Here is a 65,969-nt window from a genome sequence, read left to right on the forward strand (position 1 = left end):
ATGTTCTTGGAGAATGCTCCCTCTTGGTGTCACCCTGGCTTTTCAGTATTGGGGTCTATACCAATTACTGCAGATAAGTGGATCGCCTGTCAGTACATTTCTCGGTCTGGTGTTCCAATGTCCTCAGGGGGCAAAGATGGTCAATGTGGCGCCTCTCGTACTTTACAAATCATTGCGTGAGCTGCAATCTTGGGGACAGCGTGACAATATTTGCTCTTAACTTTTTAAGCTGAGATCAATATCCTCAACCTCATTAAATGTACTGGCACAGAATCCAGAAGTAAACCACTCCTGTGTCTACAGACAGTCATCCATGTGACAGAGACGGCCGCCAAGTAATTTACGTAATTGCAAAGCAAATATGAAGCGCACGAAAAGACATACAGAAACATCTCTAAGTTTATTAAATATATTATTATCCCATAAGAGAGGGTCTGCTATACAGTTATAGGGTATGCAATAAGTCAGACGGCTGAACAATTGTAGGAAAAATCCCATGAAGAATTTAAAGACACATAGATTAGGGCCACAGTAACGACGAATTCCCATTAGAAAGGAGAGGGTCTGCTAGACAGTTATAGGGTATGCAGTAAGTCCGATGGCTGACCAATTTTATGAAAAACTCCATGAAAAATTTAAAAACACATAGAGCAGGGCCACAGTAACGACAAATTCCCATTAGAAAGGAGAGGGTCTGCTCTGCAGTTATAGGGTATGCAGGAAGTCCGCGCGCGCCGTCCTAAGGAGTCCCCGGCCAATTGCCGGAGGATCTCCCATATATAAGGCACCTCCTCCAAAATGGAGGTGCCCGAGCAAAGTTGTTTGCACTGTGTCTTCCTGTGCTTCTGCCCTCAGGTCCCGCTGCTAGCCTGACTTCTCGTCCTGCCTGCCAGCCTGTTATCCATCAGTTACCTGCCTGTTACCTGCCTCGTCTGTCAGACCGTTCACCTGGGAGCGTCCACCAGTTACCTGCCTGTTACCTGCCTTGTCTGCCAGACCTCTCACCTGGGAGCGTCCACCAGTTACCTGCCTGTTACCTGCTGTCTCCGTCAGCCCGCTCACCTGGGAGCGCCCGCCAGTTACCTGTCAGGTATCCGCCTCGCCTGTCTACCCAGAGACTGTCCCCGTCACTTGCCGTGACCTCCTGCCTGTCTACCAAGAGACTGTCCCCGTCACTTGCCGTGACCACATGCCTGTCTACCCAGAGACTGTCCCCGTCACTTGCCGTGACCACCTGCCTGTCTACCCAGAGACTGTCCCCGTCACTTGCCGTGACCACCTGCCTGCTTACCCAGAGACTGTCCCCGTCACTTGCTGTGGCTACCTGCTTGCCTTCCCTGGGAGTCACCTGCTTCCTTACAAGGGCTTCCCCTTTGTATTGCAGCTCAGAGGTTCCACCTCCCGGCCCCGTTACAGTTTGCTCGGGCCATGGAACCCGGTGGCACCCAAGCTCCCTCACTCTCGGACCTATGCCATGAACTATCCCGTCAGAGGTCCCAACAGGAGCCCATCCTGAGTCACCTGCGTAGTGTTAACTCCCGTCTGGACACACTGACTGCCTCATCGGGAGCTGCTTCCACTCGCACAACTACTACCCCGGCAGCGTCGCTGCCCATCAATACCATGGCATCCCTTCCCGGTCCCCGCCTTTCCGCCCCGCCTCGTTTTGGTGGAGACCCCGGCCTGGCACGGGGCTTCAGTAACCAGTGAACCCTGCACTTCGAACTTTTGGCACACCAAATTCCTGAATTATTTGACCGTCTGAGGGGTGCCAGAATCTTCACCAAGCTGGATCTCCGTGGGGCGTATAACCTGTTCCGTATCCGTCGCGGGGATGAATGGAAGACGGCATTCAACACCCGGGACGGCCACTATGAATACCTCGTAATGCCCTTCGGCCTCTGTAATGCTCCCGCCGTCTTTCAAGAGTTGGTCAATGACATCTTCCGTAACCATCTCTACTCCTGCGTGGTGGTGTACCTGGACGACATCTTGATCTTCTCTCCGGATCTTCCCGCACACTGGAGGGACGTTCGTCAAGTCCTGGTCAGGCTCAATCAAAACCACCTCTACGCAAAATTTGAGAAGTGCCTCTTTGAGCAGACCTCACTTCCATTTCTGGGCTACGTCATCTCCCAGACAGGCCTACGAATGGATCCTGAGAAACTTTCTGCCATCCTGAAGTGGCCCCGACCGGAGGGGTTGAAGGCTATTCAGCGGTTACTGGGCTTCGCCAACTACTACCGCCTCTTCATTCCTCACTTCTCTTCCAGGATTGCCCCTACTGCAACGCCTCCTTCAGGTTTAAAGCATAGTCCCATACACTGTCCTGCACCCTTTGTTTGCACCTGTAGAACTTCATTTTATTCTCTGCTGCTCTACGGGTGTCAAAGGTATCCTTCAACCGGGCCAGTATTTCCATAACAGTGCCTTTGTCCCTGCTCGGCCAGTACTTCACCTCTCTCTGGGCTGCACTGATTAGCTGGCCGATGAGGATGCTGACTTTTTGCTCCTCAGACAGGGGGTACACTTTAAACAAACTGCACAGTCTCTCCTCAAAGTCGCTCAGAGTGTGCGACTCCCCTGAGTACTGAGACAACTACGCCGCCCCCAGTATGTGCGGCATTGATAACGGCATTACAGTGGCGGCTGCCGAGCCCACAGCTGAATCCTCTCCCAGGTTGGGCATCTCCCCCCCCCCTAGTGAAACTCAGCCAGGTCCTGGGCGTCTGCTGACGTACCAATATGCTGCTCTGCAGGCAGAAGGGATCGCTTACCTGTAGTTTCCGGATCGGAGCCTCCTGCTTCCCCTCGGCTGATGGCAAATGACATGATGATATAGTTCAGTAAAGTCTATGGCACACAGTACCCGGTTATACCTGGCTTCGTGAATCCTGTTTGTGACGCCTAGTTGATGCTCCCCCTGGGCCATGGGGTATGAGGTAGTCGAGCCGGTCGGTGCTGGGGGATGTCACAGTGGCGGTGACCCGGTCCGTGACCCAGGACAGTCAATAAAAAGGGAATTATAGTTTTTATAGTTTAATGTTTGTGACTCCACCTGTGGTATGGGGATATATGGAGCCGGCGCTGCGGTACAGTTCCTCTGGAGCTGATGGTGACACAGCAGAGTTGGGACAGCTCTCCACAGGTAGAGCTTAGCTCCAGGGCAGGAAATGGTGATGTTATAGATGTTGCTGTGCAGTGTAATGCAGGGGATGGCACAGATAATAACCAGTCCACAACTTAATGGTGGTTACCTCTTATCTTTACTTGCGGTGGTTAGGCAGACTGGGGCACGGGTACTAGCTTGTAGTAGAGGTCCGGGCGGCCTGAAAGCAAGTTGGGAATCCAACTCGCCAGGTGAAGTTGGAGGCCTTCCCTCTGCGCTAATCTCTTTGGCCCTGCTGCTTATAGCTGTGCTGTAGCCCTCGTCCCTGAGTAAAACGTCTCTGTGCTCACCCGTATGGCAGGCAGCTCAGGCCTTCCTGGAGTGTCGCTCCCACGTGGTGGTGCTGGGCCCTCTGTGCTGCAGAGCGTCCGGGCATCTGATGGGGCCAGGAGACCTGCAGTCTTCTGCCCTCCGGTTTCTGCTGCTGGGCCTTCAGTGCCCCACAACCTCAGACTCCGGTGTCCGGTTCTTCTACGCTCCTCTCTGGGGTGAGCTGTCGTGCAGCTCCACTCCCCAGGTCTTTCCTCTTCGCTGTCCTGTCTTCAACTCTCACTAACTCTAACTAACCCCACCTCCAGATCCCAGTTGCTAAGGGGAGGAACTCCCCTTGCTGGTCTGGAGCCAGGAAAGTGTTGCATGCTACTGTACCTGATTAGGGGACCCCTGCTTGCTTCCAGGTATGGCATCAACTCCTGTGAGGGAGGCAATGCCACTGTGGCAACTGGACCCCTGGGGTGCCACATATCTATCTGAGATGAGAGAATTTATTCAATGGGAATCACGTTCGTGTTGAAGTTCATGAAATTTGCAAATGCCAGAGAATTCTAAAAATGTGCAATTCAATTTCCCCGACTCACAATATACTGCCCAGCGCCTCTTTACACTTTGCAGATGATGAATATCAGACACTGAAGACTCCCATGGACTGAGACATGAGCACACAGGCTGCTCCATAATCCATGCAGATGTCTCATGGTGGAGCGTCATCCATCAGCTGTCATACGCTTCATGGACACTAGTCCTCCGAGACTGGGAAGGGACAAATTGTTCCTTACAAGTAAACCAAAATTCTGCCCATTCCACTGGGAAATGAGAGGACTGTCTGTCCAGTACCATCCGGACATGGAGTCCTAAAGCATTAACTCCTTCATGACTGGAGCATTTTACGTTTTTGCCTTTTCGTTTTTTGCTCCCCTTGTTCCCGGAGCCATAACATTTTTATTTTTCGGTCAGTATGGGCATGTGAGGGCTTATGTTTTGCAGGGTGAGTTGTATATTTGAACGACATCACTGGTTTTACCATATCGTGTACTGGAAAAAAGTGCGGTGAAATTGCAAAAAAAGCGCAATTTCACAGTTGTTTTGTTTGTTTTTTTTTACCACGTTCACTGAATGATAAAACTGACCTGCCATTATTATTTTACAGGTCATTATGAGTTCGTAGACACCAAACATGTATAGGTTCTCTTTTATTTAAATGGTGAAACAAAAATCCAAAGTTTGCAAAAAAAAAAAAAATTAAAAATGGTGCCATTTTATGAGACCCGCAGCGTCTCCATTTTTTATGATCTGGGGCCGGGTGAGGGCTTATTTTTTTGCGCAGAGCTTTAGTTTTTATTGATACCGTTTTGGGGTAGATCCTATGTGTTGATCGCCCGTTATTGCTTTTTATTGCAATATTGAGGCGACCAAAAAAATTAATTTTTAATTAATACAGAGTACCTGAGGAACTAGAACAGAATTGTGAGTAAAATCGGATGACTGCACCCCACTGCCTCCGTCAGTTATTTCCTCTGTGTCATCACCCCCTGCACTACAAGTCCCAGCATCTCCACCACCCACTCTACACTGCCCTGGGGCCCGCTCCACCTGTGGGGAGCCGTTCCAACCAAGCTGCCCTGTCAACTGCCCGAGAGGTCTGCAGCAGCGCTGGTACCGATTACCGGAAACCACAGATGGCGTCACGAATAGTGTTGAGCCACCCCCGTAGTGTTCGAGTTCGGTTCGGTTCGTCGAACACCCGTGTGTTCGCCGAACTGTTCGTCGAACTGTTCGTCGAACACCTTCGAACACCGTTAAAACCAATGGCAGGCAAACAAAAACACATAGAAACACATAGAAAACACCTTCAAAGGTGTCCAAAAGCTGACAAACTGCTCAGAAGACATAACTGACACATGGAAAAGTGACAAGTACATATAGTCATGCGAAAATAAAAGAGGTGGAGAAGTAAAAGGAGGGGGAGACACAGATATAGGCATGTCATGCCCTTCTAAAATCCAAAAAGTGAGAAGCCGACACGGCCAGTCCGCTCCTGCCCGTGCCACCTCCGTGTCGCCGGGTTTGTGCCAGAGCCGCGGTGAACCCTGATGGCCAGCCCCCCTCTCCCAATACTGGTGCCTGTCCGCTGGTGGGTCGAGCGAGCCCCCCTGTGGTGGAGGCAGCTCTAAGCTTTTTAATTTAAATTGTCTCTCTAATTTGAATGAATACACTTTAAATCCATTTACAAGGATCTATTGGAGGGCAAGTCTCATGCCAGCAGCCGCGTAATTCCAGCTCCAGTAGCGTCCACTAAAGCTGCTGCAGTTAAAAAGCTTTTATAAGGATCGAGCTCGGCTGTCCACCGCAAGGCATCCTACTGCCAGTCCCAGCCCCTATGCCTTGGGGTGCCTCCTGATGCTCTTCACTGAGTATCCCGTGGTCCCGAAGCATTTCCTTTGAAAAAATGAAGTGTCCAAACTACAGGTGGTGTAGCTTGCTTAACAGCCGGGATAATCCGCTGACTAGCAGACCCTGCTACTAGGCACAAAGTATTTCCTGGGCTAGATGCAGTTAAAAATTTGTAATTAGATACTCTCGTTGGATGCTGAGAAAGCATTCCATAGAGTCTCCTGGCACGCCATATATGATTCTCTTAAAAAGCTTGGGGTAGGGGTCTAGGGGACCCTTTTATAGCCAAAATCACGGCCCTGTATCGCAATACGTCACCTAGGCTGAAGATAAATGGAACTGTAGCACCCAGAGGGCTCGGTTGCTACAGAGGTATTGCACCTCACCCAGAGGTGTGATATCTCACTCTCAGGTAAGGATGTAGTGTGGATCAGGACCCGACACCTGCATGCATTACACCACATTGCCGTGGGGCAGGGCGACCAATATGCCCCTGAGATGGGCACGACAGTCCCTGTCCCTGGCTGGAGTGGGGGGAGGGAACACTGAGGAAGGGGAACCCTGTAGTGCAGGAGCAGGGAGGAAGCAGTTCCTGGGTGCATTGAGAAGGGAGTATAAAAGGTGGGCACCATCTTAGTTCAGTGCAGAGAAGTCTGAGCAGAAGTGGCAGGGAGCAGGGGCTCTGCATGAGCTCTGCTCCGGAGGCGGGCCTAGTAACAGAGGCCCAGGCCTGGAAGAGGGAGAAGGAAGGAAGAGGAGCGGAGAAGGCTCCAGGAACGAGGAACGAAGGGATCTCAGGGGTGCGGACGGGCGAGTCGCCACCGCACGCCAGAATCCACCTGCGTGGAGGGGTCAGGCCAAAGGGGGAGACCGGTCCCCGAAACTAGTGGAGGCAGGAAACGACCCTCAGCTAGAAACAGGAGGCTGTGACATTTTATGTGGCGCAGCCCCTCGCTACACCCGCTAGGAAGGCACCACATAGGGTCAGGGAAACTGGCGCCAAGTTTACCAAGAGGAGGCCCGAGGCAGCCGGACAGAAGGGTTGGTAAGAAAGGCCAGACAAAGGACACACAAAGGGGGTCCTGTGAAGCACTCCAAAGTTATCTGGGAGTTGTCTGAGCCCCTCACCTGGTGAGCACAGTACGACGTGGGCAGCCGTTACCTGCAGACGTGGTCTGGATAATAAGAACTGTGAGTAAAGGCCCTGGACTGCATCACTGACTCCGTGTCATTACTGCTGCTGCCCTGCACCATCACCCCCATCCTCCGCATACACTGCCCTGAGGCTATACTCCTCCCGTGGGGAGTTATGCTACGCTCTGCTGCACCCACAACACCAGCCTCAGCGGTCTGCCCTGGAGCGGCGGTTCACTCTGACCGCAATCCACGGGTGGCGTAGTCGGACATTTAAACATCAAAACCACATAAATAGTTCCGCCACTGGTTTGACCGCCCTGAGCCACGGAACCGGGTTGCCGCCACGGAGACTACAACCACCAGCATCCACCAAAAAGGGTCCGGCTCCGGGTGTCCCAAGGCCCAGGGGGCGCGTCAGAACATTTTCATCACCTTTCACAATCACCAATGGGACAAGGCAGGGATGTCCTCTGTCCCCTCTCTTATACATCCTAGTGACGGAGCACCTGCTCTCATCAATTCGCCATAACCCCAATATTAGGTGGATTGAGGTGGGAGGCACCGAGTACAAGTGCTCTCTATTTGCTGATGATGTCCTAGTATATATCACTCAATCACATATATCCATCCATGCTGTTATGGCTGAAATAGATCACTTTGTTACATGGTCAAATTTTAAAATCAATGCAGCGAAGTCTGAGGCCCTCGATGTCTCCCTCCCCAAATCCATATAGGATTCCATCCAGTCCAACTTTCCCTTTGCCTGGCCCTTACAGGGTATCAAATACTTAGGAATTCCTATTCATAGAGACCTCTCCCATCTATGTTATCTTAATTTTGGGCCCTTTATTGAACAACTCCATACAGACCACGGTTGGCAAGTTAGAACTGTAAGATTCACTACGTGAACCACTGGTGTTTTGTGGAAAAGCACATGTACACTGCGTTCCAAATTATTATACAAAAAGTGTTTAGGAGTGATAAGGGAAGAATTTGTTTGTTTGTCAGTTAAACTCATTGATGGTGATGTGTGTCAGGGCTCTTTATATCACTGTAAGCAATTGCAGACACCTGTGCTAATTAGTTTGGCAGGTGTGTCCAATGAAAGGCAAGACTACTTAAGAAGGCTCTCTCACATTATTAAGCAGCCTACATTTTCTGCCAAAATGGGAAAGAAAAAGGATGTGTCGGCTGCTGAGAAGCAACAAATTGTGGAGTGTTTAGGTCAAGGCATGACTACAATCAACATTGTGCGATGATCAGGATGAAGTGTCTTGGCAATCAAGAAGTATGTAGCTGATTCACAGTACACACGTGTGCGTGCTGATAAGGGCAAATTGAGGACTCTTTCCTACAGGCAATTACGTCAGGTTGAAAGAGCAGCGGCAAAAAAGCCTTGTCATAGCAGCAGACAAGTTTTTGAAGCTGCTTGTGCCTCCAACGTCCCCCGAACAACAAGATGCAGGGTCCTTCAGAGGTTTGCAGCTGTGCATGCGCCATCCTGTCGACCTCCTCTATCCACTTCACACAAGCAGAAACGGCTCCAGTGGGCCAAACATTACATGAAGACTGATTTCAAAACTGTTTTGTTCACGGATGAGTGCCGTGCAGCGCTCGATGGTCCAGATGGATGGAGTGGAGGATGGCTGGTTGATGGACACCCCACGCAAACACGGCTACAGCGCCAACAAGGAGGAGGTGGAGTAATGTTTTGGGCTGGAATCATGGGGAGAGAGATTGTCGGCCCCTTTAGGATCCCTGAAGGCGCTAAAGATGAACTCCATAATGTATGTGGATTTTCTCAAACAGCACTTCCTGCCATGGTTCAAGAAGAAGAACCGTGTATTTCACAGCAAGATCATTTTTCTGCATGATAATGCACCATCTCATGCTGCACATAAAACATCTGCATGTCTGGCTGATATGGGCATAAAAGGGGACAAACTTATGGTGTGACCCCCATGCTCCCCTGACCTCTACCCCATTCAGAACCTTTGGAGCATCATTAAAAGGAGTGTCTATGATGGCGGGAGGCAGTTCACATCTAAGCAACAGCTCTGGGAGGGTATTCTGTCCTCATGCAAAACAATTGAAGCAGAAACCATCCAAAACCTGACAAATTCAATGGACGAGAGAGTTCAGAAGCTCCTTTCGAACAAGGGGTCCTATGTGAAAATGTAACATCACCTAGAATAAAGTTTTGAGTTGAAAACTGTTTGATTTCAGTTTCTAACAACCTGCTAATGCTTATAATTTCAAAAATGACCATTTTTTTGGTCTTTATTAAAATGAAAAGGTTGATCGAAAAGTTTGGGGGATCTAAGAGTGTGGCAACCCAGTAGTCATGATTACTTCGAATTCTGACAATATGAGGGTCATGCTGCAGGTAGTGCAGCAAGAAGGCACTTATGTGCCTTGCGCATCTCGGAGCCCCAAAATTATTTTCCGGGCTAGATGCAGCTAAAAATTATTTTTAATTTTAAATCTGGTGAAACTTTAGTATAGATGGCCTAATAGGATCAGTGCTGCACACTGCTACAAAGCCCAAATTATTTTCCAGTCAAGATACAGATAAACATGATTAGTAATTTGAAAGCTTAAAACGGTTGGTAGGGTGATTTTAACCAATCATCAAGCTTTTACTCTCCCCAGGATGACACAGGGGTAGAAAAGTCGTTTCGGATCCATGATTTGTTCATCTTTATGAACGTGAGTCTGTCTACATTATCAGTGGAGAGCCGCGTGCGCTTATCTGTCAGCACACCACCAGCAGCGCTGAACACACGTTCAGACAGAACGCTGGCTGCGGGGCATGACAAGATCTCCAAGGCGTAAGTGGCTAGCTCCGGCCATTTATCCAGATTGGAAGCCCAAAAAGAGCAAGGGTCCAGTGACACAGTCATGGCTTCAATGTTTACTTGGAGATACTCCTGTACCATCGTCTCTAGGCGTTGACTATGTGTCAGACTTCTTGTCTCCTGTGGCCTTGCAAAGGATGGGCTAAAAAAGTGGTGAAATGATTCCGCAAAATTGATGTTACCAGCAGATACTGTGGTTCTGTTACGGTTTGAGTGCTGAACACTTGACGGTCCCACGGTTGGCAAGTTGGAACTGTGAGATTCACTACGTGCACCACTGGTATTTTGTGGAAAAGCACATGTAAGATTCTGCAACAGTCTCTGCTGATACTCCTGCATGCGTGCATCCCTTTCTATGGCAGGAATAATTTCTGCAAATTTACTTTTGTACCGGGGATCTAACAGTGTGGCAACCCAGTAGTCAGGATTATTTCTAATTCTCACAATTCGAGGGTCATGTTGCAGGTAGTGCAGCAAGAAGGCACTCATGTGTGTTGCGCATCCAGGAGCACCAAGTCCCTGTTGTGTTGGTGGCGAGGTAACAATCATGCTTCCTTCCTCTGTCCTCTCCCCCCAACCTCGCACAACAGAAATGTGATCAAGGTCTCCCTCATCTGATGAGTCTTCCATCAGTTTGTCCTCCACTTCTTCCTGGGCTCCTGCACCTTCCTCACTAGTTTGGCTGCTACCATGCGCCCTGGTAAAACCATCTCCCCCACCCTCACATGCCTGCCGCCTTGGTGCTGCCGACCGTCTGGACCTTGCAGATGTTAGCCCTTCCGCATACAACTCCTCCTCCTCTACTTCCTCCACCTCCTCTTGTGCCACCACCTGACTCCGAATTCTGTTTAACATGTGCTCCAGCATGTAAATCACCGGAATAGTCATGCTGATAATGGCATCGTCAGCACTAAACATCTTCGTCGCCATTTCAAAACTATGCAGAAGGGTGCATAGGTCCCTGATCTGAGACCACTCCTCCAGCGTGATTTGCCCCACCTCTGAATCTCGTTGGCCCAGGCTATACGTCAGAACGTATTGCACCAGGGCTTGTCGGTGCTGCCACAGTCGCTGCAACATGTGCAGAGTTGAATTCCACCGGGTAGGCACATCGCATTTTAGCCGGTGAAGTGGCAGGCCCAACGACTTCTGTAGAGATGTAAGTCGCTGAGCTGCGGGATGCGAACGGCGGAAGTGAGCACACAGCGACCGTGCCCTCTGCAGAAGGCCATCTAGTCTGGGATAGTGGGCTAAAAATTGCTGGACAACCAGGTTCAACACGTGAGCCATACAAGGCACGTGTGTGACATTGCCCCGGCGAAGGGCCGCACCCAGGTTTGCAGCATTGTCGCACACGGCCTTCCCTGGTTTCAGGTCCAGTGGAGACAACCATTCATGAAATTGGTTCTCCAGAGCTGACCACAACTCCTCAGCTGTGTGACTCACATTTCCCAGACATTTCAATGTAAAAACCGCCTGATGACGTTGAGCCCTACTGCCAGCATAGTAAGGAGGTGTGCAGGATCCCTTCTGCGCAGTTAGAAAGCTTGTGGCATGACCAGACAGGCTTTGGGTGCAGGTGGAAGACCGAGAGGAGGTTGAGGAGGCAGAAGCAGTGGAGGAACTTTGACATAAAGAGGATTGACGCACAACTCGTGGGGACGGCAAGACTTGGACAGCAGCCCCTTGTCCTGCTGTCACCATAGTTACCCAGTGCCCAGTCAGCGACATGTAACGCCCCTGTCCATGCCTACTCGTCCAAGTGTCTGTGGTGAAATGCACCCTGTCACACACAGAGTTTCTCAAAGAAGCGGTGATGTTGTGTGCGACATGCTGGTGGAGCGCAGGCACACCTTTCTTTGAGAAGTAGTGCCGACTGGGCATCTGGTACTGGGGCACTGCGACGGACATAAGGTCTCGAAAATCCTCTGTGTCCACCAGGCGGAAAGGCAGCATTTCTGCAGCCAAGAGCTTGCAGATGGTGAAATTCAACCTCTTAGCTTTCTCATGGCTAGGAGGAAATGGTCTTTTACTTGTCCACATCTGAGGGACCGAGGGCTGGCTATTGTGCTTAGACGGGGTTGATAAGGGTGTCCCCGGCAAACTGCCGGTCTGTGAGGAAGATGCAGGCGGACATGTTAGGTTGCCTTGATCCAAAGGTGGTGCTATCGATGTCGGACAGCGCTCAACACCAGCTGCTGTTACCACCTCCAAAGAAAATGATGACCTGCCAATCACGCTGGCTGTTGCGGGTAAAGAGGTGGCAGGTCTGCGCCCCAAAACAGGTGTGACTGCTGTCCCCCCAGTCACAGAGGATGAAGAGGCCGCGGATGCACAAGATATGGCAGACGGTGGTTGGCCCGGCCGGCTAGGCCGCATTGTAGCACACTGAGCTTCCCACTGCAACTTATGCTTCATGTCCATGTGCCGGTTCATGCATGAAGTACTCACACTATGTAATTTTTGGCCTCTACTTAGCTTTTGCTGACAAATGTTACAGATAACACGAGTTAGGTCATCTTTATCGATCTGAAAAAATGCCCAGGCTATGCAAGGCTTAGCACCCATGCGACCTGAAGAGCCACCACGACTTGTGGTGAGAGGCAGAGTTGTGTTTGAGGATGCAGTTGTTGACGTGCTTCCAGTACTACGTCTCTGTCCAGGAAGGCGCAACCTGACCTCGTCGTCACTAGCATCTTCCTCCACCTCCTCTGCTGACCTCATCTCTTGGCTGACTGTGGGTTGACAGTAAGTGGGATCTCCAACCTCATCATCATCACCCTGTGTGTTATCACACCCGTCGTCCTCAGAGCCAACCTGTTCCTGCCCTGACAAAAAACTAAAGTTGTCGCTCCAATCAGGTATTTGAGTCTTATCATCGTCTTCCTCATTGTCTCCACCAACAGGAGTTACAGTTTGGGAATGAGGGTCTACATTATGGTCAGAACCTTCTGCGTCTGGTCCTGGATCCGACTCATAAAGATTCTGGGCATCAGTGCAGATCATTTCCTCGTCTGGATTCACAGAAGCGCTGGAGTCGACCTCTGATTCCCAGGCTATAGTATGAGTAAACAGCTCTGCAGACTCAACCATCTGTTCTACCTCATACTCAGACGGGCAGCTGGAGATTTGGGAGCTGTGAGGAAGTAAGTGCGATTTGGGTGACACCTTTGAGGACTGGAGTATTTGTGATGTTGAAGTTGATGTGGAGGAGAGCCCACTTAAAGGAGCACTTGATATCCGTTGAAGCACCTGCTGTTTTTGTGCCTCATCTGGAATTTGTAGCGATTGGCGTGGCCGTAAGAAAGGGATCTTATCACATTGTCCGCTAAAAGAAGTAGACATTTTAGTTTGGATGGAAGATGGTCTTTCTTCTGCAGATGTTACTGTTGCTTTAACACCTACCCCACGGACACAACCTTTTTTCCCCTTCCCAACACGCCTATTCCCCTTTCCACCAGCAGCAGGCCTTTTTCCACTCATTTTGGTGGTTAACTAATTCACAACTCTGGAGTTGTTTGCACAAAAAAACAATGGATGGGAACCGAGCAGAGCTGAGTGGCCAAACTGTGGTATTAGGCCAAAACTATTGGCTGGGTTAGATGCAGAAAAAAACATATTCAGTTTGCAACCTGATGGAGGTCAGTATAGATGGACTAATACAACAAGTCCCACACACAGCTAGAAGCCCAATATTTTTTCAGAGGTAGATGCAGAAAAAAATATATTCAGTTTGCAACCTGATGGAGGTCAGTATAGATGGACTAATACAACAAGTCTCACACACAGCTAGAAGCCCAAATATTTTTTCAGAGGTAGATGCAGAAAAAAATATATTCAGTTTGCAACCTGATGGAGGTCAGTATAGATGGACTAATACAACAAGTCCCACACACAGCTAGAAGCCCAAATATTTTTTCAGAGGTACTGTAGATGCAGATAAAAATTAGTTTTAATTTGCAACCTGATGGAGGTCAGTATAGATGGACTAATACAACAAGTCCCACACACAGCTAGAAGCCCAAATATTTTTTCAGAGGTACTGTAGATGCAGATAAAAATTAGTTTTAATTTGCAACCTGATGGAGGTCAGTATAGATGGACTAATAGAGAAAGTCCGACACACTGCTAGAAGGCCAAATATTTTTTCAGAGCTAGATGCAGAAAAAAATTATATTCAGTTTGCAACCTGATGGAGGTCAGTATAGATGGATTAATAGAACAAGACCCACACACAGCTAGAAGCCCAATATTTTTTCAGAGGTAGATGCAGAAAAAAATATATTCAGTTTGCAACCTGATGGAGGTCAGTATAGATGGACTAATACAACAAGTCCCACACACAGCTAGAAGCCCAAATATTTTTTCAGAGGTACTGTAGATGCAGATAAAAATTAGTTTTAATTTGCAACCTGATGGAGGTCAGTATAGATGGACTAATAGAGAAAGTCCGACACACTGCTAGAAGGCCAAATATTTTTTCAGAGGTAGATGCAGATAAAAATTATTTTTAATTTGCAACCTGATGGAGGTCAGTATAGATGGACTAATACAACAAGTCCCACACACAGCTAGAAGCCCAAATATTTTTTCAGAGGTACTGTAGATGCAGATAAAAATTATATTCAATTTGCAACCTGATGGAGGTCAGTATAGATGGACTAATAGAATGATGCTATGCCCAAAAGATTTTACTTCACTAGGTGCAGTAAAAAAATTGGTATTCTATACACAGGTGATGTAGCTTGCAACACAGATAGGCTACTCCACTGACTAACACACTCTGCAATAGGCCAAAAAGGATTAGCTTTGCTAGATTCAGCCAAATGCTGTGAAAAAAACTTGCACAGCACTGGCACAGACCTGCCTGGCAAAAACTGATAGGAACTGATGTAACCTAGTCCTGAAAAGGACTGCAATTACAATTAGTCTTTACTCCCACAACCTATCTATTTAAGAGCACAGACCTGCCTGATAAAAGTCGTAGGAAATGCTGTAACCTAGTCCTTAAAAGGACTGCAATCACAACTATTCCCTACTCCCAAGCTATCTGTATATTTGTGCGAAAATTGGCTTGAAATTAACAAGGTATAGCGCACACAGCAACAGCGGTGCCGTCTAACACGCAGCTGCAGCAGTGAGAAAATGGTGGCGACGGGGAAAATGGCTTGGTCTTATAGGGCAAGGACATGTGACATACACTGCCAATGACACATGCCCTTGCTTGTGTGAAAAAAAGCACTTCGCTCCGTGTGTGCGCTGCTGATAGGCTGACAGATTGCACCTCCCCACTGTAAATGCGGGAAAGAGAAAAAAAAATGGAGATCTTCATTGTTCCTGCAGAGATCCATCCCCTGCCCCTCCCCCCACCCCGCTGTACACTCAAACTGCGTATTAACATTAATTTTCATCATTACTGAGAAAAAATCCAGTTATGATTTTGGTGCACGAACAGTTATCGAACATAACCTCGAACAGCAAAATTTTTATCAAATTGTTCGTGTTCGCCGAACGGCTCGAACACCGCCCAAAACAGCTCGAATTTGAGATTGGCGAACAGTTCGAGTAGAACAACGCTCATCTCTAGTCACGAAACAGAACTACTAATCATTCCATTGAATGACAGCCCCTTTTTCAAGAGAGACCCCAGAGTACGGGCCCAGGAGCCGACTGCTGTGACAACCTACAGCGAAGGTAAAGGCCCGGGTACCAAGTTTCCCCATATCCCCTGGGCAAGTCATTTCCGTCTACTGTGCTTAGTAGTGGTGCTCCCTCCGGGGAAGCTCTTGTCCACTGTAGGCTGGCCCAGCCGGGTCTTCAGCGCTGTAGGGTGAAGAACTGCTCCTTTTCTCCACCATGTGGACATTCAGGGCATACCAGCCCCTCTCACCTCTGTGCCTCGTGTAGGTGACGTAATCACCCGGGTACAAGTTCCGGTCCGGATGACCTTCTTTTAGCTGGGACTCCACGTCCCTCCGGTTTACAAAAAGATCCGTCTCAGACTGCGGGTCCTGGATGAAGCCCCAACCTCCGTCCAGGTTGAACTTCACTACGGTTCCTTCGGCACGGGGACCGTATGCTGACCTCCTGTGCAAAAAATACATATATAGCACCAATCCATAATAGTACAAAACTATATGCAAATATATTATTAAGAAGTACCTCATGTACTAAAAGTGACATGTGCTATACATACAGTGCTGGCCAAAAGTATTGGCACCCCTGCAATTCTGTCAGATAATACTCAGTTTCTTCCTTGCAATCACAAATTCTTTGGTATTATTCTCTTCATTTAATTTGTCTTCAATGAAAAAAACACAAAAAGAATTGTCCTAAAGCCAAATTGGATATAATTCCACACCAAACCTAAAAAAGGGGGTGGACAAAAGTATTGGCACCCTTTGAAAAATCATGTGATGCTTCTCTAATTCGTGTAATTAACAGCACCTGTAACTTACCTGTGGCACCTAACAGGTGATGGCAATAACTAAATCACACTTGCAGCCAGTTAACATGGATTAAAGTTGACTCAACCTCTGTCCTGTGTCCTTGTGTGTACCACATTGAGCATGGAGAAAAGAAAGAAGACCAAAGAACTGTCTGAGGACTTCAGAAACCAAATTGTGAGGAAGCATGAGCAATCTCAAGGCTACAAGTCCATCTCCAAAGACCTGAATGTTCCTGTGTCTTCCGTGCGCAGTGTCATCAAGAAGTTTAAAGCCCATGGCACTGTGGCTAACCTCCCTAGATGTGGACGGAAAAAAAAAATTGACGAGAGATTTCAACTCAAGATTGTGCGGATGGTGGATAAAGAACCTCGACTAACATCCAAACAAGTTCAAGCTGCCCTGCAGTCCGAGGGTACAACAGTGTCAACCCGTACTATCCGTCGATGTCTGAATAAAAAGGGACTGTATGGTAGGATACCCAGGAAGATCCCACTTCTTACCCCGAGACATAAAAAAGCCAGGCTGGAGTTTGCCAAAACTTACCTGAGAAAGCCTAAAATGTTTTGGAAGAATGTTCTCTGGTCAGATGAGATAAAAGTAGAGCTTTTTGGGAAAAAGCATCAACATAGAGTGTACAGGAAAAAAAAAGAGGCATTCAAAGAAAAGAACACGGTCCCTACAGTCAAACATGGCGGAGGTTCCCTGATGTTTTGGGGTTGCTTTGCTGCCTCTGGCACTGGACTGCTTGACCGTGTGCATGGCATTATGAAGTCTGAAGACTACCAACAAATTTTGTAGCATAATGTAGGGCCCAGTGTGAGAAAGCTGGGTCTCCCTCAGAGGTCATGGGTCTTCCAGCAGGACAATGAACCAAAACACACTTCCAAAAGCACTATAAAATGGTTTTAGAGAAAGCACTGGAGACTTCTAAGGTAGCCAGCAATGAGTCCAGACCTAAATCCCATAGAACACCTGTGGAGAGATCTCAAAATGGCAGTTTAGAGAAGGCACCCTTCAAATATCAGGGACCTGGAGCAGTTTGCCAAAGAAGAATGGTCTACAATTCCAGCAGAGCATTGTAAGAAACTCATTGATGGTTACCGGAAGTGGTTGTTCGCAGTTATTTTGGCTAAAGGTTGTGCAACCAAGTATTAGGCTGAGGGTGCCAATACTTGTGTCCGGCCCATTTTTGGAGTTTTGTGCGAAATGATCAATGATTTGATTTTTGCTTCATTCTCTTTTGTGTTTTTTCCTTGCAAGCAAATTAAATGAAGATAATAATACCAAAGAATTTGTGATTGCAATCATTTTCAGGAAGAAACTGAGTGTTTTCTGACAGAATTGCAGGGGTGCCAATACTTTTGGCCAGCACTGTATATGCCTATTGACAAGGAGCATGTTATGTGCATAAAATAACTAATACATCACGACGTAGTGCAGTAGACAAAAAACAGCAGCAAAAACAGCAAAAAAATGCATATGAATCAATCAAACAGACAGCATATGGCATCCATCACAGGAAGGCCTGGGAATCCAACAACCTCAAGGAAAAACAACAACATACAACAAAAGACAATAAAAAAGGGGGGATAAAAATGGAATAAAACCAGCATACATAGGATTCAGGTCAAAAGGTGGAAAGGACATCCATAAAAGTACAAGGCAATTTAGAGGAAAGGCACAAAGCTGTTATGATCATTGAGTCCATGGGGGGATATAGTATTCAATTTATAAATCCATTTTGTTTCTTTTTGGGCCAATAGTTTTTTCCAGTTACCCCCTCTGGGGCTCAAAAAAACACGATCAATGCCTCTAAACACCAATCCAGTTGGGTCAGAATTGTGAGTCACTTTAAAGTGACGGGGGATCGGTTTTAATAAAGATATATAGGGGATCCTTATATATACCTACCCATTCCACCATCCCATCACCCCTGGACGAAGCATTTCCCATGCGAAACGCGCGTCGGGTGCGTGGTGGGTGCCTGGACCACTGACCTGAGCTTGTTGGTAATTATGGTTATATCTTAGTCTCTTTAATTGTCCCTTTGGGCATTGATATTTATACATGTAATTGTACTGGGATGATTGACCAACAGAGGTTATTTATTAACTATTAATTTATATATTTATGGATTGTTATTATTCTCTGTAACAAGTATATATATTTTCTCTGTTACTCGATGTATTTAATATCTTATTTTGTACTGAATATCAACTATATGCCTATGTTAGCTACTTGAATGACATAGTTGTTAGCTTATACATATTATGGGTCCAGGCACCCTACCACCTTTTTCATCTGTGGTGTGCCTTGTTTTTATTATTGTTGTATGTACTTTTTAAATGTTTTCATTAAAGTATTGGCAATTTTCAACTTTCAACTTTGTTTTTTTGCCCTTATTACTTTTGGTGTATTCTAGGTCTGTTTGGCCCATTAGATTCATTGGTGTCTATTGACCTCTGTAACTGTAATAAGTTTATCAGATGCATATTTTCCCCACTGTACATAGATAGAAGTGTCTGTTAAGTGCTACTGTCTCCTCATTATCTGTGCTGTTGCATCCGTGTACCTGTTTACACTTGCATCATATACAAGTTGTGGCGGTTGGATGGGTAGGTGGAGGGCTGCTTGTGGGGAAGGGTCTCCTGTAAGCGCCAATGGCATCTGTAGTTCTATATGAACTATAATCCTAACTTTATTTGGGAACATTATGATCTTTGTTCTTTACTTGCTGGCAGAGACCAACATCCTGAATTGCATAAAACATTTTGGCGCAAAACCCAAATGTAAACAGCACCTGGCCGTCCTGCATCATCAGACCGTCATCCATGTGACAGAGGTGGCGCCAAGTCAGTTCATTAATCGCAAATTAAATATGAAGCACAACAAGTTCACATATTGTACTGTATATAGCAATATTATATTATATAAGACAATGGTGGTAAAAACATATTTATCTATCTATTATCTATAATCTGCCATTTATATATTTATCTATAATATATTTATCTATAATCTACCTATTATCTATCTATCTATCTATCTATCTATCTATCTATCTATCTAAAGTAACACCAACACAGTTTTCGGCTATCTGCACACGGTCAGGATTTGAAGCAGAATTTTCCTGACTGTTTCTGTATCTCCTTGGCAGGAAAAATTGGTGTGGAAAAACCGTGTGGTTTTTATGTGTTTTTGATGCATTTTTCATGCGGTTTTTGAAGTGTTTTTTGTACATCAATGATGCTTTTGGAGCTAAAATTAAGTTATTTGATGGGATCTTCTTTTTGGATTACAGAACTGGGGCGAGTATATTGATTAATTTAAATGATTAAAGAATGTGTCTGTTGTATTTCAAATAAAGTGTTTACTCTGTGTCTGTGTGTTTATTTAACTCTTTACTTTACTTTGGTGATGATTCACACCTTGTCATCACCAAACAAAAGAGTTAGGTGTCAAACATGTTACATAGTTACATAGTTAGTAAAGCTGAATAAAGACTTGCGTTCATCAAGTTCGACCTGTAAGTTCTGTAATTGCTAAAGTTGATCCAGAGGAGGGCAAAAACCCCAAATGATTTGGCCAATCTTCACCTGAGGAAAAATTCCCTTCCGACTCTGAAACCAGCAGAGTTGTTAAGATATTCCACGAAGGTTGGTATGGCAGATACAGGTGCATCTCACTAAATTAGAATATCATCGAAAAGTTAATTTATTTCAGTTCTTCAAAACAAAAAGTGAAACTCCTATATTATATAGAGTCATTACACACAGAGGGATCTATTATATAGAGTCATTACACACAGAGGGATCTATTATATAGAGTCATTACACACAGAGGGATCTATTATATAGAGTCATTACACACAGAGGGATCTATTATATAAAGTCATTACACACAGAGGGATCTATTATATAGAGTCATTACACACAGAGGGATCTATTATATAGAGTCATTACACACAGAGGGATCTATTATATAGAGTCATTACACACAGAGGGATCTATTATATAGAGTCATTACACACAGAGAGATCTATTATATAGAGTCATTACACACAGAGGGATCTATTATATAGAGTCATTACACACAGAGTGATCTATTATATAGAGTCATTACACACAGAGGGATCTATTATATAGAGTCATTACACACAGAGGGATCTATTATATAGAGTCATTACACACAGAGGGGTCTATTATAGAGTCATTACACACAGAGGGATCTATTAAATAGAGTCATTACACGCAGAGGGATCTATTATATAGAGTCATTACACACAGAGTGATCTATTTCACGTGTTTATTTCTGTTAATATTGATGATTATGGCTTACAGCCAATGAAAACACAAAAGTCATTATCTCGGTAAATTAGAATACTTTATAACAACAGCTTGAAAGATGATTTTAAATCCAAAATGTTATCCTACTGAAATGTCTGTTCAGTAAATGCACTCAGTACTTGGTCGGGCTCCTTTTGCATCAATTACTGCATCAATGTGGCAATGTGGCATGGAGGGATCAGCCTGTGGCACTGCTGAGGCGTTATGGAAGCCCAGGTTGCTTTGATAGCAGCCTTCAGCTCGTCTGCATTGTTGGGTCTGGGGTATCATCTTCCTCTAGACAATACCCCATAGATTCTCTATAATAGATTCTCTATGGCAGAGGTCCCCAACCGCCGGTCCGCGGACCAGGACCGGGCCGTTGGGGTTTTTCAGCCGGTCCGCGGGGAGAGGGGGCCCCTCCAGCCTCCAGCAGGGCCGCCATCAGGGCATGACTGCCCTGACTCCAGTATGGGGCCCGGCCGGTAGGAGCCCCCTCGGAGCCCCCCTCTTGTGCGTCTCTCTCCTCATGGGGACCCCGGCCGCATGCTAAGCGCCGGGTCCGGGACATCTTAGCGCTGCGCTGCTGCGGCAGCACCTTCATGACTCCCCTGACTTCCGGTCATGTGACGGCGCCGTCACATGGCCGGAAGTCAGGAGAACCTGGTGTCAGCGATTTGGACGAGCGCCAGGATTCTGCAGGGATCGCATGGGGGTAAGTATAACAAGTTTTATTTTTTTTTAAATACAATTAACTAGGAGTGGGGGGAATGGGAGATGCACATGGGGGGAGGGGAGAGATGAGAGATGCACATGGGGGAGGGGAGAGATGAGAGATCCACATGGGGGGGAGGGGAGAGATGAGAGATGCACATGGGGGAGGGGAGAGATGAGAGATCCACATGGGGGGGAGGGGAGAGATGAGAGATGCACATGGGGGAGGGGAGAGATGAGAGATCCACATGGGGGGAGGGGAGAGATGAGAGATGCACATGGGGGGAGGGGAGAGATGAGAGATGCACATGGGGGGAGGGGAGAGATGAGAGATGCACATGGGAGGGAGGGGAGAGATGAGAGATGCACGGGGGGGTGAGAGATGCACGGGGGGGTGAGATGCACGGGGGGGATGAGAGATGCACGGGGGGTGGATGAGAGATGCACGGGGGGTGGATGAGAGATGCACGGGGGGGTGAGAGATGCACGGGGGGGTGAGAGATGCACGGGGGGGATGAGAGATGCACGGGGGGTGGATGAGAGATGCACGGGGGGGTGAGAGATGCACGGGGGGGATGAGAGATGCACGGGGGTGGATGAGAGATGCACGGGGGGGTGAGAGATGCACGGGGGGGATGAGAGATGCACGGAGGGGATGAGAGATGCACGGGGGGTGGATGAGAGATGCACGGAGGGGGATGAGAGATGCACGGAGGGGGATGAGAGATGCACGGGGGTGAGCTGCACATGGGGGGGTGAGAGATGCACATGGGGGGGTTATGTTTACATAACTTTGTTGCCTTATGAAGGGCGTGGGGGGCCCCCAAAAATTTCTTGCACAGGGGCCCACTACAGTCTGTGTCCGCCCCTGGGATGAAGTAAATGCAGCTGAACAGCAGCTGTCAGGACAGCTGCCCTGTCCTGCTGCAGGGCGTGATGGGGCCTCAGTGATGCGGCTCCTGGCACAGCACATTATGTGGGGCTCCTGGCATAGCTCCTGGCGGGGACCTGGTCTACACTATATGATAAGTATGCACTAAACTCCAAATCCCTCCATTACCCCGCCCCCATATGACCAAAGCCCCGCCCACCCCACCCCCTCCTTGCTGGGCCATGGAAAAATGATCTTGCTTCAAGCCGGTCCCTGGTGCAAAAAAGGTTGGGGACCACTGCTCTATGGGGTTAAGGTCAGGCGAGTTTGCTGCCAATCAAGCACAGTGATACTGTTGTGTGTAAACCAGGTATTGGTACTTTTGGCAGTGTGGATAGGCGCCGAGTCCTGCTGGAGAATGACATTTCCATCACCATAAAGCTTGTCGGCAGAGGGAAGCATGAAGTGCTGTAAAATGTCCTAGTAGACGGCTGCACTGACTTTGGTCTAGATAAAACACAGTGGACCTCCACCAGCAGATGACATGGCTCCCCAAACCATCACTGACTGTGGAAACTTCACACTAGACCTCAAGCAGCTTGGATTGTGGCCTCTCCACTCTTCCTCAAGACTCTGGGACCTTGTGGAGCGTGTCAATGACTGCCTTCTGGACATCTGTCAAGTCAGCAGTCTTCCCCATGATTGTGGAGCCTACTGAAACAGACTAAGGGACCTTTTTAAACGCTTAGGAAGCCTTTGCAGGTGTTTTTTGTTAATTATTGTAATTTACTGAGATAATAACTTTTGTGTTTTCATTGTCTGTAAGCCATAATCATCAACATTAACAGTAATAAACACTTGAAATAGATCACTATGTTATGACTCTATATAATATATATGAGTTTCACTTTTTGTATTGAAAAATAGTGATGGGCGAGCACTAAAATGCTCGGGTACTCGTTGCTTGGGTCGAACAAATTGGAATACTCGGGTGCTCGACCCGAGCAACGAGCCCAATGTAAGTCTATGGGAAACTCGAGCATTTTTCCGGCGGCTCCCCCTGGAGGTCTGCAGAAGCCTAGAAATTGCCCAAATCGATGGGAACAGTGCTCAAATGACATGGGAACAGCATGGGGAAGACCCCTGGAAGTATTTCTGACTCCCAGGTCACTGCTGTCAACAACGTTGTCAGAGTATTACACCACTTTTACGGACTCACAATAAAACATATAAAAAGGAAACCAAAATGGATTTTACTTGGAAATATGTTAAGGTACATCCTTTCCAGGGTAATGACTTGTATATAAAGCAAAATAAATAACCAAAACAAAATACTCCTCCACACTTTGGGCTATGTTCACACGTAGTGTTTTTGATGCGCTTTTGCACTTTTGCATTGCTTTCAACCATGACAAATGCATTCACCGGGAGATGTCATTTTAACATTTTACAACCTTATCTGGCCATGTGGTGTGTGAGACATCATCAGACACATCCTGCTTCACTTATGAAGGAGGGACTCTGAAAGTCACAAAGCCTATTTTTATAGGGCCATCAGTCGGCCCTCACTATTCTTAGAGAGCCATCAGCCGGCTATGCCTTGTTGTTCCCATTACTAAAGAGTGGGTCTCCTATACTATTATTGCGTATGCAGTGAGTAGCAGGGCTGCCCAAAATTTGAATGCACCCCAATACCCCTTTGAAGAGACTTAGAGGAGGGCCTCTTGAAAACAATGTTCCCAGACTTGACCATGTGGAAGACAGGGTGGTGGTGGCTAAGTGACTGGAAGCATTATCCGCTATCCAACCAATAACCTTTTCACACTGCTCTGTGTTCAATAGTGGTGTTCTGCGGTCCCCTATTAATTGGGACAGGAAGGTCGAGCAAGAATATGTGGGTGTTTGTTGTTTGTCAGAAATGGCAATATTTTCAACGCAATTATATGTGATCCGTGTGACAGACAAACCACAGTTTTAGATAGCTGGCCTGTAGGTAACTATTTTTAACAGCAAACTGGTGTCAATAGCTTCACTGACACACTGAAACAAAATTTCAATGGAGGCCAGAAATGGCAGTATTTTCAGCGCAATTATATGTGATCCGTGTGACGGACAAACCAGTTTTAAATAGCTGGATTTTTAGCGCTGTAATATGGAAAGGACCTGGATGTATTCTGCAGTGCCAACAAGCAAATGGCGCAGAAAAACTGTGTTCTCTGGATTGCTTTTTAAGAAAATAATCAGAATTAAAATAAAAAAAATTATTCCTGGCCCCTGAGACCTGGGCCTATGTCTAGAAATATCTAACAGCAGCAGCAGACAAAACTAGAATGGAGCGTCTTGTGCTATGTGCACTGTAGTCTGCTATATACCCTGCCTGCCTGCCTATATACACCGCCTGCCTGATATCTCTGCAGATGGATTAGTCCTCAGAAGGACTGTTAGTTGAGATGGATATGTAGAGAATCTTGTAGAATACCTACACTAATTAATAAACAACCAAATCTCTCCCTGACACAGCAGCACCTCTCCCTACACTGCCTGATTCCGAAGTGACTGTGACGAGCATGGTGGCGCCAGGTCTGATATACACCTGATGACGCTGTGCGGCCAGCCAATCACTGTAATGCTACAACCAACATGGCTGCGGCATTACAGTGTGTGGCAGGCAATCCTTGCATGTTGATAGGTGCTAGAGCGCCAAACATGCAGGGAGGAGACCCGAGCTCCCGCCGAGCAACCCCGGAAATACTCGGCGAGCGCCGAGCATCTCGAGCAGTGAGATGCTCGGGCGAGCACTGAGCAGTAGCGAGCATGCTCGCTCATCACTAGTCCCAGGTGTCCTGGCTGACTAACCATTACTACCAATTGCAGCAGACATGGCCGACAATGCAAAGCCAACGATGCAGGTGGACTGGCCTCTATACGATTGCAATAGACACAGATGGAAATGTATAAAGCTTTCATTAAGTTCATAAAGGAGTTTTTTCGTCTCTTACTTAACACATTACCAGATAATTATTAGGAGGAAAAACAAGTGTGAATGGCATATCAGATAGTGATTCACAGGAAGCAGATACATCATTTACAAAAGAAAACTGAACGTGTGCACAGGGTGCAACTGGGAGATACATATAGTGAATCACAAATGATCATTAAACATTATGTAAATTATATGTCCACATTCCTAAATAAGGAAACGCATTGTTTTGATGTAAAATGTAAATTAAACATGCATCGCCAAGCTGAAAAACAAGAAAATATTAGTAGATGAAAAACAAATCATTTTTGCAGTTCATGCCATGGGGGATTGCGTGTTTATAGTCAAGATCCAGTATGGTTCCCTGAGGGTCGGCAGCTTTTACCAGCTGCCACCATGGGCCGCAAGATCGACCTTTTCGAGTCTGAAAAATTATTAACATGAAGTATCCCATTTATGTATTATAGTAAAATGTTTAGCCGCAGCAGAATACCCTGAGTTGTTGTTGACTGTCAGGAAATATTAAAAATCTCTAAAATCTCTCCCTCCAAACTCTTCAGCCTCCCCCTCCCCTATCCCATTTGGAGAAAGAAGAGCTAGCAAACTAAAAAGCTGCTTCTATGCAAAATAGCAGTGTACAAGAGAAATGACAAACTTAATTATCCAGGCTAATTACCATACTAAATGGTGCTCCTGGTAAAGGAGACATGTGTGACAAATAGACACCTTCGAACATATGGATCAGAGACTGACTGAGTTGTCCATTTGATCAGAAATAACAAGTATGACACCTGAAAGAGATAGTAAACATCTTGTTAAGGCTTCAAACTATCACACTCCTTACAATAGCCAGGTCATTCCCGGCTGCACATGAGTTCGATCTCCAGGCTCTGAGGCACCGAAATGAAATATGGAATAGCGACATTTCTTTAATTCCGATTGTGATAGGACATATATTTTTAGTGGCGGGCTAAATAAGGAACAGTATGGATATTTTTCCGTATTGCCGGTGAGCTGTAACTCAACAGTGGAGAGATAACCGACAGCAGTCATATCATGTTTGATCTCTAAGGAAAGGTAAATTCGCAATAAAAAATATGGCATCATTTGCTAACTTCTGCGATCATCGAGCGAGGAGATATTACAGAAATTAGAGATTTAATAAAACCATGAAGGGCGGCGACCAACCCATGTGAGGTCATCACAGGGGAGTGTGTGGGCAGGGGCCACTTTGGCATAAAAGATCAAGCCGAATATTGATCTTTGCTCATGCTGGGAGATATATATTTTCATGTAAGCAGGAGTCACGTTCACCGAAGCTGCCAAATCAATCGAAGTGCTCTCCTTCGGCTAAACTGAATCGTCCCCCAACAGGGGGAAAAGGACAATCAGTGAATATGAATAGCGGTACCAGAGCGCCAATAACAGGGCAAAAATATTAAAAGGACTGATTTATTAATACACACAACGCGTTTCGGTGGACACAGCCACCTTCATCAGGTGTGACAAGCAGCAAACAATTGATCCTTATATACATTTGACTAGGTATACAATTACTTAAAAGGGGCGGGGCCAGATACAGAGTAATACCTCTATATTAACCCCTTGAGTTCATATATGCTCAATAGAGTAAAAAGGATTGTTATACATTAATGCCTAATGAAGCATATAGGGTTCTTATAAAAAAGATTTGCTGTATAAAAACTTGTGAATCCTATAATCATAATACTTCATAGGATATATTGTCATCTATCAGCCTATATTTTATATTATAAAAAAAAAAAATAATAATAATTTTTACATACAACATAAAACAATGCATAAATATAAAGTTATAAAATTACAATCAGTATCTATCATTATAATTAGGGAAAGTAGACGAAGAAAGGAAAGACTCTGAGGACTCTGAGGGATTTTCAGGTAGCTCATTTGATACTTTCATGTCTACTTTTTAGTACCTTTGACCTTTGTATCAGCTGTCTCATTTATTCACTTACTGACCCCTTTTCTATTAAGTCTAAGTACTTACCCACTTGGGACATCTTTGTTGCACTTTGCACTTTACTTAAATGATGGTCTCCATATGTATCTTTACCTTAGGCTGACTTTGGTCACTGTGTTTTTGTACATGGTTTAAAATATCGATTTATGTTTCTACCTACCCTCAGATGATCATTTTTCTGTTTACTTTTTTCCTCTTTTGTATCATTGTTTCTTATGTGTTTTTATGAATTTTTCAATAAATGTTCATTTTATACTGACCATGAGTCACATTTATAGGTTCTTTAAGCCTCCTAATATAGCTGAACACGTAGAGGATGAAATGCTGCAACAAATTAAAAAGGCAACAAAAACAAGTCATGGTGAAAAGTGTTGGCTCCCTTGAAATTGTTCCAGAAAATGAAGTAATTCTCAAAGAAAATTATTGCAATTACATGTTTTATTATACATGTTTATTTCCTTTGTGTGTATTGGAACAACAAAAGAAAACAGAGAAAAAAGGCAAATTTAACATAATTTCACACAAAACCACATAAAATAAACCGGACAAAATTGATGGCACCTTGCCAAAATTGTGGGTAAACAAATATGAAAATCACAACTAAAACCAAATAAAAAAGGGAGACGTTGATTCAATCTTTGCACTGTGTGCATATGTATGCCACACTAAGCATGGAGAAAACAGAAAGGAGAAGAGAACTGTCTGAGGACTTGAGAACCAAAATTGTTGAAAAATATCAATAATTTCAAGGCTATAAGTCAATCTTCAAAGATCCGGATGTTTCTTTGTCCATGGTGCGCAACATAATCAATAAATTTACAACCCATACAGTCAAATATGGTGGAGGTTCAAAGATGTTTTAGGGTTGTTTTGCTGCCTCTGGCACTAGGTGCCTTGACTGTGTGCAAGACATCATGAAATCTGAAGACTAGCAAAGGATTTTGGGCCACAATGTAGTACCTAGTGTCAGAAAGCTGGGTTTGCATCCTAGGTCATGGGTCTTCCTGCATGACACTGATCCCAAACATACTTCAAGAAGCACCGAGAAATGGATGGAAACAAAGTGCTGGAGAGTTCTGACCAGCAATGAATCTGGATCTAAATCCCATTGAACACCTGTTGAGAGAACTCCTCATCGGCTTATTAGGGAGTTAGGTCCGTGGTGGTGTTTTTAGTTGTGCAGCTAGGGCCTTTTTAGTCTGTAGAGAGACTAGTTGAGTGTAGTTGCGGAATTCTCCCCTGTGTGGGTTCTCCGGTGGCTATCAAAATGCGCTTTCCGGTTAAAACATTTTCCACATTCTGAACATGGAAAAGGCTTCTCCCCTATGTGAGTTCTCTGATGTTTGTTAAGATTTGATTTTGATGCTAAATATTTCCCACATTCTGAACAGGAAAATGGCTTCTCTGCTGTGTGAGTTCTCTGATGTGTGATAAGATTTGATTTGTTTGCAAAACATTTCCCACATTCTGAGCATGAAAACGGCTTCTCTCATGTGTGAGTTCTCTGATGTGTGATAAGATTTGATTGGTTTGCAAAACATTTCCCACATTCTGAACATGAAAATGGCTTCTCTCCTGTGTGAGTTCTCTGATGTGTGATAAGAGTTGATTTCTCTGTAAAATATTTCCCACAATCTGAACATGAAAAAGGCTTCTCCTCTGTGTTGGTTCTCTGGTGCTTAAGAAATTCAGATTTCTGGTTAAAACATTTTCCATATTCTGAACATGGAAAAGGCTTCTCCCCTGTGTGAGTTCTCTAATGTTTGTCAAGATTTGATTTTGTTGCAAAACATTTCCCACATTCTGAACATGAAAATGGCTTCTCCCCTGTGTGAGTTCTCTGATGTTTGTTAAGGTTTGATTTCTCTGTAAAATATTTCCCACATTCTGAACATGAAAATGGCTTCTCCCCTGTGTGAATTCTCTCATGCCTAACAGGATCTGATTTCTGATTAATACATTTCCCACACTTTGAACAAGAAAATCTATTCTTCGCTGTGTGAATTTTTTGATGTTTAAGAAAATACTTTTTGAGAGGAAAACTAATTCTATATTCTGAACATGAAAATGGCTTCTTTGATTTAGTATCAGTTTGTTTTTTAATGCTTATTTTGTGACTATGATTTTCCTTAGTAGTCAGTAATGAATCAGAAGACAGGACCTGTTTCATAGGATCAGTTGACAGATCTTTCCTGTGAAGGGATGATGGTAAATCTGGAGTAATGGCATTCGCTTCAATTGTATCCTGTGGGATTTCAAGATCATCCGATTTAGAAATTGAAGATGTCAGCTGTCCCTCTGATCTCCTGGTACAGTCATCTGCCAAGAATAAAACCAATTATTATTTTTTAATAAAAAATCCTTGAATTTGATATTTTTTAACAATTCTACTTAAACTGTCCGTAAAAAAGGCAAGTTATATAAAAAAAAATCAATTATTCACCAGGACAATGACCGTTCACAGTCTAATAGAAAACTTCATAGGATGAACCAGTGGAGCGTGGTGTTCAACTGTTTGTTCATTCTGTTTCTCTCATTTCACAAAAAAACAAAACCCCACTCAGGTCCATCATCTCTCAGCGGAAAAACAGAGGTTTCCACATTATTAGTGGCTCAAAGGCTCTTGAAAAGCAACATGGCTTCTATAAACCAATCCAGCAATATCCGCTCTCCAAAAGTCAGATCTCCCCCTCTCTTCTGAGCCTTGCAGTGTGCCCAAACCACATTTATCATCCATGTATTTGGCATTACTATAGTGAGAAGAACCCTCTTCATTTACAGTGTGTGTCTCCTGGAGCACAATCTGGGCACTATGTGTTGGGCAATAAAATGGCATATTTGCAATTTTCACTCTGCCAGGTGACCATGAACATTGCCCCCAATACATTGTGTCTGCAAACTATTCCAGCAAGATCTGCATTCAAAGAGCTAAATGTCGCTCCTTCCCTTCTTACCCTGCCATGTGCCCAGACAGTAGTGTACAACCGTATATAGGGGATTGTCACATTCAAGAGAAGTTGGAAAATAATTTGTAAGGTCCATTTGTTTCCTATTATCATTTGTGAAGAATTCCAAAGTTATCACCACATAAAGTGACACACGTCAGATTCGGAAACTGGACCCTGATTAGGAACAAAAAACTGTCTGCGGGAAGGGGTTAAATCAGAGTATTTTGGGTACTAACTACTGTAGTGCCAATGTGAGTATAGACAATAACACATCTACTGAAATGATCGAACTCAACAGTCTCCATCAGAGAAAAATGAGTAACTAGTGGAGAAACCTCTCTGGGGTAATTAGAGTCTGGGGCTCGGTGGCTCTTCATCATCTAAACTATCGTAAGGGACAATATTTTCTATCACATGAGTGTCAAGAAGAAATATTAGACATTTACAGTGAAGTTTTTTACAATACTGCAGAGCTGAGGTGTCTTAAATTTAGATCTCTGGCATTTGGAAGAGGCAATGGAGATCTTTTTGAAAGACTACCAGGGAGTTACAGAGACACATAAGTGAGGCCGGCCGATCCCACCACAATCAGACTATCATACAGAATGAACCTGTAAAAAAGAGACATTTTTTTATTCTATGATACATGCTCAACAACAACAACATATGTATGAGGGGAGAGCCCCAACACTTAACCGGAGTTGCACTCATTTATGGTGGACCATTGGAGGTATGATGAGTCCTGACCAGAAGAGTAGAGAAAGTATTAGTGCCCCCATTTCAGGAGAGATTTTGCAGTAATCTGAATTCCTTAGGACTGAATACAATGGAATTTATAACATGGAGTGAATCCATGAAACCAGGGCTCGAGCCATGCCACCACATCTCCTGCAGGCGTGATGTATATGTACACTGCTCAAAAAACTAAAGGGAACGCTGAAATAACACATCCTAGATCTGAATGAATGAAATATTCTCATTGAATACTTTGTTCTGTACAAAGTTGAATGTGCTGACAACAAAATCACACAAAAATCATCAATGGAAATCACATTTATTAACCAATGGAGGCCTGGATTTGGAGTCACCCCCAAAAGTAAAGTGGAAAAACACACTACAGGCTGATCCAACTTTGATGTAATGTCCTTAAAACAAGTCAAAATGAGGCTGAGTATTGTGTGTGGCCTCCACGTGCCTGTATGACCTCCCTACAACGCCTGGGCATGCTCCTGATGAGGTTGCGGATGGTCTCCTGTGGGATCTCCTCCCAGACCTGGACTAATGCATCCACCAACTCCTGGACAGTCTGTGGTGCAACGTGACGTTGGTGGATGGAACGAGACATGATGTCCCAGATGTGCTCAATCAGATTCAGGTCTGGGGAACGGGCGGGCCAGTCCATAGCTTCAATGCCTTCATCTTGCAGGAACTGCTGACACACTCCAGCCACATGAGGTTTGGCATTGTCCTGCATTAGGAGGAACCCATGGCCAGCCGCACCAGCATATGGTCTCACAGGGGGTCTGAGGATCTCATCTTGGTACCTAATGGCAGTCAGGCTACCTCTGGTGAGCACTTGGAGGGCTGTGCGGCCCTCCAAAGAAATGCCACCCCACACCATTACTGACCCACTGCCCACCCAGTCATGCTGAAGGATGGTGCAGGCAGCAGATCGCTCTCCGCGGCGTCTCCAGACTCTGTCATGTCTGTCACATGTGCTCAGTGTGGACCTGCTTTCATCTGTGAAGAGCACAGGGCGCCAGTGGCGACTTTGCCAATCCTGGTGTTCTGTAACAAATGCCAAGCGCCATGCACGGTGTTGGGCTGTGAGCACAACCCCCATCTGTGGACGTGAGGCCCTCATACCACCCTCATGGAGTCTGTTTCTAACTGTTTGTGCAGACACATGCACATTTGTGGCCTGCTGGAGGTCATTTTGCGGGGCTCTGGCAGTGTTCCTCCTGTTCCTCCTTGCACAAAGGCGGAGGTAGCGGTCCTGCTGCTGGCCTGTTGCCCTCCTACGGCCCCCTCCACATCTCCTGGTGTACTGGCCTGTCTCCTGGTAGTGCCTCCAGCCTCTGGACACTACGCTGACAGACACAGCAAACCTTCTTGCCACAGCTCGCATTGAGGTGCCATCCTGGATGAGCTGCACTACCTGAGCAACTTCTGTGGGTTGTAGAGTCCGTCTCATGATACCACGAGTGTGAAAACACATCCAACATTCAAAAGTGACCAAAACATCAGCCAGAAAGCACTGGTACTGAGATGTGGTCTGTGGTCCCCCACCTGCAGAACCACTCCTTTATTGAGGGTGTCTTGATAATTGCCAATAACTTCCATCTATTGTCTATTCCATTTGCACAACAGCATGTGAAATTGATTGTCAATCAGTGTTGCTTCCTAAGTGGACAGTTTGATTTCACAGAAGTTTGATTTACTTGGAGTTATATGCTGTTGTTTGTGTTACTTTAATTTTTTGAGCAGTGTATATTACAGCCATGAACAGCTTAGAGAGATATCATGGCACAGGTGTAATGTTTTTTGCATAGTTTTATCGCAATCCTGCTTGAAGTTAGTCAGTTTTTAAAGAAATTCAAAAGTCAGGATAAAGGGAAACTCTGTTGTTATTGTATAGAAATTCACGCTTGGCCCTCACTGCACATTTAATGTTATTGATCATAAAAGCGAGGTTTGGTCATAAAGACTGGACCTGGTCTTGTAGGCACCATACGAGCACATTCAGCCGCACAGAAGGGAGAGAAGGTAGATTCATCCAATAAGATATCAGGGATCTAGGAAGCCAACAGCATCATTACCCTCCGCTTTCTCTTACAGGCCCATCAGAATATTTTTCTTCAAGTGATTTTCTCACTTGTCAGCACTTTCTACGTACGCTGCCATTTGGCTTTGTAGTTTACAGATCTGGGCAGGTAACGGTCAGAGTCTACTAATCCCAGGGGGTAGGTGGATCCTCCAGGTTGTAAGTTCTCTAGAAAGGGACTTAAAATACCCAAAGTCATTTGAACAGTTTTGGGTGGAGGATAACGTTGTGGTCTAGAGGCAAAATGGTGATCTCACAATTGTGATACGGCCGGACTACACGACCGATAAAGCAGCCACAGCCGGTGACTGAGAAGAATCTGTGACTTCTCTGCATTTAGTGGTTACTACTCACCTGGGTAGTCATATGTAGGAATCTCCTCCTTACACCGCTCATCACCCCTCACATATGTCTCTGTAGTATTAATATGGGTCAGATCTTCACCCTGAAACAAATAATATAAAAGTCACAGACAGATGGAGAAGTCACATGTATGATCGGCTCTAATCCTGCCATCTCCACCGTTCTCATTACACAAGTATAAAATATATAATACTGGTGGATAAAACAAACACACACAAAGATAGAATCCGGCACTCAAAATTGCAGAAAGTGTCATTTTAATTGTATAGTTAATAGTGCAACAGGAATATAAGAAGAGCAATCCTCATAAATGTAACATTTCGGTCGTTAAACCATGACCTTCATCAGATGGACTGCTAGTGAAGCAGGACACCAGTAGTAAGCAGGGCTAGGGAACAGGGGCATATAATGCCAAGTGGAAAGGCGTTACTTACTACTGGTGGATAAAACAAGACTGAGCACAAGACCTTCTCAGCCATCTACACATCATAGGGGAGATCTCATGACTAGAGATGAGTGAATGTTTCAATATTTGGTTTGGATTACGATCGTCGATCAGAGCTGTCCACAACTCTTCAGCATTGTGCGGTTTGTCACCTAAGCATATTAGCTTCAGCACAGCCTGGTGCCGCTTGGCCAAGGCAGTGCTTCCAGCTTGTGACTGATGCGGTCATTTCGGAGATGGAGGCTGCAGAGGAGGAAGAGGCTGAGGAGGATGAGGTGCTGGAGCTGTAGACCGTGGGGGCAACCCTGATTGACCTAGGGACCGCAATCCTCGGCATCGGGAGGATGTGTTCCGTCCCAAGGTCCGACTGGGTCCCGGCTTCCAGTATGTTAACCCAGTGTGCCGTCAGCGAGATGTACCGTCCCTGCCCACAAGCACTTGTCCATGTGTCCGTGGTTAGGTGGACTTTCCCGGTAATTGCGTTGTTGAGGGCACAGCTAATGTTTTGGGACACGTGCTTGTGTAATGCGGGGACGGCACACTGGGAGAAATAGTGGTGGCTGGGGACCGAGTACCAAGGGACAGCCGCCGCCATCAGGTTGCGAAATGCTTGCGGAATGCAGGTTGCTAAAAGGCAACATTTCGAGCGCAAGCAGTCGTGAAATGTGGGAATTTAGTAGTGTGGCCTGTGGGACGTTGGCTGCGTATTTGCGCTTGCATTCCAAGGACTGGGGTATGGACAACTGAACGCTGCACTGGGACAAGGACGTGCTTCCTGATGCTGCTACTTGAGAGTGTGTAACGACAGGTGCAGGGCAGGAGGCATCTTCACATGCACCATGAACAGGGTATTGGCTTGCACGCACAACAGCAGAAGAAGCAGTGGTGTCACCCGCAGACACTGTTCCTGGACCCTGGGGTTCGGCCCACAAAGTCAGGTGCTTTGCTGCCATGTGCCTGATCATGCTGGTGGTGGTCAGGCTGGTAGTTTTGCTACCCCTGCTGATGCTGACCTGGCAAGTGGTGCAAATGGCCTTTTTGGGGTTATCGGTAGAGTCTTTAAAAACAACCAGACTGGGGAAGATCTAACAGTTGTACTCGCAACTTCCGTCGTGTTGGTGTTATGGGGAACGGTTGCCCACCTTCTGTCTGTGGCCACCACACTGCTTCTTCCTGCCTTTTGGGGTGCTCTACCTCCCTCCCCCTGTTTGCTGCTGTCCTCGCTCTGCATGTCCTCCTGCCAAGTTGGGTCAGTTACTATATCATGCACCACCTTGTCTTCCACTTCCGCACTCTGGTCCTCCTCCTGACTTTCTGGCAATTGTGTCTCATCACTGTCCACCTCTTGGGACACTTTCCCACCGCCGCCTTCGTATGACCTTGGCTGCTCTTGCCCCGCTTCAAGTGGACCAGGCAAGCGGCCCAAATTTATAAATGGAAAAGTGAACAGCTCTTCGGAGTGTCCAAGTGTGGGATCAGTTGTCTCCGGACACTAGGCATAGTGGGAGGAAGGAGGATCAGGGTGAGGAATATGCGGTCCAGGCTTACGGCTACTGAGACTTGACCGTGTGGAAGACAGGGTGGTGGTGGCTAAGTGACTGGAAGCATTATGTGCTATCCAACCAATAACCTTTTCACACTGCTCTGTGTTCAATAGTGGTGCACTGCGGTCCTCTATTAATTGGGACAGGAAGGTCAAGCGAGAAGATGTGGGTGTTTGTTGTGGCACAATTTCAGCTTGCCCACGGTCTCGGCTTCTGCATGCACCATCACCATCATGTCCAGTTCCCTGTCCGTTGCCACATGCCTTGCCCATTTTAAATGGAGGACAATATCTTCCACGCTCACTACAAATGGCTGAATTTGGAGCGAACTTATATGTGATCCGTGTGACGGACAAACCAGTTTTAAATAGCTGGCCTTTAGGTAACTATTTTTAACAGTGCCGACCTTGTGTCAGTAAGTTCACTGACACACTGAAACAAAAATTCAATGGAGGCCAGAAATGGCAATATTTTCAGCGCAATTATATGTGATCCGTGTGATGGACAAACCACCGTTTTAAATAGCAGGATTTTTAGCGCTGTAATATGGAAAGGACCTGGCTGTATTCTGCAGTGCCAACAAGCAAATGGTGCAGAAAAAACGGTGTTCTCTGGATTGACTTTTAAGCAAATAGTCAGGATAAAGATAAAAAAAAATGATTCCTGGCCCCTAATACCTGGGCGATTTCTACAAATATCAGACAGAACTGGAATGGAGCCTTTTGCTATGTGCACTGCAGTCTGATATATACCCTGCCTGCCTAGCATGGGGGCGCTAGCTCTGATATAGACCTGATGACCCTGTGCGGCCAGCCAATCACTGTAATGCCACAACCAACATGGCTGCGGCTTTACAGTGCGTGGCAGACAATCTCTGCATGTTGATTGGCACTCTAAAGAGCGCCAAACATGCAGGGAGGGGACCCGAGCTCCCACCGAGCAACCCCAGAAATACTCGGCGAGCGCCGAGCAGTGAGATGCTCGGGTGAGCGCCGAGCAGTTGAGAGCAGTGAGATGCTCGGGCAAGCAGTTGCAAGTAGTGAGATGCTCGGGCGAGCAGTGAGATGCTCGGGCGAGCAGTTGCGAGCAGTGAGATGCTCGGGCGAGCAGTGAGATGCTCGGGCGAGCGCCGAGCAGTTGCGAGCATGCTGGCTCATCACTAGTTACGGTTCATTACAACATTCCACTCTAAAGCTACAGAATTACGTGACTGTCTTAACAAATCATGGCCCATCTTAATGGCTGACCCCATATTGGCAAAATATCTACCAGAGAGATAGCAAATCACCTTCAGAAAGGCAAAAAATCTCTGTTATCATCTTATGAGAAGCCACTATTATCCTACCACTCTCCCTAATTTTTTGAAAAGACCACCTCCAGTAAATGGATGTGTACCATGTGGTTGATCTGTGGCGTGTCCTAATGTCGAACATGCTAACTCTTTCACAGATTCCCAGGGCTCTAGGACCTATTACATCACCAAACAGATAACTTATACCTCTAAAGAGGTGGTCTATTATGCGACATGCCTCTGTCCTAAAATCTATGGAAGGCTCACAACTAGATAACTTAAGACAAGAACACGTGAACACGTCCTAGGTATTGAAGCGGCAGTAAATGAAACGGATATTTCTACGTTAAAACTATTCCCAAGCATTTTAGAATACACCATAAGTGTGACGCATCTAAACTTAAAGTTCGGGGTATTGACATGATCACCACTAATATTAGGGAAGGTCGAGTGAGCCAACTATTAGCCCAGAAAGAGAGCAGATGGATTTGGACTTTGATCACCTATATCCACATTGTTTTAGGTATTTTATTTGTCTTACCTTTTTATCTAGTATGGTTGGGTAGTAGTTAATAATTTCTATCTGTCAATGACGTTGAGGACTTCCATTCTGCTATTGGATAACATGGACATAATTGCTGGCTCTGTATTGTCTCTCAAGATTTGTAACTTTTTTTCTGTGTGCGCATTTTGTCCAGTTATTATTGTATATATTTCGCATTTATAGATCGATATTTTGAGAGATATTTTCTTATATCTTATTATGCATTTATACTATGATCTCATATAATCATGTTATACTTCATGCTTTTCTAAAATATATACTTTGTTTTGTCATGGCCAATTAACTTCTCTGACTTATATAGAACTGGCTATCGCCTATACCCCTTAGATACATATATACATTTGGGCTATGCTATTATTGACAGTTTACCCCAATATGCTTGTTTCTTTTTCTCTCCGGTTGTATTTGACTATATGTCTGTGGACTGGGCGGTACGCATGGCTTCACTGTTCTCTGTGGTGTCCTCGCTGGCCGTATCAATCTGTGCTCCATGACGCGTGATCACGTGGTTCCCCACGTACTTGCGGCGTGATGGATCATATGACGCGCTAGTCATGGATGCGGCGGCGTAGCAGTGATTGCCATGTGTCATGCCACGCCCTCCCTACACCCATTGGCGGAGAGACTACACCCCCCCTTTTCTATTGGCTCAAGGGCCCTTTTTAAACCCTACCCACCTTCATTGACGCCACCTCCTGACGAAGGCAGCCATGCCAAAACGCGCATCAGGGTGAGCGCAATTGAGGGGCGTCTTCACATCCACTGTGGCTGTAAGTATTCTATAGGGTTCATGCTACACTCTTTTTGCTGCCGTTCTTTAATCTTTTTTCCTACTTAGGTGCATTTTCTAGGCTTTAATATGTATTAGGATATACTTTTACCCTGTAGCCTAAGAGGTCAGGGCACTGATACCACTTATAAAGATCTGCTGTCCCCGGTATGAGCTATCTATATTAGTCCCTACATATAGACAGCGGTGTGACTAACCTCTTATATAGCAACTACTTCTGACCTACCTCATAAGCACCTGCATTTTTATTGAATGCTTCACTGCATTTTAACAATATATTCTTATTTTTTGGCAGCCCAATTATGTATTTACATCAGAAAAGAATCATGTTAATTTGTCTCATGCTCCTCATTAGTCTCCTCCATTGTTTTACTATTAACTGTCTCTGTTTCTGCGATTCATATTTTTTTCTTGTATAAATTATAATTAATAACATTTTGTAATTTTTTCACTATTATATGGGACTCTGACTTGAAGGTTTTTCCTCTTGTTTCTTATGTATGGAGGAGCATGTGGGGCCTATTATACTGTATACTGGTTGGCCCATGACTTTGTCAAAGTTTTCATGTTGTTTTATATTCCTGATGTAGAATCAGTCTGGGTAAATGTACATGGACATGGCAATAATGGAAAGCTGCTAATTGGACTTTGCTACAAGCCTCCTAATATAGCTGAACACGTAGAGGATGAAATGCTGCAACAAGTTAAAAAGGCAACAAAAACAAGTCATGGTGAAAAGTGTTGGATCCCTTGAAATTGTTTCAGAAAATGAAGTAATTCTCCCAGAAAATTATTGCAATTACATGTTTTGTTCTACACGTTTATTTCCTTTGCGTGTATTGGAACAACACAAGAAAACAGAGAAAAAAAGGCAAATTGAACATAATTTCACACAAAATAGGCCGGACAAAATTCTAGGTAAACTAAGCTTTCGAGACTACTCAGGTCTCTTCATCAGACATAGTATAACACAAAATCTGAAGAGTCACATATTTATACACTACATGGCACTGGAATAATGCAATAGATAACACAAGTGATGTGAAGCAGAAATATCAGTTTTGGAAAGGGAGAAGCAGTTGTGGCCGTAAAAATAAGTGGCCACAAGTAGATCTATTCTTTTTGTCTTTTTTTGTGTGGCGATGAGAATTCATCCTTGTTCTAAGTTTTTGCCTTGTCTCCCCTACATACAGACCCCCAGTTGGACATTTGGTACATATAATTAAGTACATTAGATGTGATGAAGCTGAAAGTACCTGGGATCTTGTGGTCCTGATGTGAGTTGGGAATCTTTATCTTGTCCGTGGTCATTATAAATGGACAGGTTTTACATATACAGTGGATGAGGATGAATTTTGTACGTTTCACCACAAAGGTGAAACTATCCTCCCGGTCAGTTTGCTTTCCCTCCCAGTACCTTTTCATTCTAACAATGTTAGGTTTTTGAGAGATTATACTTGTTCCTTCTATTTTTTGTTCTCCTTAGCTTGACTTCTTTGCCCTATATGAATGTGTTTTTGTTTCTCATTCAGGGTTTTCGTACTTTACTTTTCTTTCCCCTTGTTGACAGTGTGTTGCAGCCTCCCCTCTGGTTCCTCAGGAGGTACGAGAAACTCCTCAAAGGCTTATTAAGGAGTTAGGTCTGTGGTGGTGTTTTAGTTGTGCAGCTAGGGCCTTTCTTGTCTGTGCAGAGACTAGTTGGGTGTAGTTGTGGCATTCTCCCCTGTGTGGGTTCTCCGGTGGTTATCAAGATGCGCTTTCTGGTTAAAACATTTCCCACAATCTGAACATGAAAATGGCTTCTCTCCTGTGTGAGTTCTCTGATGGTTGATAAGAGTTGATTTCTCTGCAAAACATTTTCCACATTCTGAACATGAAAAAGGCTTCTCCCCTGTGTGAGTTCTCTGATGTGTGATAAGCTTTGATTTCTTTGCAAAACATTTCCCACATTCTGAACATGAAAATGGCTTCTCCCCTGTGTGAGTTTTGTGATGTTTTATAAGAGTAGACTGCGCTGTAAAACATTTCCCACATTCTGAACATGAAAATGGCTTCTCTCCTGTGTGAGTTCTCTGATGGCTGGTAAGAGTTGATTTCTCTGCAAAACATTTTCCACATTCTGAACATGAAAAAGGCTTCTCCCCAGTGTGAGTTCTCTGATGTTTGATAAGCTTTGATTTCTTTGCAAAATATTTCCCACATTCTGAACAAGAAAATGGCTTGTCCCCTGTGTGAGTTCTCTGATGTGTGATAAGAGTTGATTTCTCTGTAAAATATTTCACACATTCTGAACAAGAAAAAGGCTTCTCACCTGTGTGAGTTCTCTGATGTTTGATAAGGGTTGATTTCGCTGTAAAACATTTCCCACATTCTGAACATGAAAAAGGCTTCTCCCCTGTGTGAGATTTGTGATGCTTGATAAGATTTGATTTCTTTGCAAAACACTCCCCACATTCTGAACAAGAAAATGGCTTCTCCCCGGTGTGAGTTCTCTGATGTATATTAAGATGTGATTTCTGTACAAAACATTTCCCACAATCTGAACATGAAAATGGCTTCTCCCCTGTGTGAGTTTTGTGATGCTTGATAAGATTTGATTTCTCTGTAAAATATTTCCCACATTCTGAACATGAAAATGGCTTCTCCCCTGTGTGAGTTCTCTGGTGCTTAAGAAAACTAGATTTCTGGTTAAAACATTTTCCACATTCTGAACATGGAAAAGACTTCTCCCCTGTGTGAGTTCTCTGATGTGTGATAAGAGTTGATTTCTCTGTAAAACATTTCCCACATTCTGAACAGGAAAATGACTTCTCTCCTGTGTGAGTTCTCTCATGCCTAACAAGATTTGATTTCTGATTAAAACATCTCCCACACTTGGAGCAAGAAAATCTATTCTTCACTGTGTGAATTTTTTGATGTTTAAGAAAAGACTTTTTGAGAGGAAAACTATTTCCATATTCTGAATGTGAAAATGGCTTCTTTGCATTAGGAGCAGTTTGTTATTTAATGCTTATTTTGTGACTATGATTTTCCTTAGTACTCGGTAATGAATCAGAAGACAGGACCTGTTTCATAGGATCAGATGACAGATCTTTGCTGTGAAGGGATGATGGTAGATCTGGAGAAACGTCATTCACTTCAATTGTATCCTGTGGGATCTGAAAATTATCTGATTTGAAAATTGAAGATGTCAGCTGTCCCTCTGATCTCCGGGTACAGACATCTGCCAAGAATAAAAACAATTATTATTTTTTAATAAAAAATCCTTGAATTTTATATTTTTGAACATTTCTACTTAAACTGTCTGTAAATAAAGGCAAGTTATATAAAAAAAATTCACTTATTCACCAGGACAATGACCATCTAATAGAAAACCTCATAGGATGAACCAGTGGAGCGTGGTGTTCAACTGTTTGTTCATTCTGCCTCCCAAATATGGAGTAAAAGGCGCAGGCTCTATTCAGCCACCAAGATTAGGGTTCATGGGACCAGTAGTACCATCCAGTCTGGCAGTATGGGTGTGTGTGCTGTCCAGCTGGAGTAATCTGCTCCCTGCTTCAGCCATTTGGAAAGCACCGCACCCTACTAAAGCTGGAAGCATATTGCCGGAAGCTGCCAGATCCAGCCTTGTTCTCCTCTGGTTCAGTCCTCTGTGCTCAGCTCCCGGCTTGTGTATTTGGTTCCTGTTGTGACCTCGGCCCGTTTACTGACTACTCTTGTGTCTTCTGATTTTGTACTTTCTCTGCCCTCCTGGTTGTGATCCGGCTACCTGACTATTCTTCTTCCCATCTCACTCCACAGAACAGCAGGTAACACCGGGGCCCAAGCCTAGGGGTCTCTGTGTAAGTCCAGATCCATGTAGAGGGTTTAAAGGGTGATGAGCAAAGTAATTTGTGAAATCTGTAAACAGGGTAGATAGTGACAAGCCTGTTTGTGGTAGCCATCTTTTGAGCTGCCAGGTGACCATGAACAGCGCCCCCAATACATTGTGTCTGCGAACTATTCCAGGAATATCTGCATTCCTAATAGCTACAGTAAATGGCGCTCCTTCCCTTCTTACCCTGCCATGTGCCCAGACAGTAGTGTACAACCGTATATAGGGGATTGTCACATTCAAGAGAAGTTGGAAATAATTTGTAAAGTCCATTTGTTTCCTATTATCCTTTGTGAAGAATTCTAAAATTATCACCACATAAAGTGACACACGTCAGATTTGAAAAATGGGGCAGATTAGGAACAAAAACTGTCTGGGAGGGAGGGGTTAAATCAGAGCATTACTGAAGTCAAAAACTGTGAGTATAGACAATAAAACATCTACTGAAATGATCAAACTCAACAGTCTTCATCAGAGAAAAATGAGTAACTAGTGGAGAAACCTCTCTGGGGTAATTAGAGTCTGGGGCTCGGGGGCTCTTCATCATCTAAACTATCGTAACGTACAATATTTTCTATCACATGAGTGTCAAGAAGAAATATTAGACATTTACAGTGAAGTCTTTTACAATACTGCAGAGCTGAGGGGTCTTAAATTTAGATCTCGGACATTTCGAAGAGGAAATGGAGATCTTTTTGAAAGACTACCAGGGAGTTACAGAGACACAAAAGTGAGGCCGGCCGATCCCACCACAATCAGACTATCATACAGAATGAACTTGTAAAAAAAAGAAAGAATATATAAACATGTAACATCCCCAACAACAACGTAAGTATGAAGGGAGAAATCCAACACTAAACCGGAGTCGCACTCATTTATGGTGGACCATTGGAGGTATGATGAGTCCTGACCAGAAGAGTAGAGAAAGTATTAGTGCCCCCATTTCAGGAGAGATTGTGCAGGAATCTGAATTCTTTAGGATTGAAAACATAATGTAATTTATGACGTGGAGTGAATCCATGAAACCAGGGCTCGAGCCATGCCTCCACATCTCCTGCAGGCGTGAATAGATGTATATTACAGCAATCAGCCACGCACAGCTTAGAGACATATCATGGCACAGGTGTAATGTTTTTTATGCAGTTTATCAAAATCCTGTTTGAAGTTAGTTGGTTTTAAAAGAAATTGAAAAGTATAAAGGGAAACTCCGTTGTTATTGTACAGAAATTCACACTTGTCCCTCACTGTACATTTAATGTTATCGATCAAAAAAGCAAACTTTGGCCAGAAAGACTGGACCTGGTCTTGTAGGGACCATATGAGAACATTCAGCTGCACAGAAGGGAGAGAAGGTAGATTCATCCAATAAGATATCAGGGATCTAGGAAGCCAACAGCATCATTACCCTCCGCTTTCTCTTACAGGCCCATCAGAATATTTTTCTACAAGTGATTTTCTCACTTGTCAGCACTTTCTACGTACGCTGTCATTTGGCTTTGTAGTTTACAGATCTGGGCAGGTAACGGTCAGCGTCTACTAATCCCAGGGGGTAGGTGGATGCTCCAGGTTGGAAGATCTATAGAATTTCACAATTACACAAAGAAAATTGAATATTTTCGGACTGAGGAGAATGTTTTGGTCTAGAGGGAAAATGGTGATCACACGATTGTGATACGGCCGGACTACACAACTGATAAAGCCGCCACAGCTGGTGACTGAGAAGAATCTGTGACTTATCAGAATTTAGTGGTCACTACTCACCAGGGTAGAGGATGCAGTGTCTCAGGCATGTGATCCCTTAGCCCATTTTCCCTGTCTTCTGGTCTTATCAAAACAGCGGCATCTATGCCATACATCGGCGTGGATATCGCGGTTTTGATAGCCCATTCTCCCTGTCTCCTGGTCCTAAGGGATCACGTGCCTGAGACACTGCATCCTCACCCTCCTTTCCTATTGTCATTCCCAACAAGTGGTACACTGATGAAGGTCTTATAGACTGAAACGTGATTTTGTTTTTTTTCTGCTGTGGGCTGCAATTAAAATTGCTTTTGCTAAAATTCATTACCTGACTGCCGAGGTTTCTCTTATATTATATGCGGTTTGGACCCTACTCGTGCACCCTGGTCCAGTAGTGCTGCGTTCTCCAGCACTATTACTGAGAAAAATCTGAGACTTCTCAACATTTCATGGTTACTACTCACCTGGGTAGTCATATGTAGGAATCTCCTCTTTACACTGCTCATCACCCCTCACATATGTCTCTGTAGTATTAATATGGATCAGATCTTCACCCTGAAACAAATATTATAAAAGTCACAGACAGAAGGAGAAGTCTCATCTATGATCAGCTCTAAATCTGTCATCTCCACCGTTCTCATTACACAAGTATAAAACATAATAATGGTGGATAAAACAAGACTGAACACAAGACCTTCACAGCTGTCTACACATCATAGGGGAGATCTCATGACACCTTCTCTCCATCTACCTGATGATCCTGAGGAACATTGGGATCTTCTTGTTTACAGTCCTGTGGAAGAAGAGGACGGGGACATCTCTCTGGTGTTGTCCTCTTACTGGATAGATCTGGGGGAAACACATACAGGGACTGAATTCATGCTTTACATACATATAATTATAGGCCGTGTGTATTTAGTCCTATTACCTGGTGATGTGAGGGGCTGGGGAACCTCCATCATGATGTTCTTGTACACATCTTTGTGTCCTTCTAAATACTCCCACTCCTCCATGGAGAAATAGATGGCGACATCCTGACACCTTATAGGAACCTGACACATACAATGATACCGTCATCTCCCCGATCCCTTTATAGCGTTACTGTATAATGTCCCAGCAGTGTCACCTCTCCAGTCAGCAGCTCAATCATCTTGTAGGTGAGTTCTAGGATCTGGTCATTGATGTCCTCATGTATCAGGGGGTGAGGTGGAGGCCCCGTCATTAATCTCTGGTTATGGAGAGACACATTAATAAATCTCTCTGCAGACATTTCCAGAGTCCTCACCTCTCCAGTTCTGTCCATCTGTTATTCCCATAGATAAGAATGATGTAATGTGACGTCATCAGAATCTCTCACCTCTCCAGTAAGCCGGAAGAGGATCTCTAGGGTGAGATGTAATATCCTCTCCGCCATCTTGTCCCTGTCCATATCCATCTTTGATAGGTAAATCAGGAAAATTTTCTTATATAGACGATCTTCACTGAGGGGATCCGGTATTATAGAGACCTGAACAAGAAGAAGATGAGCCGATGTAACATCATAAAAATCCTGTATAATAATTAGTGTTGAGCATTCCGATACTGAAATATTGGGTATCGGCCGATATTCGCAGTATCGGAATTCCGATACTTAATTCCGATACTTTTGCAATATCGTATACCGGAATCGGAAGTTCCCATAATGCAATGAGCCAGTTTCATTTTATTCAGCCAATGAGGATCCTAAGAAGTGTGGGCACATCCTGTTAGACATGTAGGCATCTTAACTAATGGCATGGCTGTGATTGGCTGCTGAAATTATGTAATGATGCACTATAAAAGCCGCCGCCGCCATTTTGAGCTCACTCTGCTGTGAATTCAGTTAGGGATAGGACGCTGTTGTTCTGAGGGACAGTTTTAGCTACTTATTTGCTCTATACTGCTTTACCCAAGCTACTTTCTAAATCACTGTGCCTTGCAGCGCTAGTGCACAGTTCCCTGTGCTGTTCACCGCTGTCTGCAAGGTCTGTGTGTGTGAGTGCAGCTCACCCTGTAGTGTGTGCTTCAGCCAAGTCTGGTTGTAGTGCACTCAGTGTGTGTCACTGCCTCATACATTGTCCTTTTTTGCCAATTCATAATTTTTCCTGATATCTCCTATTAGTGTGGTGGTTCCATCTGTATTCAGCTAAATTGGTTCCAAACATACTATATAGGAGTAGATAGAGAAATTTTTTTCCGTCTTGCAGCACTAGTGCACAGTGCTCTGCATCTGTACTGTTCACCGCTGTCTGCAAGGTCTGGTGTGTGAGTGCAGCTCACCCTGTAGTGTGTGCTTCAACCACGTCTGGTTGTAGTGCACTCAGTGTGTGTCACTGCCTCATACATTGTCCTTTTTTGCCAATTCATAATTTTTCCTGATATCTCCTATTAGTGTGGTGGTTCCATCCGTATTCAGCTAAATTGGTTCCAAACACACTATATAGGAGTAGATAGAGAAATTTTTTTGGTCTTGCAGCGCTAGTGCACAGTGCTCTGCATCTGTACTGTTCACCGCTGTCTGCAAGGTCTGGTGTGTGAGTGCAGCTCACCCTGTAGTGTGTGCTTCAACCCTGTCTGGTTGTAGTGCACTCAGTGTGTGTCACTGCCTCATACATTGTCCTTTACTGCCAATTCATAATTTTTCCTGATATCTCCTATTAGTGTGGTGGTTCCATCCGTATTCAGCTAAATTGGTTCCAAACACACTATATAGGAGTAGTTAGAGGAGCCTTTCTGCAGCATTGGGCCCTGCAGCCCCAGCCAGATTAGTATTAGCCTATTTTTTGCAGCCTCATCTATTGCATTGCAGGTTACCTTCCTACATTGTAATAGCTACAAAAAGTTTGTGATACTATCGTTATTACATCTTTAGGCACATCCAGTGTCTTTTTGTGACAAAAAAAAACCTAAATAAAGTTCACCAAACACTCCACTTTACAGTTGTGTAGGCCACATTAGCTCATATTAAAGTCTAGTCCACACTTTATAAAATTAGTGTTTCTTATACCTGTTAGCAGCTGTTCAGGAATAAGCACACTAAGCCCTTAGTACTTTTCTGCCTATCTTTATCAGTCTACCAAGATGAAGAAGGCAGGGAGTAAGGCATGTGGTCGTGGGCGTGGAGTTTCTGCAGGGAGAGGACGTGAGGATTCTGTGCCTGCAGGGAGAGGACGTGGGGATTCTGTGCCTGCTGCGGGCACCAGTGACTCAGCATCCCCCAGTTTTACCAGGGAACAGTCCTTTATGCGCAGCTTTGTAGGAGCTAGCCGTACCCCACTGCTGCACGAGGACCAAATTGAAGCCGTTTGTCGGATGGATGGCAGCTAACGCATCGACTTCAATTAGTTCCAGATCCTCTCAGGTCCTGAGCACTGAAGAGCACCCATCTGTCTCTTCACCACCTGCCAAATTGCCCAGGCAGTCAGAGAGCCCTGGACAGGAGCCATCTCTAATTCTGTTCTCTGAATCTCTTGGCTTGGAAAGAGGGGGCCAGCCAAGCAGAATTCTAGAATTTGAAGAAGAGGTAGTATGCAGTGATGCGCAACCGTTTTGTCTCTCTGAATCTGAAGAGGCGGGTGGGCCAGTGCCTATGGTCAGCAGCACACCTCAGTACGCATCTGATGATGAGACTCAGGTGCCACTTTCTGGTGCGTACTGTGCTGTCGAGACTACCCAGGAGAAGCAGTTGTTTGAAGAGGGTGGTGTAGATGATGAGGTCCTTGACCCATCATGGCGTGAGGGACAGGAAGGTGGTGGGAGCAGCTCTGAGGAAGAGATTCCCCGAACAGCCCAAAAAGGAGGGAGAGGGAGGGGGCAGACTTGGTTGCCTGTAGCCTCCACTTCGGCACCCATTAGGAGCATGGCTCTTCCAAAATCCAAAGCGGGCGCTCCCAAGACTTGCAGTGCCTGGTCCTTTTTTGACACAGTTGCAGATGACATTTGCTTTGTCAAATGCAAGCTGTGTAATCAGAAGGTGAAAAGAGGGAAAAGTGTCAGCAACCTCAATACCACAAATATGTGGAAACATGTGCGGACCAAGCACGTGGTGGAGTTACAAAACCACACTGAAGACCTAGGCCAACCTACAGCGCCACCTACCACCTCTTCAGCTCGTGTTGTAGCCTCTTCCTCCAGCTCACACACAGCTGGTTCGGCTTCCTCACAGGATCGCCATGGAAGAATCTCTGGCACTGTTGTACAGAGACACAGTGTAATTCCACCCACAGCACCACTTTCCCAGTCATCCTCACACTCCCAGGCCAGTCTACAGCCATCGTTAGCACAGGCATGGGAGAAAAGGCGCCCATACTCGGCAAACCACCCCCGAGCACAGGCTCTGAATGCTGGCATTGCTAAACTACTGGCCCTTGAAATGCTATCATTCAGGCTGGTGGAGACTGACACATTCCGTAACTTTATGGCATTGGCAGTCCCACAATACAACGTGCCCAGCCGCTTTTATTTCAGCAGGCAAGCCGTCCCTGCCCTGCAACATCATGTGGAGGGAAAAATTAAACATGCGCTACAAAACACCGTCAGTAGCAAGGTCCACCTGACCACCGATGCGTGGACCAGTAAGCATGGACAGGGACGAAACCTTTCCCTCACTGCCCATTGGGTAAATGTTGTGGAGCCGGGTACAAATCTTGAGAGTGGCGCTGTACGTGTTCTGCCAACTCCAAGGATTGCAGGAATCCAGTCTGTACACATTGACTCCTCCTCATGCTCCAGTTCCTCTGAATCAGCGCTGCAGGAGCCGTCACGGTCTACCTCCACATCGACCCGTGAACGGTTACCTGTTATGATGACCGATATGAGCACAGCCGTGGCCAAACGTCAACAGGCCGTATTAAAATTAATTTCTTTGGGGAATCGAAGCCACACAGCGCAGGAGCTCTGGAATGCCATCAAGCAGCAGAGCGACGTGTGGTTTGTGCCAGCAAATCTCCAGCCAGGCATGGTAGTGTGTGACAATGGCCGAAATCTGGTGGCAGCTCTGGGCCTAGGCAACCTCACTCACATCCCATGTCTGGCACATGTGCTCAACTTGGTCGTGCAGAGTTTTTTGAGGGACTATCCGGATCTTGATGCACTGCTTCACAAGGTCCGCATAGAGTGCGCTCACTTGCGGCGTTCCAGCAATGCAAGATCACGCATTGCAGCTCTGCAGCGCCGATTACGTCTTCCGGAACATCGCATCATATGTGACCTACCCACCAGGTGGAATTCAACGTTACATATGTTGGAGAGGTTGTGTGAGCAGCAGGCAGCAGTAATGGAGTACCAGCTGCAGCAGGCGCAAACAAGTCGCAGTGCGCGCCGTTCACACTTCACCACCACTGAGTGGGCCTCTATGAAGGACATTTGCCACGTTTTGCGTGCCTTCGATTATTCCATGCGGATGGCGAGTGCAGATGATGCACTAGTCAGCATGACTATCCCCCTTATCTGCCTGCTTGAAAAAACACTGCAAGCACTAAGGGACGAGGTTTTGGAAGAGGTGGAGGATGAGGAGTCACAAATGCCATCTGCTTCTCTACAGTCTGCGCAACGTGGTTCCTCACAAAGGCCTAGGCAGGGGACACTTTGTGAGGAGGATGAGGAGGAGTCAATGGATGAGGAAGACATCTGTCCAGAGGAGGGAGGTACACAATGCTCTAGTAGTCAGTATCTAGAGCGAGGGTGGGGTGATGCAGAGCAGGCAGAGATCACGCCTCAAGCAGGGGACAGCGTTTCTTGGCCAGTTGGCAGTCTGCAGCACATGGTTGATTTCATGCTGCAGTGCCTGAGAAACGACCGCCGCATAGCCCACATTCTCAACACGGCTGATTATTGGGTGTCCACCCTCCTAGATCCTCGCTACCGGGACAACTTACAAAGCCTCATAACACCGTTGAACCGGGAGCGTAAAATGCGGGAGTACCAAGACGCACTGGTGCATTCCATCATGTTCTCCATTCCAACCGAGAGCAGTGCTGCTAGTGCTTTACAAAGCAGCTCAGTGCGTCGAGGCAGTGGAGGAAGCTCTGCACAAAGAGGGAGCAGAAGCAGCGCCTCAGCACAAGGCAAGACCAGTATGGCCGAAATGTGGCAAAGTTTTGTGTCCCCGCCGCCACAAATGTCTACACCATCACAGACGGCTCCAGTCAGCAGGAGGCAACGTTTCCGTCAGATGGTGACAGACTACATGTCTTGCCCTCTTAGTGTACTCCCAGACGGCTCTTCTCCCTTCAAGTTTTGGGTCTGTAAGCTGGATACATGGCCAGAGCTTAGTCAGTATGCATTGGAGGTGCTAGCTTGCCCTGCTGCTAGTGTATTATCGGAACGCGTCTTTAGTGCCGCAGGTGGTGTACTAACAGACCGTCGCATGCGACTATCCTCCGATAACGTTGACCGGCTTACTTTTCTCAAAATGAACAAGGCCTGGATCTCTCATGAATTTGCCAGTCCTCTTCCAGAATAAATAATTGGTTGGCAACAGTATCCAGGTCTCCTGTTCTGTTCATGTTTCTACCACCTGAACTGTAATCCCTGAGCTCCAACACCGCCAGTTGGCGCTCGGAAGTGCCGTCTGCACAGTCAACACTTGCTGCCGTGTTATTGGGGTTCAGTAACGTCAGCTGTTCCCCTGCTGTGCGGACGGCAATTTCTCCTGCTCTGTCCACATTCTCACTACTACAGATTTGAAAGTTTCTCCAATTACACCTCTGGCTCCTCTGTTTTCAGTATTATCCCTGAGCTCCAACACCGCCAGTTGGCGCTCGGAAGTGCCGTCTGCACAGTCAACACTTGCTGCCGTGTTATTGGGGTTCAGTAACGTCAGCTGTTCCCCTGCTGTGCGGACGGCAATTTCTCCTGCTCTGTCCACATTCTCACTACTACAGATTTGAAAGTTTCTCCAATTACACCTCTGGCTCCTCTGTTTTCAGTAATATCCCTGAGCTCCAACACCGCCAGTTGGCGCTCGGAAGTGCCGTCTGCACAGTCAACACTTGCTGCCGTGTTATTGGGGTTCAGTAACGTCAGCTGTTCCCCTGCTGTGCGGACGGCAATTTCTCCTGCTCTGTCCACATTCTCACTACTACAGATTTGAAAGTTTCTCCAATTACACCTCTGGCTCCTCTGTTTTCAGTAATATCCCTGAGCTCCAACACCGCCAGTTGGCGCTCGGAAGTGCCGTCTGCACAGTCAACACTTGCTGCCGTGTTATTGGGGTTCAGTAACGTCAGCTGTTCCCCTGCTGTGCGGACGGCAATTTCTCCTGCTCTGTCCACATTCTCACTACTACAGATTTGAAAGTTTCTCCAATTACACCTCTGGCTCCTCTGTTTTCAGTATTATCCCTGAGCTCCAACACCGCCAGTTGGCGCTCGGAAGTGCCGTCTGCACAGTCAACACTTGCTGCCGTGTTATTGGGGTTCAGTAACGTCAGCTGTTCCCCTGCTGTGTTCACGGCAATTTCTCCTGCTTTGTCCACATCCACTGTACTACACATTTTAAAGTTGCTCCAATTACACCTCTGGCTCCTCTGTTTTTATTCTTATCCCTGGGCTCCAGCACCGCCAGTTGGCGCTCAGAAGTGCCGTTTGCACAGTCAACACTTGCTGCGGTGTTATTGGGGTTCAGTAACGTCAGCTGTTCCCCTGCTGTGTTCACGGCAATTTCTCCTGCTTTGTCCACATCCACTGTACTACACATTTTAAAGTTGCTCCAATTACACCTCTGGCTCCTCTGTTTTTATTCTTATCCCTGGGCTCCAGCACCGCCAGTTGGCGCTCAGAAGTGCCGTCTGCACAGTCAACACTTGCTGCGGTGTTATTGGGGTTCAGTAACGTCAGCTGTTCCCCTGCTTTGTTCACGGCAATTTCTCCTGCTTTGTCCACATCCACTGTACTACACATTTTAAAGTTGCTCCAATTACACCTCTGGCTCCTCTGTTTTTATTCTTATCCCTGGGCTCCAGCACCGCCAGTTGGCGCTCAGAAGTGCCGTCTGCACAGTCAACACTTGCTGCGGTGTTATTGGGGTTCAGTAACGTCAGCTGTTCCCCTGCTGTGTTCACGGCAATTTCTCCTGCTCTGTCCACATTCACTGTGCTACTTATTTAAAACTTGCTCCAATTAGGCCTCTAACTCCACTCTGTTTTTATTATTTACCCTGGGTTCCAGCACAGCCAGCTGGTTCTCGGCAGTGTCTTTGGCACGGGTACTCCCTCCTGCCCAGCCTGGTTCCAGCACGCCAGCTGTTTCCGGGTAGTGTCAACGTCACTTTGCCTCCAATGCGTTGTCCTGTTGTGTTGCGGTCGGGTTAGCCGACTCTATGGTGCCTGCAGTTTAGGTGACTCCTATGTGGGCTGCGGGATCTGGCAATGAAGGCTGGTTCCATAGTGCCAATAGGACAAGCACCCCCTGTAGGACTGTGGGTTTTGGTAACTGCGGCCGGCTCGCGGACTTGAACTTTTTTTTACATGGGTACCTTCTGCTACCCATCCGGGTTCCAGTACCGTCAGCTGGTTCTCGGCAGTGCCTTTGGATTAGGTGCCTCCTTCTCGGTATCCAAGTTCCACCAACGTCTGCTGGTCCTTGGTAGTGCTTTCTGGCACAGGTACCTCCTGCTTAGTAACCGAGTTCCAGTAACATCAGCTGGTCCTCGGTAGTTCCATTGGCTCTTGTACCTTCTGCTACCCATCCGGGTTCCAGTACCGTCAGCTGGTCCTCGGTAGTTCCATTTGCTCTTGTACCTTCTACTACCCATCCGGGATCCAGTACCGTCAGCTGGTTCTCGGCAGTGCCTTTGGATTAGGTGCCTCCTTCTCGGTATCCAAGTTCCACCAACGTCTGCTGGTCCTTGGTAGTGCTTTCTGGCACAGGTACCTCCTGCTTAGTAACCGAGTTCCAGTAACATCAGCTGGTCCTCGGTAGTTCCATTGGCTCTTGTACCTTCTGCTACCCATCCGGGTTCCAGTACCGTCAGCTGGTCCTCGGTAGTTCCATTTGCTCTTGTACCTTCTACTACCCATCCGGGTTCCAGTACCGTCAGCTGGTTCTCGGCAGTGCCTTTGGATTAGGTGCCTCCTTCTCGGTATCCAAGTTCCACCAACGTCTGCTGGTCCTTGGTAGTGCTTTCTGGCACAGGTACCTCCTGCTTAGTAACCGAGTTCCAGTAACATCAGCTGGTCCTCGGTAGTTCCATTGGCTCTTGTACCTTCTGCTACCCATCCGGGTTCCAGTACCGTCAGCTGGTTCTCGGCAGTGTCTTTGGCACGGGTACTCCCTCCTGCCCAGCCTGGTTCCAGCACGCCAGCTGTTTCCGGGTAGTGTCAACGTCACTTTGACTCCAATGCGTTGTCCTGTCGTGTTGCGGTCGGGTTAGCCGACTCTATGGTGCCTGCAGTTTAGGTGACTCCTATGTGGGCTGCGGGATCTGGCAATGAAGGCTGGTTCCATAGTGCCAATAGGACAAGCACCCCCTGTAGTACTGCGGGTTTTGGTAACTGCGGCCGGCTCGCGGACTTGAACTTTTTTTTACATGGGTACCTTCTGCTACCCATCCGGGTTCCAGTACCGTCAGCTGGTTCTCGGCACTGCCTTTGGATTAGGTGCCTCCTTCTCGGTATCCAAGTTCCACCAACGTCTGCTGGTCCTTGGTAGTGCTTTCTGGCACAGGTACCTCCTGCTTAGTAACCGAGTTCCAGTAACATCAGCTGGTCCTCGGTAGTTCCATTGGCTCTTGTACCTTCTGCTACCCATCCGGGTTCCAGTACCGTCAGCTGGTCCTCAGTAGTTCCATTTGCTCTTGTATCTTCTGCTACCCATCCGGGTTCCAGTACCGTCAGCTGGTTCTCGGCAGTGTCTTTGGCACGGGTACTCCCTCCTGCCCAGCCTGGTTCCAGCACGCCAGCTGTTTCCGGGTAGTGTCAACGTCACTTTGCCTCCAATGCGTTGTCCTGTCGTGTTGCGGTCGGGTTAGCCGACTCTATGGTGCCTGCAGTTTAGGTGACTCCTATGTGGGCTGCGGGATCTGGCAATGAAGGCTGGTTCCATAGTGCCAATAGGACAAGCACCCCCTGTAGGACTGTGGGTTTTGGTAACTGCGGCCGGCTCGCGGACTTGAACTTTTTTTTACATGGGTACCTTCTGCTACCCATCCGGGTTCCAGTACCGTCAGCTGGTTCTCGGCAGTGCCTTTGGATTAGGTGCCTCCTTCTCGGTATCCAAGTTCCACCAACGTCTGCTGGTCCTTGGTAGTGCTTTCTGGCACAGGTACCTCCTGCTTAGTAACCGAGTTCCAGTAACATCAGCTGGTCCTCGGTAGTTCCATTGGCTCTTGTACCTTCTGCTACCCATCCGGGTTCCAGTACCGTCAGCTGGTCCTCGGTAGTTCCTCAGCCTTCTTGTACTTTCTGCTACATTTCCAAGTTCAAGCTTTTTGAAATGGTTTTTGGTAATCACTCTGGATCTCCCTGACGAGGACCCTGAAGACGAGGACCCTGAAGACCAACCCGAAGAAGACGAGGACCCCGAAGACGACGACCCTGAAGACGAGGACCCTGAAGACCACCCCGAAGAAGACGAGGACCCTGAAGACGAGGACCCTGAAGACCACCCCGAAGAAGACGAGGACCCTGAAGACCACCCCGAAGAAGACGAGGACTCTGAAGACCACCCCGAAGAAGACGAGGACCCCGAAGACGAGGACCCAGAAGACCAACCCGAAGAAGACGAGGACCCCGAAGATGAGGACCTGGAAGACGACCACCCTGAAGACCACCCTGAAGAAGACCAAGAAGATGACCCTGAAGAAGTTGACCAAAAGGACAAAGAAGAGAAGACAAGTACCAAGATACAGAAGAATAAGAGACAGAAAACCAAGAAGCAGAAATACAAGAAGCTGCAGAACAAAAAGCGGAAGAACATTAAGCATAAGATTAAAATTCAGAGCAAAAGATAATATCTAAATTATAAGCAGAATATGACTAAGCAGTGTATGGGGGTGAGTCCGTTCCTCCTCGTGGTGCCCCTGGAAAAGACCTGCTGCTGCAGGCCAAACTGAACGCGGACAAATCCTGTTGTGAATCTTTTGTGACGGGCAGAACGAAAGGTGTAATGTCCAACCTTTTATAGATAACAACTACAGGAATGCCTGTCACAAATAAGAATATGATGAAGAAGAAGAATATGAAGAAGATGAAGAAGTAGAATATGAAGAATGTAAAAAAAAGAATAATACGAAGAAGGTGAAGAAGAAGAAGGTGAAGAAGAAGTGGATGAAAAAGATGCTGAGGATGATGAAGGAGAAAGTGTTGGAGAAGTAAAAAAAAAGGTGAAGAGCATGGAAGTAGTGAAACATAAATATCTGACAAAATATAAAAATACTTAACATAGTTAATATTTCCGTAACTCAGAACATCTTAAAAAAATAGTAATTCCTGCTATTCCATTTGATTGGGCTAAACCTCTATGCCTTTATTGTCTCCCCCACCTCCCCCAATACATTCTACATTATTCTTAGTTGTTTTCCTTCATGTAGAATTAACCTACAAGGAAAGAAAGGGTTTATTTTAATTCCGATATTTATGTCCCATTGACTTGCATTGGTTTTCGGTATCGGAATCGGCGATATCCGATACTTTTTCGGTATCGGTCCGATCCAATCCGATCCGATATTTCCCGATATCGGAAGGTATCGCTCAACACTACTCCTGAACCCTTCGGGGTGCTACCTGGTAGCGAATGGACAGAGACTTTCCTATACTCTGTACCTGATACCTCGCCCGCTTCATCCAGTGAGTCTGACCTAGTGTACGCCGAAGCAGAGGTTACCCCTGAGTCTCTGCACTCCTCCAACCCGGCGGAGGACCTCCAGTTGTTTCCTGAATCCTCCGGGGTACCACCAGATAACAAAGGGACAGTGACTTTTCTACACCTTGCACCTGATACCTCGCCTATTTCATCCTGTGAGCTTGACAAGATGTACCCCGAAGCAGAGGTTACCCCCGAGTGTCTGCACCCCTCCAACCCGGCGGAGGACTTCCAGTTGTCTCCTGAACCCTCTGGGGTGCTACCTGATAATGAGTGGAGAGAGACTTCCTTGTGTGCTGTTCCTGGTACTCCACCCGTCTCGTCTGGTGCTAAGGATGGCTGGATAGGAGGTAGCATCCTAGCTACCCAGATGAGACCAGTTTTGTCTCTTCCTGTGGATAGTAGAAGTAATCTCCTTGAAGAGAAGGATTGGCCCTCAAATTCCCTGCGGAAGATTCTGGCAGGCCTGAAGAAGAGGGGGCGTAAGGGGGGGTGGGGGTACTGTAACATACCTGGCGGCATCCTTGCATAGTGGTCCATCTCCCACTGTGCAGGAGCGCGCATTTGATCTCCAGTCTAGACTGCCACTTTGGCTTCTTTCCATGTTGTCTGCTTTGCTTTGCTCTTGCTGTTTAGGGCGACGCCCGCCGAACTTCCTGATTCTTGTAACTGCTGCAGACACACCCCTAATGCGTCCTCAGCCTATTGCTGTGTGTCACCTGGTATTTAAACCAGCTGCTTCTTGGAATCCATGCCTGAGCATCTTGTTCTGTCAGTTGGATTCTGGTCGCTGCCATGCCAGGTCCTGTCTATGTTTCCTGCCTTACGGTATCAGTTCCCGTGTCTGAACTGTGTCCTGTCTGTGCACTCTAGCCAGCTGTCTCTCTGCCTACCTGGAGGCTGTATTTCCAGGCCTGGCTGAACACGCTCCTAGCCTGTTCGTCTCGCCCTCTGGGGGCCGCATACCCAGACTCGCTCCTGTATTTTTTGTAGTACAGTTCCTGTCTGAACTGTCTCCTAGCTTCCTACCTGTTTTATCTTTATGTCCGTTTGTTCCCCTTTTCTGCAGTGTCTGAACCAGCACTTGGCTTTACCTAGGCTCGTTCCTGCATTTTGTTGCAGTAACTGTTCTTGTCTGAACTGTCTCCTAGTTTCTTATCTGTTTTGTCTTTATGTCCGTTTGCTCCCTTTTTCTGCAGTGTCTGAACCAGCACTTGGCTTTACCTAGGCTCGTTCCTGCATTTTGTTGCAGTAACTGTTCTAGTTTGAACTGTCTCCTAGTTCCTTACCTGTCTTGTCTTTATGTCCGTTTGTTCCCTTTTTCTGTAGAGTCTGAACCTGCACCTAACTTCTACTCGTTGTCATTGTACTTCCGTTTGTGAGTTGGAGTCCTTTCGCTACTTCTTTGCAAGTACCTTGTGTGTATCTGGTTCAAACTTTCTTTTCCAGTCTGCTCCGTGTGAACAGAGCCCTGTCCCCTTGCTTTGTCTTTGTTTACCACTTCGGCGATTTATCTCTGTCCAGTCTTACTTACCACTTCGGCGGTTCCTGTCCGCTCGGCCTTGTTCACCGCATCTGCGGTTTCACTCTGCTCAGCCTTGTCTACCGCGTCTGCGGTTTCGCTCTGTTCAGCCTTGTCTACCGCGTCTGCGGTTTCGCTCTGCTCAGCCTTGTCTACCGTGTCTGCGGTTTCGCTCTGCTCAGCCTTGTCTACCGCGTCTGCGCTTTCGCTCTGCTCAGCCTTGTCTACCGCGTCTGCGCTTTTGCTCTGCTCAGCTTTGTCTACCGCGTCTGCGGTTTCACTCTGCTCAGCCTTGTCCACCCCATCTGCGGTTTTGCTCTGCTCGGCCCTGTCCACCGCGTCTGCGGTTTCGCTTTGCTCTGCTTGATTACCGCATCTGTGGCTCTGAACCCGTCTCCCAGTCTGTACTGGACCCTACCCAGCTTGCACTCTAGCCTGCCTGTTCCTGTATTCCCCGGTGTGGGTCAACAGCCGTGTCCAGAGTCTGACCTGGAGTAGACCCTGGTCCCTCTGCTCGGTTCCTCCCTGGTGCACTGGCGTCGTATGCCGTCGTGCGACCTTGGTCGGATCGAGCAGATACTTAGTTACGCCCCTCCAGGCACTCTCCGGTTCAAGGCACAGTGGAAGCACTAAACACGCACACGCCAGTCAGTCCGGGCGTGTGCATTACAGATGTGTTCCGTGCCAAGGTCCGACTAGGTCCGGGCTTCCACTATGTTTACCCAGTGTGCCGTCAGAGAGATGTACCATCCCTGGCCACAAGCACTTGTCCACGTGTCCGTTGTCAGGTTGCCTCTCCCAGTGACTGCGTTGTTAAGGGCACGGCAGATGTTTTGGGACACGTGCTTGTGTAGTGCGGGGATGGCACACCGGGCAAAATAGTGTTGGCTGGGGACCGAGTACCGAGGGACGGCCACCGCCATAAGGTTGCGGAAGGATTCCGTCTCCACCAGCCTAAAAGGCAGCATTTCCAACGCAAGCAGTCGTGAAATGTGCGAATTTAGGACTGTGGTCTGTGGGGCGTCGGGTGCGAATTTGCGCTTTCGTTCAAAGCTCTGGGATATGGACAACTGAACGCTGCAGTGGGATGTGGACGTTGATGCTGTTTCTTGAGAAACTGCCATAACAAGTGAAGACTGAGAGGAGGGGGCATCTTTGCATGCAGTATGGACAGGGGATTGCCTTGCACGCACATATATGTCTTATATTCTAGGCTCTTCAAAGTAGCCACCTTTTGCTTTGATGACTGCTTGCACACTCTTGGCATTCTCTTGATGAGCTTCAAGAGGTAGTCACTGGAAATGGTCTTCCAACAATCTTGAAGGAGTTCCCAGAGATGCTTAGCACTTGTTGGTCCTTTTTCCTTCACTCTGCGGTCCAGCTCACCCCAAACCATCTCGATTGGGTCCAGGTCCGGTGACTGTGGAGGCCAGGTCATCTGGCGTAGCACCCCATCACTCTCCTTCTTGGTCAAATAGCCCTTACACAGCCTGGAGGTGTGTTTGGGGTCATTGTCCTGTTCAAAAATAAATGATGGTCCAACTAAACGCAAACCGGATGGAATAGCATGCCGCTGCAAGATGCTGTGGCGGCCATGCTGGTTCAGTATGCCTTCAATTTTGAATAAATCACCAACAGTGTCACCAGCAAAGCACCCCCACACCATCACACCTCCTCCATGCTTCATGGTGGGAACCAGGCATGTAGAGTCCATCCGTTCACCTTTTCTGCTTCTCACAAAGACACTGTGGTTGAAATCAAAGATCTGAAATTTGGACTCATAAGACCAAAGCACATTTTTCCATTGGTCTAATGTCCATTCCTTGTGTTCTTTAGCCCAAACAAGTCTCTTCTGCTTGTTGCCTGTCCTTAGCAGTGGTTTCCTAGCAGCTATTTTACCATGAAGGCCTGCTACACAAAGTCTCCTCTTAACAGTTGTTGAAGAGATGTGTCTGCTGCTAGAATCCTGTGTGTCATTGACCTGGTCTCTAATCTGAGCTGCTGTTAACCTGCGATTTCGGAGGCTGGTGACTCAGATAAACTTATCCTCAGAAGCAGGGGTGACTCTTAGTCTTCCTTTCCTGGGGCGGTCCTCATGTGAGCCAGTTTCTTTGTAGCGCTTGATGGTTTTTGTAACTGCACTTGGGGACACTTTCAAAGTTTTCCCAATTTTTGGGACTGACTGACCTTCATTTCTTAAAGTAATGATGGCCACTCGTTTTTCCTTACTTAGCTGCTTTTTTCTTGCCATAATACAAATTCTAACAGTCTATTCAGTAGGACTATCAGCTGTGTATCCACCTGACTTCTGCACAACACAACTGATGGTCCCAACCCCATTTATAAGGCAAGAAATCCCACTTATTAAACCTGACAGGGCACACCTGTGAAGTGAAAAACATTTCCAGTGACTACCTCTTGAATCTCATCAAGAGAATGCCAAGAGTGTGCAAAGCAGTCTTCAAAGCAAAAGGTGGCTACTTTGAAGAACCTAGAATATAAGCCATATTTTCAGTTGTTTCACACTTTTTTGTTAAGTATATAATTCCACATGTGTTAATTCATAGTTATATTTTTCTGGCCTACACTAGACTCTTTTAAATAAAAGATATATTGGTGTCTGACCAGTCAGGGAGACACTATTACTGTTATTTTTTTACAGTGTGCGGTGCAGCGCGTGTACGAGGTGTACAGAGCGGAGCCGCGCGTGTACGAGGTGTACGGAGCGGAGCCGCGCGTGTACGAGGTGTACGGAGCGGAGCAGCGCGTGTACGAGGTGTACAGAGCGGAGCCGCGCGTGTACGAGGTGTACGGAGCGGAGCCGCGCGTGTACGAGGTGTACAGAGCGGAGCCGCGCGTGTACGAGGTGTACGGAGCGGAGCCGCGCGTGTACGAGGTGTACGGAGCGGAGCAGCGCGTGTACGAGGTGTACGGAGCGGAGCAGCGCGTGTACGAGGTGTACGGAGCGGAGAAGCGCGTGTACGAGGTGTACGGAGCGGAGCCGCGCGTGTACGAGGTGTAGGGAGCGGAGCCGCGCGTGTACGAGGTGTACGGAGCGGAGCCGCGTGTGTACGAGGTGTACGGAGCGGAGCCGCGCGTGTACGAGGTGTACGGAGCGGAGCAGCGCGTGTAAGAGGTGTACGGAGCGGAGAAGCGCGTGTACGAGGTGTACGGAGCGGAGCCGCGCGTGTACGAGGTGTATGGAGCGGAGCCGCGCGTGTACGAGGTGTACGGAGCGGAGCCGCGCGTGTATGAGGTGTACGGAGCGGAGCCGCGCGTGTACGAGGTGTACGGAGCGGAGAAGCGCGTGTACGAGGTGTACGGAGCGGAGAAGCGCGTGTACGAGGTGTACGGAGCGGAGCCGCGCGTGTACGTGGTGCTACGGAGCTGAGCCGCGCGTGTACGAGGTGTACGGAGCGGAGCCGCGCGTGTACGAGGTGTACGGAGCGGAGCCGCGAGTGTACGAGGTGTACGGAGCGGAGCCGCGCGTGGACGAGGTGTACGGAGCGGAGCCACGCGTGTACGAGGTGTACGGAGCGGAGCCACGCGTGTACGAGGCGTACGGAGCGGAGCCGCGCGTGTACGAGGCGTACGGAGAGGAGCCGCGCGTGTACGAGGCGTACGGAGCGGAGCCGCGTACACCTCGTACACGCGCGGCTCCGCTCCGTACGCCTCGTACAAGCGCGGCTCCGCTCCGTACGCCTCGTACAAGCGCGGCTCCACTCCGTACGCCTCGTACGCGCGCGGCTCCGCTCCGTACACCTCGTACACGCGCGGCTCCGCTCCGTACACCTCGTACACGCGCGGCTCCGCTCCGTACACCTCGTACACGCGCGGCTCCGCTCCGTACGCCTCGTACAAGCGCGGCTCCGCTCCGTACGCCTCGTACAAGCGCGGCTCCGCTCCGTACGCCTCGTACACGCGCGGCTCCGCTCCCTACGCCTCGTACGCGCGCGGCTCGCCTCCGTACGCCTCGTACGCGCGCGGCTCTGCTCCGTACGCCTCGTACACGCGCGGCTCTGCTCCGTACGCCTCGTACACGCGCGGCTCTGCTCCGTACGCCTCGTACACGCGCGGCTCTGCTCCGTACACCTCGTACACGCGCGGCTCTGCTCGGTACACCTCGTACACGCGCGGCTCTGCTCGGTACACCTCGTACACGCGCGGCTCTGCTCGGTACACCTCGTACACGCGCGGCTCTGCTCGGTACACCTCGTACACTTGCGGCTCCGCTCCGTACACCTCGTACACGCGCGGCTCCGCTCCGTACACCTCGTACACGCGCGGCTCCGCTCCGTAAACCTCGTACACGCGCGGCTCCGCTCCGTACACCTCGTACACACACGGCTCCGCTCCGTACACCTCGTACACACACGGCTCCGCTCCGTACACCTCGTAAACACACGGCTCCGTTCCGTACACCTCGTAGACGCGCGGCTCCGCTCCGTACGCCTCGTAGATGCGCGGCTCCGCTCACCTCGTACACGCTCGGCTCCGCTCCGTACACCTCGTACACGCGCGGCTCCGCTCCGTACATCTCGTACACGCGCGGCTCCGCTCCGTAGACCTCGTACACGCGCGGCTCTGCTCCGTACACCTCGTACACGCGCGGCTCCGCTCCGTACACCTCGTACACGCTCGGCTCCGCTCCGTACACCTCGTACACGCTCGGCTCCACTCCGTACACCTCGTACAAGCGCGGCTCCGCTCCGTACACCTCGTACACGCGCAGCTCCGCTCCGTACACCTCGTACACACAAGGCTCTGCTCCGTACACCTCGTACACACACTGCTCCGCTCCGTACACCTCGTACACACACGGCTCTGCTCCGTACACGCGCGGCTCTGCTCCGTACACCTCGTACACACGCGGCTCCGCTCCGTACACCTCGTACACACGCGGCTCCGCTCCGTACACCTCGTACATGCTCGGCTCCACTCCGTACACCTCGTACACGCGCGGCTCCGCTCCGTACACTTCGTACACGCGCGGCTCCGCTCCGTACACTTCGTACACGCGCGGCTCCGCTCCGTACACTTCGTACACGCGCGGCTCCGCTCCGTACACCTCGTACACGCGTGGCTCCGCTCCGTACACCTCGTACACGCGCGGCTCCGCTCCGTAAACCTCGTACACGCTCGGCTCCGCTCCGTACACCTCGTACACGCACGGCTCCGCTCCGTACACCTCGTACACGCGCGGCTCCGCTCCGTACACCTCGTACACGCGCGGCTCTGCTCCGTACACCTCGTACACACGCGGCTCTGCTCCATACACCTCGTACACACACGGCTCTGCTCCGTACACCTCGTACACACGCGGCTCTGCTCCGTACACCTCGTACACACGCGGCTCTGCTCCGTACACCTCGTACACGCGCGGCCCCGCTCCATACACCTCGTACACACCCGGCTCCGCTCCGTACACCTCGTACACGCGCAGCTCTGCTCCGTACACCTCATACACGCGCGGCTCTGCTCCGTACACTTTGTACACGCGCGGCTCTGCTCCGTACACCTCGTAAACGCGCGGCTCCGCTCCGTACACCTCGTACACACCCGGCTCCGCTCCGTACACCTCTTACACGCGCGGCTCCGCTCCGTACACCTCGTACACGCGCGGCTCTGCTCCGTACACCTCGTACACGCGCGGCTCCGCTCCGTACACCTCGTACACGCGCGGCTCCGCTCCGTACACCTCGTACACGCGCGGCTCCGCTCCGTACACCTCGTACACGCGCGGCTCCGCTCCGCACGCCTCGTACACGCGCGGCTCTGCTCCGTACACCTCGTACACGCGCGGCTCTGCTCCGTACACCTCGTACACGCGCGGCTCCGCTCCGTACACCTCGTACACGCGCGGCTCTGCTCCGTACACCTCATACACGCGCGGCTCCGCTCCGCACGCCTCGTACACGCGCGGCTCTGCTCCGTACACCTCGTACACGCGCGGCTCTGCTCCGTACACCTCGTAAACGCGCGGCTCCGCTCCGTACACCTCGTACACACACAGCTCTGCTACATCCACACTGTAAACCCCTCCTGACCCCACACATAAACTTCCCCTCATCCAGCACCATGACAACCAGCACAGCAGAGTCCTGCATCCACTGAGGCCCCTGATCATGTGACCCCTGACTCCTCCCCTCCTGTGACCTCATCACAGCTCCTGTGCGCACACAACAGCCATATATGTGGTGGCGGCTCTGCAGGTGGAGGTATGTGGAGACCCCATTACTGGGCGCAGGGGGCATTAACCCCTTCAGCACGGAGGCTCTTTGGGGGTCTTGTGTTGAACCTTTATAAGAATCATAAGGTTTCTGTTCTGTTTCCTGTAATAGATACATATGACCCAACTATGGAGACAGGAAGGGAGGAAACGTATTGTTCTCAGAGTACAGGACCCCCACAGTGTAATGCCCCCATTATGCCCCTTATGCAGGATGTATGATGCACCCACACAGTGTAATGCCCCCATTATACCCCTTATACAGGATGTATGATGCCCCCCACAGTGTAATGCCCCCATTATGCCCCTTATGCAGGATGTATGATGCCCCCACAGTGTAATGCCCCCATTATACCCCTTATACAGGATGTATGATGCCCCCATTATGCCCCTTATGCAGTATGTATGATGCCCCCCACAGTGTAATGCCCCCATTATACTCCTTATACAGGATGGATGATGCCCCCCACAGTGTAATGCCCCCATTATGCCCCTTATGCAGGATGTATGATGCCCCCATTATGCAGGATGTATGATGCCCCCCACACAGTGTAATGCCCCCATTATGCCCCTTATGCAGCATGTATGATGTCCCCACACAGTGTAATGCCCCCATTATGCCCCTTATGCAGGTTGTATGATGCCCCCACACAGTGTAATGCCCCCATTATGCCCCTTATGCAGTATGTATGATGTCCCCACACAGTGTAATGCCCCCATTATGCCCCTTATACAGTGTGTATGATGCCCCCCACACAGTGTAATGCCCCTTATGCAGTATGTGTGATGCCCCCCACACAGTGTAATGCCCCTATTATGCCCCTTATGCAGTATGGGTGATGCCCCCCGCACAGTGTAATGCCCCCATTATGCCCCTTATGCAGTATGTATGATGCCCCCCACACAGTATAATGCCCCCATTATGCCCCTTATGCAGTGTGTATGATGCCCCTACAGTACCGCCTGAGGTCCTGCAGTTGGAATAATCCCTCTGGAGTTGGTTTTCCCTTTGCCTGCTCCCCTCCATGTATACCCTCGAGCATGTATACATGCATGTAGGGGAGCAGCCGGTCTTTCTAGATATCGAGGCTTTGTACAGTAATATTCGGCTTGAGGATGGTATCAGAGGAGTAAGACATTTCTTTAAATCGAGATCAATACAGTGCAGCAGACATAATGACTTCATGGAGGATCTTCTAAAATTAATTCTTACTTGTAACTACTTTCTTATTGACAGGCAGTACTTCCTCCAGCTCAGGAGTACTGCGATGGGGAGCCCCTGTGCCCCCTCATATGCTAACTTATCCCTGGACTGGTGGGAGGAAACCACAATATTCTGAGATGATTATAAGTGGTGGCATCCATATACTGGGGTATGGTAGAAATATATTGACTACATTTTTATCATCTGGTCGGGGACGAGTGAACAATCTTTTTAATTTGTCGGGGAACTCAACATCAATAGAGTGGGCCTTAGATTTACATCTGAATTTAATTATAATAATAATTTTTATTTTTATAGCGCCAACATATTCTACAGCACTTTACAATTTTAGGGGGGACTTATACAGACAATACAGACTTTACAGAATAAGCTTAACTCAGATGTTAAAAGGAGTAAGGGTCGCAAGCTTACAGTCTATAAGGAAATAGGGGAGACACAAAGGTAAAATGTACATATATTCTATAATACATAGGGTAAGTACATAACACTACATGAACTGGTCGCCAGCCAGTATGTGTACAGTACAGACAGAGGCTAATCACTGCATGGATTGTATGAGTATGATTTTGAAGAAAATTTTAATATAGGCCAAACTGGGACAGTTAGATAAGTGTGTTGAGCTGATAGGCCAGTCTAAAGAAATGGGTTTTTATGGCACGCTTAAAACTGTGGGTATTGGGAATTAATCGAATTGTCTTGGGTAGTGCATTCCAAAGAGTTGGTGATGTATGCGAGAAATCTTGGAGACGGGAGTGGGAGGTTCAGATTATGGAGGGTTTTAGTTTTAAGTCATTGGCAGAATGGAGGGCACGGGAAAGGTGGTAGACTGAGATGAGGGAGGAGATGTAGGGCGGTGCTGAATCGTGGAGCGCTTTGTGGGTGAGAGTGATACGTTTATATTGAACTCTGTATTGGATGGGCAACCAGTGCAATGACTGGCACAGGGAAGAGGCATCGGTGTATCTGTTGGTGAGGAATATGATCCTGGCTGCTGCGATCAGGATGGATTGGAGAGGGGAAAGTTTAGAAAGAGGGAGACCGATTAGTATAGAGTTGCAATAGTCTAGACGAGAATGAATAAGAGCTACAGTAAGAATTTTTGCCGAGTCAAAGGTAAGAAAATTTCTGATTCTAGAGATGTTTTTGAGGTGTAGATGACACGAACGAGCGAGTGATTTGATGTGAGGAGTGAAGGAAAGATCTGAATCGAGTATGACCCCAAGACCAACAAGTGGGCTTGTTGCTGGTTGCTGGGGAGTAATGGTGGAGCCACAAACTGAAGTGGCAATATTGGGCACAGGTAGGTTAGTGGAGGGAGGAAATACGAGTAGTTCAATTTTTGACAGATTCAGTTTTAAATAGAGGGAGGACATAGTGTTCGAGACGGCGGAAAGATAATCACTGGTATTGTGTAATAATGCAGGGGTGTTGTTTGGAGAAGAGGTGTATAATTGGGTGTCATCAGCTTAGAGATGGTACTGAAAACCGAATCTGCTGATTGTTTGTCCAATAGAAGCGGTATATAAGGAAAAAAGAAGGGGGCCTAGGACTGATCCTTGAGGAACCCCGACAATAAGGGGAAGGTGAGAGGAAGAGGAGCCAGCAAAAGATACAGTGA

General features: G+C 47.2%; 2 protein-coding genes across 2 annotated transcripts; both read right to left on the reverse strand.

The window, feature by feature from the left end:
- Positions 1-28,123: 28,123 nt before the first annotated feature.
- Positions 28,124-37,711, reverse strand: LOC141191498 (uncharacterized). Its single transcript, XM_073661393.1, has 4 exons — positions 37,591-37,711; positions 35,977-35,987; positions 33,302-33,392; positions 28,124-29,494 (listed from the first exon to the last, which is right to left on the reverse strand). Exons 1-4 carry the CDS (start codon positions 37,709-37,711, stop codon positions 28,932-28,934), a joined length of 786 nt encoding a protein of 261 aa, XP_073517494.1. The 3' UTR covers positions 28,124-28,931.
- Positions 37,712-39,009: 1,298 nt separating this feature from the next.
- Positions 39,010-43,706, reverse strand: LOC141191499 (uncharacterized). Its single transcript, XM_073661394.1, has 2 exons — positions 43,674-43,706; positions 39,010-40,923 (listed from the first exon to the last, which is right to left on the reverse strand). The coding sequence occupies exons 1-2, from the start codon at positions 43,704-43,706 to the stop codon at positions 39,640-39,642; spliced, it is 1,317 nt and encodes a 438-aa protein (XP_073517495.1). The 3' UTR covers positions 39,010-39,639.
- Positions 43,707-65,969: the final 22,263 nt, after the last annotated feature.

Source organism: Phyllobates terribilis, unplaced genomic scaffold (assembly GCF_046119375.1).
Source record: "Phyllobates terribilis strain yellow unplaced genomic scaffold, ASM4611937v1 Scaffold_46__1_contigs__length_10046794, whole genome shotgun sequence".
Classification (NCBI taxonomy): Eukaryota; Metazoa; Chordata; class Amphibia; order Anura; family Dendrobatidae; genus Phyllobates; species Phyllobates terribilis.

Excerpts from the sequence above, each read along its gene's own strand:
- LOC141191498 (XM_073661393.1), bottom strand. The coding sequence starts at position 37,711 with ATGACTAGCGCGTCATATGATCCATCACGCCGCAAGTACGTGGGGAAC. Across the intron at positions 29,495-33,301 it reads TCCTACATATGACTACCCAG|ATGACTGTACCAGGAGATCA; the intron begins GTGAGTAGTAAC and ends TATTCTTGGCAG.
- LOC141191499 (XM_073661394.1), bottom strand. The coding sequence starts at position 43,706 with ATGGGCTATCAAAACCGCGATATCCACGCCGAT. Across the intron at positions 40,924-43,673 it reads ACCGCGATATCCACGCCGAT|AAGCCATTTTCACATTCAGA; the intron begins GTATGGCATAGA and ends CCTAATGCAAAG.